This window comes from Camellia sinensis, chromosome 2 (assembly GCF_055761805.1).
Source record: "Camellia sinensis isolate YWXY chromosome 2, ASM5576180v1, whole genome shotgun sequence".
In the NCBI taxonomy this organism is placed as follows: domain Eukaryota; kingdom Viridiplantae; phylum Streptophyta; class Magnoliopsida; order Ericales; family Theaceae; genus Camellia; species Camellia sinensis.
In genome coordinates, this window is record NC_138962.1 from 203,603,649 (window position 1) to 203,675,737 (window position 72,089).

General features: G+C 32.9%; 1 protein-coding gene and 1 non-coding gene across 3 annotated transcripts; both read left to right on the forward strand.

The window, feature by feature from the left end:
- Positions 1 to 24,629: 24,629 nt before the first annotated feature.
- Positions 24,630 to 30,749, forward strand: LOC114277589 (uncharacterized). Of its 2 annotated transcripts, XR_014362362.1 has the most exons (3): positions 24,657 to 29,557; positions 29,813 to 29,957; positions 30,321 to 30,749. It is a non-coding gene; the product is annotated as an uncharacterized LOC114277589 (transcript). The 2 variants fall into 2 exon arrangements; XR_014362361.1 differs by lacking the exon at positions 30,321 to 30,749 and having other exon boundaries at positions 24,630 to 29,557; positions 29,813 to 29,933.
- Positions 30,750 to 43,133: 12,384 nt separating this feature from the next.
- Positions 43,134 to 47,481, forward strand: LOC114321039 (Leucine-rich repeat protein kinase family protein). Its single transcript, XM_028268165.2, has 4 exons — positions 43,134 to 43,765; positions 44,769 to 45,029; positions 45,136 to 46,008; positions 46,829 to 47,481. Exons 1-4 carry the CDS (start codon positions 43,324 to 43,326, stop codon positions 47,305 to 47,307), a joined length of 2,055 nt encoding a protein of 684 aa, XP_028123966.2. The 5' UTR covers positions 43,134 to 43,323; the 3' UTR covers positions 47,308 to 47,481.
- The last annotated feature ends 24,608 nt before the right edge of the window (positions 47,482 to 72,089 follow it).

Consider the following 72,089-nt stretch of genomic DNA (forward strand, 5'->3'; position numbering starts at 1 on the left):
CTTGAGCAATGGCCTGTTCTCTACAAAACTATTGGATGTGTGTATTTTACGCTCGAGCGGAACAACTTATTGTGTCTGACGCTCGAGTGTCACTTCTTGCGCTTGAGCAAACTATGCGTATATCAGTTCGTAGCAGCACACTTTTCATCACTTTTTCATTTCTTTTCTTCCTAAAACCCTAGATTTAGAGCTTCTCTCTCTAAAACTCATATTCTCTCTATATTTTCACCTAGATTTAGTGATTTCTCTACCTTAATCTCTTTGATAAAAAGGTAGAACATCTCAGGATCTCCATTTTGATCCGAATAGAGTTGGGTTTGAATATCTTTGGAGTTGCATCCTTGCTTGGCTCGTCTTCTTTTTTTGAGGTAGGAATTTTCTACACTTTCTTATGATTTTTAACTTAGGCCTCGTTTGGCAAGTGGCTATTTTAGTCAAAAAGTTACTAAAAAAACGAAAAAGCCAATAACTCATACAAAGAAGTCAAAGATTCTATTTTTTCTCTACTTTTTGCACATTTTTTCGTAAAAAGCTAAAAAGTCATCTCAAACGTACTAATTTTTTTTACATTACATTTTAGCCAAAAAGTTACTAAAAAAGTCTGTTCCCAAACGAGGCCTTAGTTATTGGTGGTTCTGTAACAATTGTGAGATTTCAGAGTATGTAGAGCAAACCTAAGGTTTGGTTTCAAAATCAAAGAGAGGTTTCTAAGTGAATATGATACAAAGGGTATGGGGTTTAAAAATGAGGTTGTATTGCGACAAAATAGTTGGCCTTGGCACTTGGGTTGATGTTTGTGCAAGAGGGGAGTTTGCCCTAAAATGTTCAAATATATATATTTTGTATAAATAAATGAAAATTGGTATTGTAAATGTGAAATTGGATTGATATTGATATAAATGGTGAAATTGGATATGTATTACCTCACACCTACGGAATTTGAATAAATTATCTATCTTGAGCTTGAACATTTGTTTAGAAATATCTGTATTGGGCTATCGATGGAGGATAACTATGATTGCTGTAGAAATTGCATGAGGATTAAGTGAATTGAAACCAACCTCTTGTTGATTGTCATTGAATATGATTATGTTTTAAATACATTGTATACGTATGATGTTTGAGAGGATAAATGGGATGTACTCCATGTTTGGAAGGAGATAGGAGATAGACTCCATTTAATTAAGTTGGCCTGTGTCTCCAGGGTGAAAGTCCCGAAACCGCGCATATACATGGGTGCCGATTCTTGAGGATAAAATTTTCGTAAAATGAAAAATTGAAGTGTTTATGTGATTGTTGTGTTGATTTGAGAACCACTGGGTTATAGTCTCAGTTGGGTAGTCTGGAAAGATAATGGGATTAGCTCATGAATTTGGACGAAATGAATTAATTTGAAAGGAATTGAAGGAAAATGGATTAAGATATGAAATGTGGTACTTTAGGATCATATTGAATATGAATGTTTTTGTCACAGGCATTGTATATCCATACTTTACTTATATCTCTGTTAAGATTCATATATTGTGTTAGATTGTTTCTATTGGGTTTTGCCTCACCCTATTTGGGAAAAACCATTTTCAGGTGTTGGTGATATGCCTCCGCCAAGGCAAAAGCTTAGAGGGACTTTTGGAACAAGAGCTTCTTCCTTTTGTTGTATTCTTTTATAGCCAAGGGCTTTAATTGTATTAAGTTAAGCTCACTTTTGTTGTAACCAAGCAATGACTTAGAAAGATGTAAGCCTTTAGGACATATAAATATCTGTTTAGTTTTCAGTTCTTTTATCATTGCAACACATGCTGTAGATTCAGGATGAACAGTTGTGAATGTATATCGCATGAGTTATCTTTTGTATATGAATTCTGATGAATGAAAATATATTGCTTATATTATTCTTCCATTTTTGAGTGGGATTTAATGTATTATTTTTGGGGCGTTACAACTTGGTATTAGAGCGTACTGGATTTGAATACTTGGGTATGTGGGAAGTGGTTATTGCCACAATGGGGTTTTTTTTGTCTGACTTGATAGAGACTTTAGTATGTATGATATGCTTACATGATAACATACTTATGTGATTATATAGGTATAGGATTGAGTTTCTAGGATGTTGGCTGAGTCTACGAGTTTCTAGAGGTCCTATTAAAAAAGCACTTGATCACTGCTGTTTCTAATTGGAACTTTGGCAACGCCGCGGGACGGTCATTATCCGGGAATGAAATTCATATGTGTTTACGTGACTACGTGCTTATGTGGAGTGAATTATTGTTGTCCACCATTTTAAGACCCGAGTGAGTTAGCTTTCGCACATTTGTAAATGTGCAAATCTCTTTTGTTACCTTCATTAGGATGTTAGGACGCGGTCGTGGTGGTATGCGTAGTAGGCCTAGGAGGCATGAGATACTTTTAACGGATAATATTTCGGCACAGGAGGAAGGGGTTGGTCAAGCCAATGTGGCTGAGCTAGTTAGTCAACAGGCTATGGGTGCCTTAGCCTGCAAAATAGTCGGAGCATTATGAGAATCCATGGACATTCTCAAGGCCGAGAATCAAGTCCAGGCCCAAGTAGCTGAAGCAGGACCGTTTTTCTTGAAGAGAGAGTTTTTTCGTTCAAATTCAGATAAGTTTTTGAGTGATCCCAAAGAGCCGCTGAAGGCAAATGAGTGGCTAGAGTAGATAGAAAAGGTGTTCGAAATGCTTGGCATCAAGGACGACTAGCTGAGAGTGACCTTGGCATGTTTCTAGTTGAAGAGAGATGCAAGTCAGTGGTGGAAGTATGCGCTTGAGCGCATTGGGATGACTTGGGAGGCATTCGCCAACGCCTTCCAGGACAAGTTTTTGCCTCCTACAGTTAGGGAGAAATTGAGAGACCAGTTCTCTAAGTTGGTGCAATTGAACATACCAGTGGCCGAGTTTGAGGCCACCTTTATTAGCTTGTTTAGGTTTGCACCTGAGCTTGTGGCGACTGAGGAGCGCTGTTGCTTGGAGTTTGAGAAGAGATGAGGGCGTTACAATTTTTTTCTGGTGTTATGTGCTCTATTTTTGTTTGATAGAATGACAGTAAAATTTTACTCTAGTATTTTGTCATTTTGTGATTTGTTTTTGGACTCGTCGTGATAGTAAAATTTTACTTTGATTAACAGTAAATTTTTATTGTCAATTGATTGCATATTTGAAAAATGGTTCCAACTCCTATGTTATTATGTAAGTAAATCCAACATTACTGACAATAAAATGGATTTACTTCCTATGTTTTGTCACCATGAAGAAAGAACTTTTGTTGTCTTCTAGATGGGTGAATGAAATTACTCATGTAGGTCAAAGATTTGTTAGAGGTGCAAAGAATTTTCGAACTGCATTATTGTAGATACCCTATTTTGACCAGCTCTAAGACTTGGGCGCTTTCTTTTGATTACTTGATGATGACAATCAAAATGTATTTCTCATAAAATCCTCCGTAAGAGAGATGGAATTTGAGCTTTATTCCCAACCCTAAGCTTACTTTAATCAAGTGTTTAGGTCTTGTTGGACACCTAGAGCAGAACGGGGCTGAATCGGAGCGAAGCAAAGTGAAACAAGCAAACTTTCCTCTGGCCGGTTGACCGGACAATCGACCATCTGACAACTGTGGGTGCGATTAGGTTCCTCGCGGCCACGACTTGTGTAGGAGTGGGCTCGGTTTTCTTGCGTGGGGTATTTCACTATCCCATTTTCTTACCCATTTTTGTACCAAATGCATATTTACTCATCCTCCATTGATTAATGCTTGATTCATTGAGTATAATGCTTCATTTTTTTTTATCTCCCATTAGCTCAATTAGTGCTCCATTTGCTCCATTATCTTCCCTAGTGCCCCATTACTTTTCCACTTTGTCTTCCACCATTTCCCACTTGCATTGCCTATAAACACATCAGATTGTAGAAAGAAAATGGACTAGAGAGAGAGGCGGTGAATTGGAGAGAAGTGTAGAGAGAATGCTAAGTTTGAGTTAGAAGTTGTCTTGCCAGACTAGTGAAGTTACTTAGCCTCTAAACATCTTATCTTCCTTCGCAAAAACTACTCAAGAGACTCATTGAAACCAAGTCTTAAAGTCTTGAATAATCCTTGCCAAGTCCAAGAAGATCAAATAGTGATCAACACACTTGTCCAAAACAATCATTCTAGCTCAAATTTCAAGCTCTTAAATTGAGGATTGAGAACACAATTCACAGCCTTGAGGGTGATTAAAAGGAAGTTCGAAAATCAAGAAGTTCATTATTTCTTTGGAAGGTGAATTTTCAATCTTTTTCATTTTCTTGCATTTCTATCTTATATTTGTTTTCTTACTTTAATTTCATACTAGTTTTGTTGTAAGCTAACTGGAAATGGTTAATTGAGCCACCTACATATTCCTTATTTGTTTATTTTGTTAATGTTGCAACAAGATAGGTTTTGTTAGGCCTAGTTGGCCGGCCGAATGGTTAGCTTCTTTTGGACGAAACGAAGTAGTCTTCCGGTATTAAGCATACTAATTTCCGGTGGTCTTCAAGATGCATGAAGCTTCTATTTTGTTTTCATTTGAGTGTTTTGGAGTTTTTTTTTTCTTTTTTTTTATATATATATTCTATTTTGTTATATTATTTTCCATCTCCCTCTTTCATTCAATTGTAATTATTTATTCAAAGTGTTATAATAATTTTCGGCTCCGCTTCTTTCTATCCTATTCTTTTACTTGTTTTTCTTATTTATAAATATGCATCATATTTTAATTTTTATCATATCCATGCTTTGCATCCATGTTTTATGTATCTTGATTCGGCTAAATTTGTATTTGTGGATTTAATCAATTCTTATGTGATTATGTGCGCTAACTCATGTTCTTGAGATGATTCACATGTCATATATTAGAAACCAAATGTTTAGTTGCATTTCATGAGTGAATTGCATTAGGATTTTGTATATAAGATCATGCATATTTCGCTAACTTTGTTTTGTAACTATTCGCGGGATGTCGGTAAACATGCAAGTTTTTATGCTTCAGTATCCCACTTGTGTATGTTTTTCTTATTATGTTTAGCATTCTACTATGAGGCTATGTGCTTACTTGATATAACAGTATGAATGTCCGTGGATGGAGGTTGTGTCGTTTAATTTGGAATGATGTTGATTTTTGATATTTGTAAACTCAGTTTCTTTGGGTTATATATTTTTAAAACTCTTTCAAAATATATGAAATCAAATTGTTTCAAAATAAATGACGTAATCTATACTTGTATACTTCACATAGTAAATTATGGGATTTATTTAATAACAAGAATATGAATATATAAAGTCAATAAAACTCATATCATGGTTTAGTAGAGGCCGATCTTTGATCAGGTGAGCGGGGGTGCTCAATTAATGACCTTCCCCTCTCATATCTAAGGTTCCAAGTCAAGTATCTTTGTTTACGATAAACAGTAACCTTAGAACGAGTCACGGGTTTCCTAGTTTTCTCAAAATATTAGGTAGCGACTTTAAGATTTGGTGATGCAGTCTATATTTGGCAAATATTTTGTAATAAAATGAATTTTGTATAAAAGTTGCTAAATCTAGACTCTCATTTATATTTAACATTACACTAGTGAGACTAGATCAAATAAAGCGAGGGTCCAAACTGTTTAATGCGCACGAGTACCCGCCAGGCATGTTACAGTTATGTAAATATGCCATTGAGATAGGATTTGAGTTTGTGTATGTAAAGAATGATAGTTGTCGGGTCACTACTGTGTGTTCAATAAAAGACATTTTTACTATGTTGTTGAATGGTTGTCTATCTAAGTTTATGATTTGCTTTGTGGTTGAATTTGACATTTTAATATATATATATATTTTCATGTGGTTGGATTAGTTTCACGTAAATGAACTTATAAGAGAGTTTGTTAACATGAAGGTTTTGAGTAAAATTCTAGTCTAAAAAATAGTAAACATTACATTTCTTAACATGAAAGTAAATTTTTACTCCCATTCAGAGTAAAATTTTAATGTATTTCCGAGTGAAATTTACTCTGAATTGAAAGTAAAATTTTACTTTGTTGGAGTGTGTTTAATAGGAGTGACATTCTAGTCTAAAAGATAGTAAAACATTAGTTTTCTTAACATGAAAGTAATATTTTACTGTGTTGTTGAATGTTTGTCTATGCAAGTTTTTGATTTGTTTTCTGAATTGAAAGTAAAATTTTACTTTAAAGTATGTGAGTCCTATAGAAAAACATTGCCAACCTGCACCACAATTTACAACAATATACATCTCTACTACTCATAACGCAATCTTTTTGCAAAAATAATATAACACCACAACTACATATATTATCAAGAGACAAAATATAAATTGTATCAATGTATTCTATCCATGACGATGTTCTATAATAATGTTCTATCCTAATCCATAACAAGTATAACCTATATCATTATTACTCTTTTAGCATTCTTTCACCTACAATTACTCTTTCAGCATTCTTTCATTTACAAAAAAAATAAAATTACATTCATCATTTACATCAGACACAAAAAAATAGTTCCCAAAAGTCGTCCACATTGTCATCCTTGAGGTCTTTTTACATGGCTATTTTTCTTTTGAGATTGACTTGTTCCTCACTCCATGCTTTTGGAGAGTCATTTGAAAATTAATGCAATATTGATGCTTGAAAATTGTTGATTTCATCATCTTCCATAGACTTTGCAATAAGTTCATCTCTCATGATTTGACGCACGATATAACATACAATAATTCCACAATCAACACTGTTAATAGAGATCAAAATCTTGCTAGATTTACTTAAATTTGAAAATTAACAAAATCATAAAGCTTACTATTTCTAACATATAAACAAAGAATATTCATGAGGCCAAAGAAAGGGGGAAAAAAAAAGGGAAAAGTGCACAAACATTATAATGAAACAATAAATTTTACTATGAAAGTAAAATTTTACTTTGTTTAGAAGTAAAATATTACTCTCATTAAAAGTAAAATTTTACCTTGATTGATTAGTAGTTTTGTTAGTAACATAGGTCAATAAAATAGCAAACAAGCAGGTAAACATCTACACAATTGTTTACTTTCGAAATTAATGCAATTAACCTATTTTGGGAACACGATTAAAAGCAAAAAATTGGCTTTTAATCTATTTTGAGTCACATCATCTCTCTACTTTTTTTACACGTTTTTTCAAAAAAAGCTAAAAAGTCAATTTTTAACCAACTTCTCAAAACAATCATAAAAGCAACAAAAAAAGTAAAATCGAAATCAACCAAATACACCAAACTGCATCAAATTATTGGGTTTCAATTCAAGTCAAAAGCAACAAGAAAGGAAATGAATATTGACCAACTCGCATTATAATCCATACATTGTAATAAAATTTTTTATCTTACGAACACAAAACGGAGATAAAATTCATTCATCTGACATTTAAGCAAATTAAAACATCACAATGCCAAAAAAAAAACATACAAAGAGCATAAGAGAACAAATAATTGAAAGATTGGAACTAGAAAAAAAAAATTCAAGCTCATGTTGGGAACGTGAAGAATGCATCCACGTGCATAAAATTATATGAAATTAGAGATGTCACTCATCATGTAGAGCTCTCCATGAACACCGCAAACAAGGTGGACCTTCACTTTTTTCTTTTGTTACGAACCCAGATGACCATTACCCCAAAAGACCATTTTTCATATCAATTTCTAAAGTTATAGATTGGGTAATTTTATATCAAATTTTGTACTTTCTTTACCAAACCCTCTAACCATCCCATCAATTTTATAGCTTTCCAGAGAAAATAAACAATTTTGTTTACCACCGGCTTTGGACCCACTTAAAACAGTGCACTTTCAATAGAAGAACCACTCAGGAGGTGGGGGCAATGTTTGGGTAAAACAAAATCCGAAACAACAGATTGATTCTATTTACAATATATGGAAAAAGCCTGATCAATGAAATTACTATATTAAACTAACCACATATAATTATAAAGCTATGATCCTAGAGAAATTAATTCAGTTCTCAATGAAGAAAGATTCACGCTCTTGAATATTTTCAATAAAATCATATGAAAATTTGAAACCATACTCTAAACACCAAATCAATTTCAACAAACATAATTGATTAAACAAATAAAAGAATATCATTGAATTCACCCAAAATAAAAATAAAAATAAAAATAGAGATTAGGGATAGATTAAGATGAGAACCACTTAGAAAACTTGGGGACTAAGGGATGAGCACGAGAAGGCGGGGGAGGAACAAGGACCAATGACACCATTGCTCATGGTGATAGAGAAGCGATGACCAATGACAATGGAAAAACGAGGACCAACGGCAGTGAGAGCAGAATGAGGACCAACGGCGGTGGGGGAATGATGTTTCAAGGGTTTTCAAATGAGAGTTTCGGAGGTGACATGATGAAACAAAAGTGAGGGAAGAACAGTTCAACCATTTCGCATTTCACCATTCATATGGAAGGGTTTAGTCTTTTCATCTTTTTTTTTTTTTTTAATTTGAGGGACTTTTGAGACCATTATTTTAGAGTGCTACTATTAGTACTCCACCAATTATTTTGGACTCCTAATTTTTGAAATTCTATTTCCACACACCTACTTACCTCAGTGCACATCATTTCTTAGTGCACACACTTAGTAATTTAATTATTAATTATTGTTCTCATTTCACATAGCAAATATTCCAATCATACCCTTAACTCATATCTTGTACACATCACCTTAACCCTATTTCCACACAATCTCACATCAATTTAGCCCCTCTCATGGAATTGATGAACAATGCTTCCAAGGCCAAATCGATGGGGTAGAACTATAATCAAGAGTAAATTCTGATCAAGAGGAAATTGAAGTTCTATCTAAGAGCAACTTTGAACCTAAAAGAATTCCATCTCCATTATCTTCATTAACCTTTATCATCAAACCCATCTTTCTATTTTCCAAACAAGCCCTAGTATTTCTATTTACAAGTTGATTAGTTGAATGAAATCTCATCTGGGTCTTTGCTATTCAAATGTTCGATTTGTATTTTTGCTTCATCATGGTAATAATTTGGTAGTTCATATATAATGAAAATGTTAGATTAAGCCAATTAAGGTCTGCAATATATTTTTCCCAATGGTAGTTTATATATGATAAAAATGTTAGATTTTGCTTCATCAGCTTCTTCCCAGTTAAGGTTTGGTTTTTAGGGTTTAGTTCATAAGAGTTTATTGTAGAATGTTAGATTTAGCCAATTAAAAAAGGGGGTTTTTTTTTTCTAAAAACAAAAAGAGTTTAATATGTAATGAAAATTCCTCCACACAAGCAAGAATTTTTAATTATTTTTATAATGCTTTTATTTTCGGTTGGATGTATAAATATGTGATCTGAATCTGTTTGGTTAACTAGAAAACTAATGCTAAGAAGAAAGAAAAAAAGATCATAAAAATCTCTTGATCTACTTTGTTTCTTGTTGTTTTTGTCTAAAATGAAGGAATTAGGGTTTAGTTTTTTATTTTTATTTTTATTAAAAGATGTGCACTGAGATTTTTTTGTTTTTAAAAGATGTGTATGGGAAATATTTTCATATAATATTATGGGTGTGTTTTGATGTCTATTATGGTTATTTTACTTTAGGATATAATTGTTATTAAAATAATGATTTATTAAGTGTGTGCATTGAGAAAAGTAGGTATGTGGAAATAGAATTTTCTCTAATTTTTTAGGTTTTTTTTATTTATTACAATAATAACCTCACATGAAATTACTAAAAATGACATTAATAATTTTGGGACATCTCATCTTACAATTAAGCCCACACACCCACTACATTATGAATTAGGGTGTTTGAGAGTACCTACCTCCATCACCACCCATCCATCTTCCCCAAATCCCACAAAACCTATCAACTCTCAAAATCTTGAAAACTCTTTAGCGGCAATATTCTAGCGACAACCTTTGGATTACTTACACTTCTCCATCAATGACAATGAATAGAAGTTTTTTTATCAACTACAACTTTATGAAACGAAAGGAGTACAACAATAAAAACTCAAAAGAGATTCATAACTTTGATGGTGTTCTTAACTCAGAGGAGATTGGCCTTATAAAGGTAAATTTCTTGAAAAAAATGGCAAAAATGATAAAAATTATTCGTCATTTTTTTGGGACAGAACTCTCGAACATATAACTAAAATTTGGGAACATAAGCCCGAAAATATGACCGAAATTTGGAAACATAGGCCTGAACAATGTTTATTTGTTCGAGAATAGGTAACTAAACATTTATTATTTGTTCGGGAACCGATAACCGAAGCAGCAACATAAGCAGGCAAACAAAGGAGGTCGGACCACCCTTAGGTGGTCGACCGGTGGGTGAAATTGTTGGAACAATCTTCTGTGTAAAATAAATAATTTGAAACCAAATCAAACAAAATAAAATAAATAACTTACAGAGTTTATTTTACCGAATCGAAAGAAAAATTAAAAGATCAAGTCAAGTGTGTGGCACTCTGTCCTTAAGACAGATTCGCCTCGCTACGGTGCTTACGGAAAAATGACGTCTATCTCCCAGGATATAATGATCTTCACAAATTGTAGTAGCACTTCAAACAATTTGTTTGGTGAACAAAAACCTGTGTTCTTACTCTCTAAATTTTTTCTTAAAATAATATGAAGATTATATCATACAAGGGAGCAATACTAAAAGGAAAATCAAGAATTTCGGATTGAATGACTGCTAGAAAATGGCCTGCTATACATAGACCCAAACAGGTCTAAAAACCAAACTGAAAAGGTAGATTTTTTGAATGAACAGGTGCAACAGATAACTATTGGGCAGTTTCTATCTGTTGGAAAACTGTTGGAAGATTTGAATTTGTCTGACAGTTTTGAATCTGTTCGGGTGAAAACTGTTCAGACTAATTGAACTGTTATTGAATTCGGATTTGAAAAAAGGCACACATTATGGACAAAAAATTTTGAATTTCAAATTCAAATTACATTGGCGCAAAATTTATATTAATTTTTTCCGCAAGAAATTTGGAAAAAATTCAAATAAATTTTGTCTAAAAAATTAATACTAGAACCGACCCGACCCACAACCTACACCCACACCCACACCCGGCCGGTCAGACGGACCGACGGCGGTGGCGGTGGCATGGGTGTAGTGGTTTGGGCTAAGGTTCACTTTGTCTACAACTCCTCCCTTTTACAAACTTGGGGTACCCCTTGGGGCCCAACCCAAGGGTTGCCACCTAGAACTTATATACAGACATAAGTTCTCTTAAGTTTCCAATGTGGGACAACCATTTCAAGAAAACCCACATTTTACTTCTTTAAATGTCCATTCCACGAACTCGAAAACAACGTCAAGTTTCCATTTACTCATAAATGGTTTTGACGAACTGTCTTCATCGTGTGACTTGCCACGCGGCAAGGAACACGTCACCTTTCGGACCCACCCCAAAAGACGTGTGGACCCCACTCAATTTGGGTTAAAAAATGGCCCAAAATAAGCCTTTATAAAACCATTTTTCCACCAATCCCCCACATGAATGGAATTTGACGGAGAGAAAATGCAACAACATGATCTAATTACAGATAGTATAGAAATTGAAAATATTCTGCAAAGGATAAGTGGCTTTTGGCTTTGAATCTTCCCTTGTGAGACACTATCGGATTTACTAGCTAATCAGTGAACATGATGTCTTAAACTGTTCAGCCATTTGTGTAAACCAAGACAATAGAACTCACACAGTATATTAGCAGACATAGTTTAGTTCTCACTATTGTGTTCATTTTGGTCCTGAACAACCTGGTCTTTCATGAGTGCTCTAGAGAATTGTAGCCCTTCAAAAATCTCATAGAACCGACTCAGTTCACACTTACATAGGTGATTCTTATGAAGAGTATCCTGCCATATTCCACTAGATTTACCTAGATATAAGAATCATTAAAAGTATTACTTAACCTAAAATGCTATAGACATCACTATTTCATCATAGAAATGGGTAGGAGTTTGACTCCTCAGTGATCCTTCTGAGTCATACACAACTCGGTTGCCCCTTTGAACCTAGATCTTGGGATCTCCAGTCAACTAGGTTGGGTTGCCGTTGTGGTAACTTTTATTTAATAGGCTTAAGTCTCATTCCCCTCGATGAATTGTCAACTAACTCTCTTGCTAACCCTTTGGTTAGTGGATCCGCTATGTTGTCTTTAGATTTCACATATTCAATGGAAATAATTCCATTAGAGAGTAGTTGTTTCACGGTGTTATGTCGATGACAAATGTATCGTGACTTACCGTTATATATATGACTCTGTGCTTTACTTATTGCTGATTGACTATCACAATGTATGCATATGGCAGGCACCGGTTTTAGCCACATTGGAATATCTTCAAGGAAGTGGCGAAGCTATTTTGCTTCTTCCCCAGCTTTATCTAAAGCTATGAATTCTGATTCCATAGTAGACCTAACTATGCAAGTTTGTTTGGAAGATTTCCAAGATACAGCCGCCCCACGAAGAATAAAGACATACCCGCTGATGGATTTTGAGTCTCTAGTATCTGATATCCAATTTGCATCACAGTATCCTTCAAGTACTATTGGATATCTAGTATAATTAAGCCCAATGTTACAAGTAAATCTGAGGTATCTTAGAACCCTTATAATTGCTTTCCAGTGTTTTACTCATAGATTACTCATATATCTACTTAATTTACTTACTGCATAAGTTATATCCAAGCGAGTGCAGTTCATCAAGTACATTAAGCTTCCAATAATTTGGGCATACTCTAATTGAGAAATACTTTCCTGTACGTTCTTAGAAAGAAACAAATTAACATCTACACGTGTTCTACCAAGATGATCATCATCTTTGCTGAATTTGTCAAGTATTTTCTCAATGTAATGAGATTGTGACAAAGTATAACCTTTTGATGTTTTGGTAATTTTCATACCAAGAATTACATCAGCAATCCCCATGTCCTTTATGTCAAAATGTTTATTCAACATTTTCTTGGTAGTTTTAATCATGTCATTATTACTACCTATGATGAACATATCATCCACATAAAGACGTACAATGACATAACCTTTGTCTGTATTTTTAATATAAACATATTTGTCACACTCATTAATTTTAAATCCATTTGACATCATTGCCATGTCAATTTTTTAATGTCATTGCTTTGGCGCTTGTTTTAAACCATATAACGATTTAACCAATTTACATACTTTCTTTTCTTTTCCTGGAACAGAAAATCCTTCTGGTTATTCCATGTAAATTTCTTCATCTAACTCACCATTTAAAAAGCGGTTTTCATATCCATTTGTTGAATTTCTAGATTGTACAAAGATGCAATAGCAATTAGCATTCTAATAGATGTTATTCTGGTGACCGGTGAGTATGTGTCAAAATAATCAAGACCTTCTTTTTGTCTAAAACCTTTGGTCACAAATCTTGCCTTGTATTTGTCAATTGATCCATCCGCTTTCATTTTTATTTTGAAAATCCACTTGTACCCAAGAGGTTTATAACCTGGTGGCAAATCCACCAATTCCTGAGTGTGATTTTGCAAGATGGATTCAACTTCACTATTGAGAGCTTCTTTCCATAAAGGAGCTTCAAGACTAGACATAGTCTCTTTAAAAGTTAAAAGGCTTATTTTCTAACAAAAATATTAGAAAATCTAGACCAAAAGATTTTGAAGTTCTAGCACGTTTACTATGCCTAGGTTTCTCTTCCTTATCTTGATCTATCCCTTGCTCTTAATCTTGTTCTTGATCATTACTAGTAATAGCATCAAAAGATCTTTTCTTTTTACTAGTCTCTTGTCTAATCTTATTCGAAAACACATGTTCAAAGAAAGATGAATTCCGAGATTCAATAATAGTATTTACATACATTTCGGAATGTTCTGATTTATGAATCAAAAACCGATATGCACTATTATTCTTGGCATAACCAATGAAAATGCAATCAATAGTTTTAGGACTTATCTTAGTCTTTTTAGGACTAGGAATAACTACTTTAGCTAAACACCTCCACACTTTTAAGTATTTGTAGGATGGTACTCTCCCATGCCACAATTCATAAGGTGTTCGATTCACTTTCTCTCGAGATACTTTATTAAGTATATAATTGGCAGAAAGTATTGCTTCCCCCCCACAACTTCTGAGGTAATCCAAAACTTATTAACATGTCATTCATCATTTCTTTTAAAATCCTATTTTTCCTCCAGCAATTTCATTTTGCTGAGGTGAGTAAAGAGCGGTGGTTTGATGAATTATTCCATGTCCATTACAAAACTTAACAAAAGGTGATTCATATTCACCACCTCTATCACTTCTAAGTTTCTTAATTTTCTTACCAAGTTGATTTTCAACTTCATTCTTATATTGAATGAAAATTTCCAAAACTTCATCCTTGGTTTGAATTAAATAAACATGACTATATCTAGTATAGTCATCTATAAAAGTGATCAAACACTTTTTCCCACCTCTAGTTTGAATTGATTTAAAATCACAAATGTCACTATGAATTAATTTAAGTAGTTTCGTACTTCTTTCAATTGAATGAAAATGAGTTTTGGATAATTTTGCTTCAACGCAAATTTCACATTTATGATTTGAATCTATGTCAAATTTAGGTAAACATTTCATATTAATTAATCTACGCAAAAATCCATAATTAACATGTCCAAGTCTACCATGCTATAAATTTGAAGACTTAAGCAAGTAAGAAGAATATGTATGTTTATTAATAACAGAAAGTACAACAATCATTACATTTATTTTAAAAAGGCCATCAGACATGTAACATTTTCCTACATACATCTCATTTTTAGTAAGTACAAACTTGTCACTTTAAAAAACTAGCCTAAATCTATTTTTACTCAACAAAGATGCGGAAACAAGATTCTTGCAAATGTCCGGTACATGCAGCACAGTGTTAAGAGTGAGTTCCTTTCCAGATGTCATCTTCAAAATAATTTTTCCTTGTCTTTCAACTTTAGAAGTAGAAGAATTGTCCATAAAAAGTTGCTCACCATTGTCCACCACTAAATATGATGTGAACATATTTTTGTCGATACAGATGTGGCAAGTAGCACCAGTGTCCACCCATCATTCTTTAGGATTTCCAACTAGGTTTGCCTCGGAAACAACTGCAGAAAGATTTGTCATCTACACCATTAGAAATATTGTCCACTTCGGTCATATGGGCTTGAGCAGACTTCTTGCCTGTTCTTCTTTTGCTTTTGCCTTTGCTGCAACAATCTTTGGCCCGATGTCCCTCTCTGTCACAGATGTAACACTTGCCATTAAACTTGTACTTTTTAGTTTTCCCCCCTTTAGAGCCTTGTGATGAACTTTCTCAAAAAAACTTCTGCTTCTTTGCTTTTGGAGCATGTTCCACCACACTTGCCTTAGACTCCATTAGATGCTTATCAGCCCGCTTTTCAGAATTGTGGTTGTCCTCTTCCATCCTCAAACGCACAATCAATTCTTGTAAAGACATTTCTTTGCGCTTGTGTTTGAGGTAGTTCTTGAATTCTTTCCAGCCTTGTGGTAATTTTTCAATTAAGATTGCAACTTGGAACGATTCACTGAGAAACATACCTTCTGCGTGAATGTCATGCAGAATGAGTTAGAGATCTTGAACTTGGCTGATCACAGTCTTAGAATCAACCATCACAAAGTCCAGGAATTTGCCAACCACAAATTTCTTTGAGCCAGCATCTTCTGTGTTGTACTTTTTCTCTAATGACTCCCAAAGTTCCTTTACTATCTTGATAGGACTGTAAACGTTGTATAATGTGTTGTCAAATCCATTCAAGATGTAGTTCCAGCAAAAGGAAATCAACATGTTTCCAGGCATCGACCGCAGCAACCACTTGCCGGTCCGTTTAATTCTCGTTCAGAGTAGGAGCATTCTCATGGAGAAAACGAGCCAGGTTCAGAGTTGTAAGAGAGAACAACATTTTCTGTTGCCATATTTTAAAATCAGTTCCTGAGAACTTCTCTGGTTTCTCACCGTGATTGACTGGCACAGTCATAACAAGAGGAGGGGTTGACGCAATTGCAACCACCATACTCGTATTTGTTTGGGGCATTAGTTTGACCAGTTTCAGTAGTCATGAATTCTAAATTATAAAACAAAATTATAACTAGAATTTTATACTACACAGAAAATTTAAACCAAAACCACATAATTAAATTCTGTAAAATAAAAGAAATAAGAATTGTAACTTTTATTTTCAATTAATTTGAAAATAAAATAAAATTTTATTTGACCAAATTAATTCCACACAGAAAATTAAATTTGTGTAACACTTCAATAATTAAAAATACTGAAACTGAATTTTAATTAATGAACACTCAGAAATAAATTCTGAAAACCAAAATTAATTTCTGACAAAATTTCACAAATAAATATTCTGAGTTGTTAATGACACCAGCATATTACTACTAATTGTCAAAGAAAATAGACAGTATATTACCACTATCTGTCAAATAGTATATTACTACTATTTGTTTTCCAACCAGAATATTATTTTGTAAAATCGCAGAAAATAATTTCTATAAGAAGAAGAAATAGAAAATGAGACAAACGAAAAATTCTGTATAAACAGAATAATTTGAGTCAGTCTTAAGATTGTCGGAACAATCTTATGTGTAAAATAAATAATTTGAAACCAAATCAAACAAAATAAAATAAATAACTTATAGAATTTATTTTATCGAACCGAAAAAAAAATTTAAAAGATCAAGTTGAGTGTATGACACTCTGTCCTTAAGATAGATTCGCTTCGCTACAGTGTTTACGGACAAATGACATCTATCTCCCAAGATACAATGATATTTACAAATTGTAGTAGCACTCCAAATAATTTGTTCAGCGAACGAAAATGTGGATTTTTTGAATGAACAGGTGCAACAGATAACTGCTGGACAGTTTCTATCTGTTGGAAAACTGCTGGCCAAGATACAATGATATTTACAAATTGTAGTAGCACTCCAAATAATTTGTTCAGTGAACGAAAAGGTGGATTTTTTGAATGAACAGGTGCAACAGATAACTGCTGGGCAGTTTCTATCTGTTGGAAAAGAGCTGGTAGATTTGAATCTGTTTGGTAGACCTGACCCACAACCCATACCCGGCACAGCTCGGCTCGGCTGGCTAGCTAATCGGACAGATGGCGACGGCGACGCGCTCATGTGGTGGTTTGGGCTAAGGTTCACTTTGTCCATAACTTCCACATTCTACAAACTTGGGATGCCCTTTGGGGCCTAATCTAAGTGTTGCCACCTAGAACTTATATACATACATAAGTTTTCTTAAGTTTCCAATGTGGGATAACCATTTCAAGGAAATCCACATTTTATTTCTTTAAATGTCCATTCCACGAACCCGAAAACGACATCAAATTCTCATTCACTCATAAATAGTTTTGACGAACCGTCTTCACAATGTGACTTGCCACACGGCAAGAAATACGTCACCTTTCGGACCCATTCCAAAAGACGTGTGGACACCATTTAATTTTGGGTTCAAAGATGACCCAAAATAAGCCTTTATAAAACCAATTTTCTAACAATCCTGCCTAATTTTGCTCACACAGAGAGCATATAAGTACAGTGAGGCCATGGTGAATTACAAAAAACTAACTAGAGAAGTATGAAAGTGGATTGTGTTGTATGCATGAAAATAAGTAATAGAAAAAAAAATTTAAACAAATTGACAAATCTCGTAATGAAGTAAAAAAAAAACTTCTTAATCACCACAAATTTTTCCCACTAAAAGTTCCACCGTCGTGAGTTTTGATAAAATTTTGGGAGATAGACTTTTTGAGATGTGAGGGGTGTGGTGGTGTGCATTTGAATTGGTAGGATATTTTTACAAGTATAATTTTGATATTATTTGGAGAGAGAAATTTTTTTTTAAGACTTTTACAATTTATAAATGGAGGTCCAATAAAATAAGGCGTTCAAAATAATTAATGGAATACTAATAACAACACTCCTATTTTATTACGTGTCCTTCACACAAAAAAGACCTCATACGGGGACTTTTCACCACAAATCTTTTTTTCTTCTTAGTTTGGTTTGAACTTTGAACATTGTGTACATCTGTTGTGGTTAACTAGTCAAGTTTGTATTCAACACTGACAACATTATGTTATTTAACGGGAATAAAAAATGTCAACTTGCATGCGCACAAACTAAGTCGGTAAGCGAGTTAACTTGGACAAATTAAATGATAAAAATTAGTGAATTAATTGATTTATAGGTTAAAATTTAGAAAAAATTCTTTGTCAGTGTATTAATTGAAATTTAATTATAAATTTATGAAAAACTTTATGATTTCACTTTTTAATATATATAAAATTTACCATTAATTTGATTTGATTTGAATTTTTTTTTTTTTGGGAGTAAATTTACGCTGAAATAAAATTACACCTAAAATTTATCAACTTATCTACCAATAAACCCAGCTCACTTATCTAGCTATACTATATATATATTAAGTAAAAGGGAGTTTTTAATCCCAAACCTTGTGAGAGTTCCAATCTCTCAATCTAAATTTCTTGATTTTTTGATTTAAAAAAAAAAAACCTTAGCATTTATTAACTTCTCCCAACCCCCAAGTCTTACCCTCATAATAACACTTTAATGCATTAAGAATAAACATAAAAAAAATTATTTGAAATCCAACACATGAATTCCTTGAACAAAAATGCTAGAGGCCTCAAAAATTTTACCAAAAGTTTTACCAAATGTCTTACATGGGTGTGGGACTCACATGGGACCCACATGGGACCCACATTGTGTGGGTCCCACACCCATATGAGACATTCGGTAAAACTTTTGGTAGAATATTTAGGATCTCTAGCATTACTCTTCCTTGAAAAGTCCCAACACATATGATTATTATCCTTTATAATAACACTTTAATACATTAAAAACAAGTATAAAAAAAATTTCTTGAAAAATCCAATACATATGATTATTATCAAAATATTAAACTTTAATATAATATAATAAAAAAAAGACATTTAATTCCTTGAAAAGTCTAACATATATGATTATTATCAAAACATTAAATTTTAATATAATATAAAAAAGGAAAAAAAAAGACATTTAAAAAAAAAGACATTTAAAAAAAAAGACATTTAAAAATCACAATTTACATATATAGATAATTATAAATACAATCCGTGTATAGCACGGGTAATATGCTAGTATATGTATATGCAAAAATTGCTTTTGCATTTGTCTAACTTATTAATGCCATTAATTACAAGGCAATCACTTCTCATTTTCATCGGATATATATATATCTATATAATAAGACACAAAGCTTTTTGAAAAATGTATCAAAATGTATGTGAGATATATTTTGATCCAATGGCTGAGATCAATCCCAAATATATATCAATGGTTGGGATGTGTTTGATTCCCGCCCAAACACCCTCTCCTCTCTCTCCCACGCCTACCAAACACGGCTGCCTGTACCCAAACGTTGTCCTCAACTCCCTCTCCCTCTCTCTCTCTCTCTCCCTCTCCCTCTCCCTACTGTGCTTCACAACCGATCTGAGATCAGATAGCATTGCTGAAGGACGTCATCAATGGCTGAGATGTGTTCGATCTAGGGCTTGATCTGATCGATCTTCGGAAGGAGGTCGAGATCTGGCGTTCAGATCTGGCGTTCCGATCACATTGCCCATCAGAAATTTCGACTTCTTTGGTTATTGATTTGTTGATTTTGCAGACATGTGGTTCTACCTCCTGAAGTGCCCAAACTTCTTCCCAAGAATCGCCTTCTCTCTGAAGTAAGTAATTAGGGTTTAAAGAATCGCCTTATTTCTAGGTTTTCGCCTTCTCTCTGTGTTGTCATTAGGTATATGAGATAAATAAATCAAATTACTTGATTTTGGTTTTATTTCACATTTGAAATTTTCTACCGTGTTCGATCTGTTCACATTCCAGTAGAAATAAATCAAATTTTCGCACTGTGTTTGATCTATTCACATTCCTTCAATTTAAATACTTCATCGGTTCAAGAGTTTTTGTTGATGTTGTATGGCGACTGTGGTTTTAGTAATTGAAGGAATTTATACTTCTTTGCAATGTTTATAGTTCTTTCCGAAAAATGAGAGTGCAGAAGTCTAAGTCTAACATTGTGCTTAATTTGTCTCCTGAAAACAGTCAGAATGGAAAGTTCAGCTATGGTTATGCAAGCTCCCTTGGAAAAAGGTCTACAATGGAAGATTTTTATGAGACAAGAATTGATGGTGTGGATGGAGAGATAGTTGGTCTCTTTGGAGTTTTTGATGGTGTGTATTTCTCTCTCTCTCTGTCATCCACGTAACCTTTGGTTTCCTTGAAGAAATAATGTTATTGATGCATAGTAGACTATGTTTGCTAAATGTGAATAATTATAAGTTATATTTGTTTTTCAACATGAATGATTATGGCTTCATCATAGAAAGGTCAATTTTTGCACTTTTAATAGCCATTCATTTTTTTTTTTTTTTGTAGATGTTTCCCCAGTTTCATTTTGTTGAAGTATTATAATAGCAGTTAGTTTGCTTTATCCATTTGAACATAGGTTTCATTGATTTTTTATTTTGTAGAGATAGATGACTTCCTTTAGGTAGTTGTGTACCTTTATTTAGTTTTTATTCTAACGTTTCACGAAAATCTGGAATGGATGTCTTTTATAAGCTAATAAGCACATTATGACTTCCTTCGAGCTCGAAAAGGTTTTCTTTCATTTGTCTATACACCACTCTTCTATTGCTTGCATTAGTTGAGTGGATACTAAATTGACAAGTTGGGTATTCACTATTTGGCAGTTATGGGATTGTATGAGAGCCAAGAGGAAGCAGTTTGTAGGGAGGAAGTTAATAAATTTATTTTAACAAGTTGAATTTGTTGAATTTGAATTTGTAGTTTAACTTTGTAATTTGAATTTGAATTTGTTAAAAGTTAAATTACAAGAAGTTAAATTACAGAAAGTTAGAAAGTTAATAAAGTTAGAAAGTTAGAAGGTTGTTAACTGCTAAATTAACGAAGAAAGAAAGTTTGAAGAAAGTTGGAAAGTTGTCGCAGGGAGAAACACCATATGTTGTTAACTGCTAAATTATAGAGAGAAAGTTGAGAAGCATTTGATTCCATGTGGGAAAAATATGAAACTTAGAGGAAATGGGTTATATTGGCATTCTGGAATTATTATGAGTAATTTTAAACTTTATGACTTTAGAGATTTGAGTAAAAATTCAGGTAGTCCTCCAAAATTATAACTCACATACCCTTAGTTAGTTTCCTTTTATTTAATTTGTTCTTTATTACTTTCTAATTTTTCCTTGATACATTAAATTCATTTATAGAGTTCCAAAATACATTACTTTTTGAATTAAAAGTAAGTATAATATACTTCTTTTCCAGCTTTAAAGCTAAGTGATTAGATAAGACTGACGCTTTACTTAAAATACCTATAGAATGTAATCTAAATGTAGACCTAGACTAAGATTAGGTTAATTTCCAAACATGCTATTCCAAGTTTGGTCTTACAATGCTCAATTTGGGTCTAAAGTGCTTCTCTAATAGTTATATCTGATACTTGAGATTTCATAAGGTAACATAGATTTGAAATAAAAAGCCCCAATTTAGATTCAATTTAAATGGGCTCATTTTTTAAATGGGTGTTTATTTCAGTTTGATTCCTGACATGGTTTTGATTTATGAAATGTTTAATTCTTTTATGGGAAATGGGTGCCAATTCATGAAATGGGTCCTAAATACTTTTGAGCTTCCTAAATACTGATTCTTTCTGTGTTTTTCTATTCTTTTTTTCTTTATTTGGGAGTGGGAATTGGTAAGCTGTGATAAAAAATAAATATAGTTTTAGCATTGCCTATTACTTTTTTAAGACCCTGTAAACAATTGTCCCCTTACTGTATGTTGTTCATTTGTTGTTTTATCCATTGAATTTTATCCCGTACTATGGTATAAAATATTATAAAATATCTATACTATATAATTTTAATCTATGGTATAATCTATATAATAAGGCACAAAGCTTTTTGAAAAATGTATCAAAATGTATGTGAGATACATTTTGATCCAATGGCTTAAATTACTTCATCTAAATTTCAATGGTTAGGATGTCTTTGAGCATCAACAGTCCAAAATGTAATGGTCCAAAACTCTCCTCTCTGTCTGTCACAGGTACTCATCTTCTCTCTCTCTCATTTCAATTTTTGAACTCTCTCTTTCTCTTTCTCTCTCTCTCTCTCTCTCTCTCTCTCTCTCTCTACCGTACGACGACCACCAACCACCTCTCCTCATTGCGACGACCACAGACCATCGCGATGCGGACACCACCGACTGCCTCCTTTCCTCTCACCCTCCTCTTTCGGTTTGGTGGGTTTGGTTGTTTCTGATTTCTGACATGTGGGTTGATCTTCCAACTTAAATGGATTGATTACCATAATGGGTGCTCCGGCTGAGTCATGGTGGAGAAGTCAAGGCCGACGGGAATTGCGATTGACGGCGGAGATCATGGACGCCGGAGATCTACGGCGGAGGACGGTGAAGAGATTTATGGAAGATCTTGGATCTGTTGATGATGCGATAAGGCATGTGGTTCAGGAGGTCAAGTTATAATCATTCAAGGAAGGTCGGGAGGGTTTGGATTCATCTATCAACGAGCTTCTTCTTCTTGGAATGCAAGGGTGAATTTCTCGCTTTTGATTGTTTGAATGTGTGTTTTATTTTTATTTATTTTACTTCTGTTTGATTTTTGTGGAAATATAGGAAAATTAGAAGAAAATGTTTATTACATATCGAGCTGTTTCATTCTTCGTTGTTTGGATCAAGAATGCCAAAAAAATTCCATTTGAATGAGTAGAGTGCAATACCACTATGCTGTATATCTCTGTTAACCTTGAAACCGAATTTCATTTTTTTCCCTTCGGGAGCTTGCATATAGTCAGTGACAGGGCAGAATGATTTATTTATTTATAATGTAATCAACCTACCTGACATGGGGGTTGATCTTCCAACTTAAATGGATTGATCAGGCATTTTTCTGATTTCTGATTTCTTAAATGGATTTAAATTTAAATTTTTTGAAAGTTTTGGGTCTGAAATGGGTTTCATTTGTATTAAGGCTAGGAGGATTTGGTGAATATTGAAATGGACAACGAATCGAGCAGTGACAACGAATCGAGCAGTGATATAGACCCGAAACCTGAAAAGGGTTTCACTTGATAGTCCAGTGTATAAATGGGTTTCACTTGATTTTGTGGGTTTGAAGAACATGTGGATTTTCCTTATAAAACAGTGAATGAAAGGAAACCTGATTTCACCTGATAAAACAGTGATTGATCAAGTGTATGAAACAGTGATTGAAAAACAGTGAAGAAATACCAAGTGAAACCCATTTATTCTATATACAAAAAGGAACCCATTTATTCCATTTGTAGCTCTGTTTTTGTATAAATTTAAGTTTCTTAATAGGAAAATCAAGTGAATGAAAGGAAAACAGTGAAGAACATTAAATTTAATGAAACTCATTTATTCCATTTGTAGCTCTGTTTTTGTATATATTCTAATGATCAATCACTGTTTTTTAATCATTGAATCATAGTTTGAAGCAACAAAAACAGAGCTACAAATTAATGTTGCAATGATGGAGATTGGCCCACTGATTCACCTAAAATGCTGTTCTAATTTTGATAAATTCCACAATTTTGTAGGTATGGTATTAATAATTATAGGTATTTTAAATGCCGTTCTAGCGTATGCCCGCAAAAGGGAACAATGGTGGATTTCATGTAGGAGCTTCATTTTGACTTATCTTCTAATTATTTGTCACTTCATATTAGATTGAGAAAGAAACTAATTTCTGTTGTAAAGTACTTTCATTTTTTGCTTCCTCCTTATCTCTTGCATGAATTAGACAAAGGAAGTGGATGATTTTGAACTTCCTTTTCTCATCTATCAATGAGAAGTGATGGGACTTTGCAGAGGATACAATGCTGATGAATAAATTGCTGAAAAGCATCTTTCTAAGACTTTATTTTGCAAAAAACATCTTTATCTACCTCCTTTTCTTACTGGATCAATCACAAAATTGTTATGGCATGCAGATTTCTCTAAAGGATGGCATTTGTGCCAACTTGAGGTCTTGGATTGCAAGAAGGTTGCATGGCCGAACTCTGTAACTGAAGAGAAGTATTGTGTTGAGGACTGTGGGTGGCCTTTAAAAGAGTTTGCATATGAGTGGAAAATAAACCTTTTGACAGGTCGAACGCATCAGGTACTTTATTTGTGTCTTTTTTGGTTTGTTTGATGTTGTTTCCCTCATCTATAGCAATCACAAGCTATGATATTTAGAATTGCAGCGTGTGTTTGTGACCATTATTTTTATCATACCTGGTTTGTGGCGGTGAAGAATTATAAGTGGTTTCAATTTGCTCGACTTTTTTTTATCAGTTTTATTAATGAATCAAATTAAGAAAATGAAGAACTTCACTTCAAAGTTGTTTCTTCTCGGTTGTCAAAATAGCACACACTCTTGGTTGTTGCACAGTACTAGAATAAATATCATAGTCAAAAAGAACAATTAGCATGATCAGCTATAAAAGCAAGAATGCATAAAAGATAAAGCTCACATTTCACACAGAGTAAGCACTCACAGTTTGTTTGGAACACGTAACTGCCCATTTGACTGACAAATAGAATCGTAGGACAAAAAATTAAGACCAGCTGAAGATGGGAAATATAATAATCAAAGAACAGAATAATAACCAAGATAGCTCACCTTCCAAAGATAACATTGAAGCCAGCTATTCTTACTTCCACAAGTGCATCAAAAGTCCCAGTTATATTGTATCATAGTTGTCAATTCAAGAAACAAAATCCTAATAGTGGAATTGTGAATCGAATTGAATCAAGAATCGTAAGATTACACATCAACTAAAAAAAATGATGATAGACAATTATATTTATTGAAAAACAAATTCCATATGTCACAGTGCTATGAAAGTAACAACACCAACTAATTTGAAAAATATTACCTTTATCAACAGGACATGTGGATCTAAATCCCACCAACAATAAAATTATTTAAAAACCAAAGCGATTGGCAAATTAGACTTTACCCTGTCAGCTTAAAATTGCTAAAATTGCATGATTATTAGAAAAGTTAAGCAATGAAAGCAGTTAAGAGTCCACCATTTAAAATATTATAGAAATGTAAGTAATAGAAACACCAAAATAGTGTTTCAATAAAGAAAACATTGTTAAATAAAATAATGCAGGACTTAAGGTATTTTTGGGATGTATTGCTTTGAAAAAAAAAAGGTATTTTTGGGATGCATTACCCTGAGGCGTGCCACTAAGTGAGCCTCATAAATTCCACCCAAGTTGGTTTGATCATGTACAAAGACCAATAATACACCAGCAAGCAGTCAAGGAACATGAACTGAGGTAGTGAATAAAGCATATGATGTAAGTGAAAATAAAGCATGACGTAACAACAATAAAAAAAACAGAATAAAGCATAAAAGAAATCCATGGGGTAATTTGAATAAAGCATAACTATACACCCATGTATACATATACATACATATGTCTGCTAGGGTTTGATTCCATGGTGATAGAGGGTGTTTGATGTATCTTGAATGTGTTTAGGTATTATGTTATTTGTTGTTGGTGATTTTTTTTTGTTGATGTTGTGATCGAATTTTGTTTAAAACGATTTATTGTTGGATTTTCTTTTATAAAGGTTTAATTTTTATAGGTGGTAGTGACAATTTTTTGAGGCTTTTGTTTGGAAATGAGAGAAACTGCCACATTTTTGTAGGAAAAGTATGTTATTGTATTGTTTTTCAATTATGTTTTGATTTGCACTTTTTTTTTAGCCAGATGTTTATTGTAATTTTGATGTGAAATAGTAGAAATGCTTCTGAAAACCCAATGCATGAATAACTGCCACATTGTAATGTGATCGCTGCCTCCTTTGGGTTTGATTGGTGTGATTTGGGTTTGATATTTTTTCCCCTTCTCTCTCTGTTCTTTTTCTTCATTTCATGAATACATACATTTTTAGGGTTGTTTATAACATTCTTGGGTTTGATTGGTGCATTTTGGTTTGATATTTTTTTTCCTTTCTCTCTCTGTTCTTATTCATTTCATTAATACATACATTCGTGAATACATTGATATATTTGATGAATCTTTTTTCTCTTTGTTTCACTTTTTCAGGTTGGTGATGATATACGGATGATGATCTAAGTTAGGTTTTTTTCCAATCAATCTGTTTCGTATGAATAAAAATTTCAGCATCGACAACCACCCTCCTTTCGAACTCGCACTCGCAAGGTTCAATTTCTGTCTCTCCCCTTCTCTCTTTGTGTTTGTTTTTACCCTAATGATAATGAGTCTTTCTGCAACAAAGCATGGTGCATTTCCCTTTGCAATGCATATCCTTTTTGGTTTTTTTCCTTTCTATCATGGACAATGGGATTTTTGAACCTTGATATCTGCTACAGTGGCCACAAGGCATCATTTGGCCATGAAATCCATTAGGACATCCATCTTCAGCTAACTTAATTTTGGTTTTGTGTTGTACAGACCTATATGTTTAAGTATGATAGTGTTTATGGTCAATGGAAAAAAATGAGCTTAAGGTTCAGGATTCTAAGACCCTTCTCTTTGGTGACAAACCTGTCACAGTCTTTGGTATGAGATATTATAAGCTGATTTTGCTATCTTTATTTCATTTTATTTTCAAAATGGCACCCTTTGATTATTAATAATTTATTTTTTGATTTTATTTAGGAACCCAGAGGAAATCCCATGGGGTGAAGCTGGAGCTGAATATGCTGTTGAGTCCACTGGAGTTTTTACTGATAAGGACAAAGTTGCTGCCCATTTAAAGGTTTGCCTTTATTTCTTTGCTTTATGGATTGGTATTTTGATTTGTGTGCATACTTTCTCTGATATAGTTGAAGAGATATATTTGTCTTGCTTTCATCAATATTGATTTCTGGTTCTTTTATTTTTTTAAATGGAAGTGTTGCATGTTGAATCTGTTTTCTTCTTTGGCTAAAATACCAGTGCTGGTACAATGCCCCCACTCATGAATTTTGACTTGACATGTTATGCTCAATTGGGCAATGTTCGTTATTTTGTTGGCTTGCAAATGTTCATGACGGCATGGTTTGTTGATAGTATTGCTCTTGATTTTTTTTTAATCACCAGGGTGGTGCAAAGACGGTTGTCATTTCTGCTCCAAGTAAGGATGCTCCCATGTTTGTTATGGGTGTCAATGAGAAGGACTACAAGCCAGATATTGATATTGTTTCCAATGCTATCAACAAACCATTAACATTATCAATATCTAGCATTGGAAACATTATTATACCCAGTGTGTTAGTGTTTCCCTTCAATTACTATGCATTTGTCTACACCATTAACATTTATTGTACACATTATTTATTTATTTATTATTATTATTTTATGGTTAATTGATGGAATGCTTTCAATATATTTCAGGGAGGAATTTAAGGATGAGAAGATGGTTAATGTGAAGTCATTACACATCCGAAACTTTCTCTGAAGTTGAGTTTGTTGGTTAGTGCTTTGCTTTGCATTTAACAATTGTTAGGATACTCATATCCAGCAATTGTTTCTCTATCTTCTTTGATTGATATTCATTGATTACCTAGGGACCTGCCTTAAAAAGAGATGTAATCCTAGATTTAATAGTAAACCACTTGATTATCTTTTCGTCTATTGTTATTGGTCAGTTTCCAGACAAAAGAAATTTAAAAACTATGTCAATATACTGTAAGAATGCGATGGATCGCAGCCCTCTAAATCTCCATTCTCAAATTTTCACAAAATCTTAAAAAAGAGTAAATTATAAATATGCCCCTGATGTTTGTAAAATATTCTCACTCTGCGGTGTTGCCTTTGAGTCAAACTTGGTTCTAGATCATGACACAATGCAATTATACAATTGGATTTGTTGATTGGGATTTTATTTTATTTATTTGTTTTTATTTTTTGTCAGTCAAACTTGGTTCTTATGTAGTTATAATTTGATTAGCAGCAGTAGCACTAACTGGTGTGCATTTAAGTTTTAATTTCTTTTAAATTGCAGAGCACTGGCTGGTGTGCATTATTTGATATTTTAATTTTTTTTATATTTGATTTATTTGAAATTGTAGAGTACAGTCTGTTAAATATATTTTTATAAATGCAATTTCTCTGTGTGCGTTGAAATGCTCTTCAAATGGAGGTGGTGCTACTTGGATCCTCTGATTATGCGTCTCTCTCTCCTCCTTTTCTCCTCTCCAACGCACACAGAAACCCCAATTTCTCTCCCAAGGTAATTCACAGATTTATTTGGAATTGATATAGAGTACAATCTATAATTCCAAACAAATCAAATATAATACATAGGTTAAATTTTGATCTGAACCTATGTATTATTAAAACAGAACAGGTTTTGAAAAATATGTGAGATACATTTTAGATCAATGGTCTATATCAATCCTGAGAATATATCAACGACTCAGATTTATGTGGCTCCCGCCCAAACATTAGACCTCCACCCACCCACGTCTCCTCTCCTTCTATCTTTATCTCTCTCTCCCTCTCACCCACGTCTCCTCCTCATTCCCTTTCTCTCTCTCTCTCTCTCTCTCTCTCCTTCTTTCATACCCTCCCTCTTTCCCGACGATCCTGCTCTTCAGTCTCGGCTCCGAAGGTAAGATTTCTGCCTCTTCCTGTCGTCTTTGTAATCTGAGGTTGGGTTTGATTGTTTATTTGGGTTTATCTGGGTTTATATTGATTGTTTATTCGGTTTATAACCTGTTTATCAAACAGCTTCTGCAATTGGGGTAAATGATTTCTTTCCTGAGGTTGGGTTTGATTGTTTATTTGGGTTTATATCCATTGTTTATTTGGGTTTATTTGGGTTTATCTGGGTTTATAACCTGTTTATTTGGGAGCTTGATTTACTGTATTTGGTGCAGATTTTAAAGCTGACTTGAAATTGAACATTATAGGATTTTCAAATCGTTCAATATCAAAGTTAGAACTTTAAATCTGAACATAGTAAAACGCATGTAACATATTGCACAATTGGGAAAAAAACATACTGCCCAATTTGGATGTTCAGAACTTCTGCAACTGTATTTCTTCTTTTAAGGAATCAGTAGAGACACTAAACTCTATTGTATTGTACAGCTGTCTTTGATTGATCAAGGAAATAGAAATAATTTCATATACCAAGAATGTGTATTAGTTGATGCCCATATTTAATAATTTCATAGTTTTTTTGCATATTATTTGTGTCTATACATAGTAATTCTGCTAACTGTGTCTCTCAATCTAATTTTCTGGCTTGCTAAACTAATGTTCGCTCTTGCTAAACTAATTTCATCTAATTTTGTGTCTATACAAAACTAATGTTCGCTGGAAAAACAACAGCTCTCCTTCGTCGAGTCGAATCTGAGGGCAACAATGGCAGGTACTTTGTTGACTTTGTTAATTTCGTGAATTTGAGGGTTTTGATTTGTAAAGTTGGAGGTTCTGAGGGTTTTGAATTTGAGGGTTTTGTTAATTTCGTGCAATTTATTCTCAACACTTTTATGGTGTTATGTAGTTAAGAAATTCTGAATGTTAATTAATTGTACATGATAACAATGTGTTAATTTTATGTTGGATGCATAAAGAATTTTATTTTATTTTAACTATTATTTTGGGGCCAACCATGTAAATGTAGAAATGTTGCAATAATAAAGTCAAGCAAGGATACGAGATATGCGGTTGACTCGGTGGTGACACATGATGGGACAAAGTTTCCCTGTTGGGCGTTGCCGGATCTGTTGTCATTTAGGCAAAAATTTGGAGATGAGGCTTATGCCAAGGTATTTCAAACTTGAACCATTTGATTTGTGTTTTTTTTTTTATAAAAAAAAAAAAAAAAATTGGTTCAGTTTATGGTGTCCCAGTCGTTCTATGGGCTTGGTAGCTTCATAAGTTGGATGTGTTTGATATATTGTAAGTGATATTGAAGTGATGTTATTATAATCTTCATGGTTTTATGTAAGAAAAATTTGATTGTTTCTTGCGGCTTGACATTGTACAAGTTACTTTTCTAATTATTGGTGTTGGAGCTAATTTAACTGGTAGACAAGCAATCTTAACTGTTTAGGCTGTCTTTTTTATTTTTATTTTTAAATGTGAAACCAAATGCTATTCATGATTTTTTTTTTTTTTTTTTTGAGTAGAACACAACAATATAAACATTAAACTAAGCAGAATGTCTTACATCAGTAGCAAGATGATGAGCATCTTGAACCACATCTCGGTCCACCTTTTCTAATACAACATGATGAAAAGGTTTACAATAAGACAAAAAGAAGTTAGAATGGATTGGAGACTCCAATCATATTCTTGATCATGGTGTTGGAGCAGCAGGATGAGGACTAAGCAGTCCGTTTGTAGAAGCAGATTGCTAATGCCATAATGCTATTCATGATTAACACCATTGCAGTCCTATATTTAAGTTTGGAGTTTTTTTTTTTTTTTTTTTTAATGCCTTTTCTATTATCTTCTAAATGTTGGTTACATGTTGGCAGCTGGATGTGGATTGGCATTGATGAAGCTCAATTTTTTGGTGACCTTTATGATTTTTGCTGCAAGGTTGCTGACCATGATGGAAAACTGTAATAGTTGCTGGGCTAGATCGGGACTACTTGAGGTTTTTCTTACAGATTAATTCATTTTTTTTTCTTTTCCTTGATGCAAATTCGTGACGGGCCTTTGTTGTGGTGTTTTTGCTTGATAATATAAATATTTTTCGTATGCCTGTGTCTAGGCATACACAAAATTCATGTTAAAGTCAATAAATTTGATAAATTACATTTTAAATCAATACTTTTAAATTTAATTATATTTTAATCTTATAATTAATTACATTATTCCTTTTAGACACGGGTATACGCTAGGGTGACACATTACTTTCATGGGTGATACATTTTTTAATTTTTATGGGTGATACATTTTTAAACCTCCAGACCAACCCTGAAGACTTACCTGATTAGAAACCCATACTTTACGATAAATCAAAATTTTATACTCATCAAACACACCATAAATTAGATTTGTTCTATTTATTAGCCCATAAATCAGTAGTTTGAAGGTGTTAAAATCTATTGCTAGATAAATTATAGTTGTTGCCAAGGATATGCGGGCGTAATGTGATTGGCTAGATGGAAAAAGCAAGCAAGAAAAGCGATAGAAAATGTAGTCTTAAAAAAAAAAGAAAAAGAGGAAGCTTTGGGTGACCCACCACCAACCCGGGAAAGGAGTCCGAAAATTTCACGTCTTCTGAGAAATCACAATACTGTATTTATTATTATTTTTATTTTTAGAATCTTAATTTATTTAGCTTTTATTGTTTGTTGGACAAACTATTAAATTGAAATTCTTAAACAACATAATAATTATTTATTTGATAGTATTATATATATCAATTGGAATAATTGTTAGTTTTTATTGAAATTTTTAAACAAGAAAATTATTATTTGTTTACTGGCAGTGGGAGTATTTAGGTGCTTCTTCGTGGGCTGCATCACCAGAGTTCTGGATAATTTCATTGTTATTTTATTTGAGTTCTGTAAAACGTGTGGTATAAATAAAATTGTTTTAAGTTTTTTAAAAAGAATAGTATTTCTTTATATTTTTTCAATATTTTTGTCAAAACATATTACGGACTTTATAAATTTTAATATGATACGTATGAATTACAATTTTATTTTGATCACAATATTATTTGCACCGTGCCTTCAGGCACGGGCATACGCTAGTATATATATAAAATTAAATTCTTTTATATGTTAATTTTAAAGGAAAATTATTTAAAAATCTCATTTTAGAAATTTACATAAAGTCCTCCTTTTATTTTTATAGATGGGTAGGTCATGTTCATTTGAAAATATTTTTTTATGAGATTCTATTTAATATATTATTGTGTCACATTAACACATTTTTACTCTTATTGATTGGTGGGTTCATTTTTTTTTTTTTAATTTTAGGGTAAATTACATTGACACCCCCTGAGTTTTATGTTTATTACAGTTCCCCGCTCACCTTTTGAAATTACATCTCCTTCCTTGAGATTTAAAGTTTCATTACAGATTCTCCCTTACCAATTTAATTTTTTTAAATATTAATGTTGCCCTCACTAGGTAAATTACATTGACACCCCTCACATTTTAAAAATTACAATCCCCTCCTTAAGGTTTAAAGTAGCATTACCTATTGTTCACTCGGTTAGTATTAGTTGGAAAAAAAATTCATTGAAAAAAAAAATTAATTGAAAAAAAAATTGTTAGTAAAATTTTTAAATTTCTGTTTAAAAACCAACAAAAACTCATTTTTGGAATTTACTTTTTTTCCTCAAATTTACAAACTGAGACAACCATTTATAAACTAAAAAAATTATCAAACAAGTTTTTATCACATTTTTTAAAATTTTTGTAAATATAAATTGAAAACTGAAAACGAAATGGTTACCAAACAGGCCTCAGATGGTAAAAATGTCATAAAATTAACAAATAATTAAATAAGTTATCAATGTAAGAAATGACTTATCAAAATATTCCTAGGATATGTATGGTTTGATTTTTAGATTTTTTTTAAAAAAATTAAAAATTAATTTGGTTAAGAAATAAAAAATAAAAAATAATTATCATTTTTATATAATTTTATCTTTCGAGTGGTTAGAAATAATTTTTTGCAAATTAAATTGAAACAACCATACGTATGTATATAATCTGCCCAAAAGTTAAAATGATAATTATTTTTTATCCTTAAATGATAATTATTTTTTATTTTTTTATTTTCTAACCAAATTAATTTTTAATTTTTTTTTAAAAAAATTTAAAAATCAAACCATACATAGCCTAAGAATCTTTTGATAAGTCATTTCTTACGTTGATAACTTATTTAATTATTTATTAATTTTATGATATTTTTACCATTTGAGGTTTGTTTGGTAACCATTTCGTTTTCAGTTTTCAATTTATATTTACAAAAATTTTAAAAACTGTCATAAAAAGTTGTTTGATAACTTTTTTGGTTTATAAATGGTTGTCTCGGTTTGTAAATTTGAGGAAAAAATATAAATTCAAAAAATGAGTTTACGTTGGTTTTTAAATAGAAATTTAAAAATTTTACTAACAAATTTTTTTTTCAATTAATTTTTTTTTCAATTAATTTTACTAACTAATACTAACCGAGGGGCAATTGATAATGCTACTTTAAACCTCAGGGAGGAGATTGTAATTTCTAAAATGTGAGGGGTGTCAATGTAATTTACCCAGTGAAGGAAAAATTGGTATTTAAAAAAATTAAATTGTTGAGGGGAGGAATCTGTAATGAAACTTTAAATCTCAGAGAGGGAGATGTAATTTTCAAAAGGTGAGAAAGGGAACTATAATAAATATAAATCTCAGGGGGTGTCAGTGTAATTTACCCTTAATTTTAATTTTTATTTTAGAATGTGCAATATTTTCCAAATGTGGTTGATAAAGCCCTTATTTTTCAAAGGTGGCTAATACAGAACAAATAAAAAAATCCTTAGTGCATTCTTTCTAAACATGTCTAGTACTTTTTGCAAATGTGAAATGTGAGTAGTGTATTTTTTAAATGTGGCCCTTATACTATATTTGGTTGGGGTATTTGAGAAGAAATTTGAAAAGGAAAAGAAAAATAATATGTGAAATATGAATAAAATATACCTACATTTCACCTAATTTCACACATTTTTTTTTATCTTTTCAAATCTCTTCCCAAATCTCCTAATCAAACACAGTTTTAGTGCATTTTTCAAATGTGACTAATACGAAACAAATAAAAAAGTCTTTAGTGCACTTTTTTTCAAACATGGTTAGTATATTGTCCAAACTTGACTAATACAATAAATCACATCAACAAATGTGTCAATTCCATTTGATGGGACTTCTGTATTCATTAAAATAAAATTAAGACTGATTGATTCACAAGTTCACCTTTTGAATTTATAGATCAATCACCCAATTTTAAAATAATGTCATGCATTGGATGAAATTTGCGAGAACAATTAATTGTTGCCCTTTAATTTAAATTTTGAATTGATGAAGGTGGGACAAATTTTGGACCATACCCTAAATCCACCAAAAATTAATCATTGCCATCTCTAAACATATAGTATGATCTTAAACAAGAAATCTACATATGCATAGGGTTTTTTTTGGAAAGATAGTTAAAAGTTATCTTCCAGCTTTTAACCTATTTTGAATCACATCATCTACATTGTTTACACGTTTTTTCAATTTTTTTTTTTAAAAAAATCAAAAATTAACTTTTAACCATCTTCTAAAACAATTCATAATTCAATTGTGAGTGTTATGGGTATTTTTTTATAATTAAATTATAAATACTGAACACTTTTTAATCTTAAAATTAGAGGACAAATCTAAGGAATCTTTCTATTTTTTTATTTATTGAACTCCAGATAAATAATAAGATCTTTTGCTAATAAATACGTGTAAAATACATTAGTCATTAGGTAAAATAGCAATAAAAAAAAGTTTTTTTTTTTTTTTTGGGTTTTTACTAGCACTTTTTATTTTATTTATTTATTTATTAATAACAGAGTATTCGAATCAATTTACTCGCATTTTGACTAATCCCGAATTCCACACAAAGTGTTTCTCTATCAGAATCTGGTAAATCTCAAACAAAATTCGCAGATATTATCCTAAGAATTTGATAATATGTAATGAGAGTTGAAGATAAGATATGGAGAAACACACTCCCAAATTTCAAACTGACTAGGCCAATCCTTGAAATTTGCTAGCACTCTTTATGATATTCATGAAATTTATACATGGAAATGTACAATCCCATCAAATTTACTAGCACTCTTAATGATATTCATGAAATTTTTACATGGAAATGTACAATCTCATCAAAGGCAAAAAGTACATACTTGTGACTCCTCGAAGTTTGAATTTGCATTTGGATAGTGACGTGAAAATGCAATAGGAACCAAAGATCTAGATCAAAAAAATTAGGCACCAATGCCACCATTTGACTGATTCAAATATGGTTTATTTCTTCACATGTTTTTAAATAGAATGGTAGGAGCACACAATCAACAACAATGCTATAAATTTAGAAAAAAAATTAGTATAAAAGTATTTAGAATTTTAAATTTATAATCAAAATTCACTTACGCTGTGTTTGATTGAGAGATTTGGTAAGAAATTTAAAAATAAAAAGGGAAAATGTGTATAAAATCAGATAAAATATATGCATATTTTATTCACATTTTACTTTTTACTTTTTCTTTTCCAAATTTCTCAACCATACGCAGATGAGTAATCTTACAACAACAATTTCAAATGTACACTATTAATCCACAATTCTTCCTAAATTTATGGAGAATTCTTTTGACCCCATAGACTTCCCGGAATACCAGTTATAGAATAAGGCCTCGTTTGGGAACCCTCCTTTATAGCTAAAAAGTCAAAAAGTTATTACATTAATCAAAAAGCCAACAACCCATACCAAAAAGTTAAAGATTCTCTATTCTCTCTACTTTTTGCATATCTTTTCGTAAAAAGTCAAAAAGTCATCCCAAACATACTAGTTTTTTTTAACTCATATTTTAGCCAAATAACCAAAAAGTTACTGAATGAGCCTGTTCTCAAACGAGGCCTAAGTCACATACACAAATTTATTTGTTTATGTGACTCACACCAATTTGATTATGTTGAAAAAATAAAGTACAAATGGACTAGTTGGGAAGACAATAGTAATCAGCTTGCTTGGTTGTGTTTTTTCAAAAACACTTTTCAGAAAATTTTACTTTTTTATTTTTCGTATTTTTTTTATTTTTACTGATTTTTTTAATATTTTAAGCAATTTTTTTTACTTTTTAGACATACCTAACATAAATATACCTAAAAAGTAAAAAATTTGTGAAAAAAACCTTTTAAAAATTCACTAAATACCAAAAATACAAAAAAAATGAGAATTCAGTACATTTTTTGTATTTTTATGTATTTATTAAAATTTTAAAATATTTTTTCACAATTTTTTTACTTTTTAGATACATCTAAGTAAGGTGCATCTAAAAAAGTAAAAAAAATGTTTAAAATTTAAAAATATTCACTAAAAACAAAAAAATACGAAAATCAAAAAATTAATTTTTCAAAAAACTTAGGCCTAGTTTGAAAAGACTAAATAAGTGTACTTTTTGACTTTTTTTGTATTATGTGTAGAAAAAGTAGAGATGAGATGTTGATTGATGTGACCCAAAAAAGATAAAAAGATGAAATAAGTGCACTTTTTTCTTTGTAGTCAAACTTGACCTTAATTCAAAAAACTCAAACCAAACACAATGATTGTAATATACAATTAATATTACTCAAGGTGAGGTCACTAAAGTATACAATATCCTAAAAATAAAATATATAATATAAATTCAAAATTAACCTGATCTGAACTATCTCATAATAAATAATTCATTGATGTAATTTTTAAAATGTATTATCAACCAGACTCTGAGTTTTGACTCCACTAACCATTTCATTGAGAGTCATGTGAATCAAATTTGTCATCATCCTTTGTGGGTCATTACTTTTTCTTTTTTTGGGTTATTTTTTTGGTTAATTTTTTTTAAAAATTTATTTATAATAAAATGTATTGAAAAAAACTTTCTAATAATATTCTCTTATGATTCAAATTTCTTCTACCTATAAATCTCATATTATATAAATTTAATTTTTACACATAACCACACTCAAAAAAATCTAAGTGATTAAGGCCATTTTCTCAGATTATAACCCACTTCTCCTCTCACAAAAAAGCTACTTATAAATAATTTTTAATCAAAAAATTAATTATAACCATATTTTCAAAATAACCCTAAGTCTATGATCCAGACTTTTTCTTCAAAGAATTGGCATCATGGGTCTGTGTGAAATGGACCATCTCCTAACATTTGATCTTTTTCCCATGCTTTTCTTAGCTAGCATTCCACTATACTACTGAACAAATAATAACAATATTTATTTCACCATGTGCTGTAAGAATTAATAAATTTAATAATTTTGCAATAATGTAAATTCCGAATTTAAAACATAACCCGTTTCAACAATTTGATAACTGTCAATGTCATATTAGTGAACAAGAAAAATTTATAAGATTTATTAATTTAAATAAGTTTACTTTTTCATAATAATAATAATATTCACCTTGCTTGTTTCCACTTTTCAAAATATACTTTTCAAAATATTCTACTTTTTTATTTTTCGTATTTTTTTGTTTTTACTGAATTTTTTTAATATTTTAAGCAATTTTTTTACTTTTTAGACACACCTAACATAAATACACCTAAAAAGTAAAAAAATTATAAAAAAAATCTTTTAAAAATTCACTAAATACCAAAAATATAAAAAAAAAAATACAAGAATTCAGTACCTTTTTTATATTTTTATGTATTTATTAAAATTTTAAAATATTTTTCACAAATTTTTTACTTTTTAGATACATCTAAATAAGGTGCATTTAAAAAAGTAAAAAAAATGTTTAAAATTTTAAAAATATTCACTAAAAACAAAAAAAATACGAAAACTAAAAAAGTCAATTTTCAAAAAACTTAATCCAAAAAATTCAAACCAAAGACACTGATTTATTTCACCATGTGCTGTGAGAATTAATAAATTTAATAATTTTGCAATAATGTAAATTCCGAATTTAAAACATAACCCGTTTCAACAATTTGATAAATGTCAATGTCATATTAGTGAACCAGAAAAATTTATAAGATTTATTAATTTAAATAAGTTTACTTTTTCATAATTATCTATTTGAAATGTTAACTTTAACTAAAAAAAATTATCTTAAAAAAAATTTAGATCACAATTTTTTAAAAGTTCATTTTTCAAGTTTGTTTTTGAGTTTTTTAAGTTGATGAACATCCTTTTTAAGTACAATTGTTTAAATATATTATTTAAAACAACAATGCTAGAGGGTCACAATTTTTGTGGCTACAATGGCTCAAAACTGCCAAAACGACGTCGTTTTGGCATGTTTTGCACCCAAAACGATGTCGTTTTGACAGTTTTGAGTCATTGTGGCCACAAAAATTGTGGCCCTCAAACATTTTCCTATTTAAAATTTGAAGTCAAAGCCTCTTGCAAGCATTGCTGAATTATTTGTTTACTTACTGATTTTTTTTAAGTAAAATACAAAAAAATTTGAGAACACATGAGAAATTTTATACATATAGGCTAAAATATATTTGATTAAATTTATAACTTTTTTAATCTTTAATCTATTTTCAAAATTCTTCTTACACTAATTCTGATAGTAACATTGTTAGCATTTATAGTAGCCTAAAACTTGAGTGCAATTCTAACCAAATTTGTGGGGGAATGAGTTCATGACCCATTTCTCTCTTTGATGCTATAATGACATTTTGCACACCCATACTTTAATGCCTGAAGTATGCCAGAAAGGAATTGTGCATTCAATGTGTTGAATAATTGAATTCCATAAATACTGTTGACAAAAGAACATTTAAAACAAAATAATAATAATAATAAGGGTTTGTAGTAATAAGAAAAGAATCTATAATTTTAAATAATTATAACGGAGTACGTATTGATTAAATAGTTCACACCATTGAAAATTTTAGGTATATAGTAGGGGAATTTAGATTTTAGGTATGCAAGAGCATCCCTATCAGTTCTCTTATAATATCTTTTTGCTATTATAAGGGGTTAATTCTTTAAAAATTCTTTCTCAGCAGATCTCTTATACAAACTCTTAAATTTAGGATTGTTACAGTGACTCCCTATTTGTAGAGAGTCATTGTAGCTCCCTTATATTTAATAAATTCTTATTTTATTTCGTTGAAGACGTGAAGGGGAAGTCCCCTTAGATGTCCGTGAGTACCTCTAGCTGAAGAAGAAAAATGATCAAAAATGACCTAATCAGTCATTTGGCCGATCAACCTCCCCTATTTGTTTTCCTCGACTGTGCTGCTGCCTGCTGGTGTTTGGTTGTGCTGCTGCCTAAAAATGTCCAAAAGTGCCCTGGTTGGCTTTTCATTATTTTATTATTAAAAAAATACTTAAATTTAAAAGTAATTAAAAATATTATTTTAATAGAATAGAGAGAGAATAGGGAGTTTAATGGAGAAAGTAAATAAAAAAATGATTTTTAAAATAAGAAATAAATTTTTTAATAATATTTTTAAATAAAATTTAAATAAATTGATAGGGATGCAGAGAACTAGAAATTCTATAGTACAAATGCTATAGTACAATTTATGCAATACCTTAAAATAAATTGTCAAAGTATATATTTTGATGTCTGAATGGAGTCAAAACGTTCTTATTTTAATTTCAACCATTAATTCCTTTTCATTTTTCTCTTTGTTGATGCGGTGTGTAATCATTCAAAACAATACAGATTACAATAAGTGGATTCAAATTTTTAATGGAGAAATCCGCAGAGAGTTATGTGTTGGAAAAAATATTTTATATAATAGGTATGTTATGTGTAACGCCTTCAAAATAATAACATTAAACTCATCAAATAAGACATTCATAAACATATGAAATAACCACATTCTTCTATTCATCAGAGTTTGATTACAAAAGTATTACATGTTAACAACAAAAGCAAAATGCCCTACGGGCTTACAGCTTTCCAACTTAACACTTGGTTACAACAAAAGAGTACTAACTCATTTACACCTTAAGCCCTTGGCTTGAATTTACACGTAATACATCAAAAGTAAAACGACAAAAGTATGTCCGCCTCTAGCCTCCCAAGCTATGTCCTTGGAGGTGGCATGCTACCTGTACCTAAAAATGATGTTCCCATATAGGGTGAGCCACAGCCCAGTAGAAATACACTAAACCAAATATGAACAATGACTAAAAGATTAGTAGTTGATAGTTGGTCCACACTGATTCTTTCCTTTATCACACTTTACATTTTCATGACATACAAGTCCATGGTACAACTCATTTTCCAATATCTTTAAATTCTCAAATTTCAACCATGGCTCAGAACCTGGCCAAACAACTCATATGAGACAACAACTCATAAAAAACACTTCCCATATCATATTAGATAAGCATACGAGCTATATCACACAACAACAGATAAGCATACAAGCTATATCATCACTTCCACAGATATGCATATGAGCACTATCACACTTCCAATGACAAGCATATGAGCTCTGTCAACACAATAATAGATAAGCATATGAGCTCTGTCTATGAAGTCCATCCCCTATCTCCTCCCAACACATCCGGTTTAGAGGTCCATCCCCTATCTTCCCCTAAACCGTGGAGTACATCCCCTATCTCCTTCAACACAACACAATGCATATAAACAACAATTATACACATCATCACACAATACATAAATTTAATGTATTCTTTCAATCGTCAATCTCAATGACACATTCGAGTGATTAGTTTCAGTTTGCCTAATCATCATGCATTGTCTACAACAATCACGACTATCCTCCACCGATAGCCCAAAGCAGTTATTTCTAAACAGAAAATAAATGCACAAATGGATATTTAATCAACATTTCATTTCGGTGAGTGATAAATAATTCAACTACACCCTTTAACCCCATATTTTCCCAATCTCTACATTTTCACTTCATTTCCTCATTTCTCACAATTAATTATCCCAATTAATCAAACGGTGTAATTAGGTCATTTTCCATAATTACCATTTCAACCCTTAGGTCCCATTTTCATCAATGATTCAACATTTATTTCACTTCTCTACGACAAACATGCATTTAGGTTTATTATAAATAAAACCCCAACTTTTGTAAAAATAACACAAGAGCCCCAAACTTTCACAAAATTACCAAACCAACCCCAACATCTCAAAATACCAAAATTTAAAGACAAAATCCATAGAGAGGAGTAGGATATCCCTACCTCAAATTCGGAGCCTCAAAGGAGAAGATGACAAAACCCAACGTGCTCCAAAACTCGAAATTTTCAGATTAAAATGTAGCCCTCGACGATCAACAACCTTTTTGTAAAGGCCAAAGATGAGCAAATCACTCATACTAGATCAAAACCTAGAGAGAAGGTAGTATCTAGAGAGAGAGGCTCACCAATGATGTTTTTGGAAAAGTAGGAGAGAGAAGAGAAAGTGAAAAAGTGATTTGAAAAGTCAAACCACGGAACTTAAACCCAGTCGCCCCGCTCGAGCGTAAAACACCCCGCTCGAGCGTCACTCACAGACTTCCGCTCGAGCGCCAACAATCCCGCTCGAGCGGGCGAATACACACTCCCAGAACTTTTACAGAACCAGGTCTCCGCTCGAGCTTCCAACTCCCCGCTCGAGCGGCCAATCCCACGCTCGAGCGTCCAACACTGCACAGGAAAAACTGGATGGGTGCAATTTCCGCTCGAGCACCAAAACCCCCGTTCGAGCGGACAGGTTAAAATTTGGGCAACTAGTTTTAGTTTCTAAACTCAACCAACCTGTAACAAACCTGCCCAACACATCCCATAACTCAAATACCAAATAAGAAAGGATGTAAACAAGATAATAAACAACTACCAACATTCACGGACACATGTCCGGATCACTGTATAACAAGGGTAAACTTGGGATCGCTATACTATGTGATTATGTATCATTTCACTTATTATTTGATACGTGATAAATATGAGATTTAATAAGTCATTTTATACTTAGGCCAAGTTTGGCATGTCTAGGAAAAGCGGAAAAGTCAAAAAGTTACTCAAAAAGTTAAAAAGTTAATATTATTCACCAAAAGTCAACAATTACGGCTGTACAACTCCCAATCCTAATTTTCTCCTACAAACCAATTTTTACAATTTTTTATTACATATTTTTCTATAAAAAGTCAAAAAGTTAACCCAAACATCTATATTTTCTTTCTCAATTTTTTAGTCCAAAAAAATAAAAAGTGTACTTATTTAGGACATACCAAACAACCCCTTAGTTTATCACGGTGGCTAAATCACATAAAATTATGTTATCAATTTTAATCACATGACAAATAATAAGTAAAAGAATACACCAAGTAAACTCAACCACCCGACACACCTATTACGTAGGGAGTGTTTGGAAAAATTTATGAAATTGTTTATAGTTTAATTTCATTTTAAAAATGTTAAACTGTTTTTTATTGCAAGACATAAATAACTTAAATACATGAAAAATACTGATTATTGAAAAAAGAAAAGAAGAGAAATAAATATGCTTTTAGGCATGTTAATTGCATATTATTATAAGTTAAAAATTGATAATCAGAAAATAGAATTAAAAACTTTCACTCCTAACTTTTAAATAATCAAAATTTTTAAAGTTATTTTATCAGTATTAAATTATGATCCGGCTTTCCTCTAGTTCCAGGTCAGACTGGAGGGTATTGTTGGACTCGTGAGGGCTCAACAATGTCTTATTTCAATAATCTGAACCGATCAATGTGTAAAACTTATCGAGTGTTATATGTTTGTAAAAAATCATATTGATCGGATATCAATAACTGTTTTATTGAATCAGATTTCTGTCAATTGTTTTTTTTTCACCGTTCATTTTTTTTTATACAAAACTGATTTGATCATATAGCTATCGATATCCGATCAACATAATTTTTTACAGGAATATAGTACTCGATGAGTTCTATATATCGAACGATTCAGATTATCAAAACGAGACTCGTGGTGAGTCTTCATGGCCAAGAGTACTTTTTAGTCTGATCTTAGATTAGAAAGAAGCCATACCCATTAAATTATAAGTAAAAATTATGTAAAATAATCTCATATAGATACAATTCAAATAAACTATACCAAATAATTCATTCATTTTGTGGTTTCTAATTATCAATGTTGAGCCCATAAAATACTTTCCCATGTGTAATGTGTTGGATAGATCCAAATATCTATGAGTGACCGGTTACCGTTACTTCCGGTAACTAAGATTTTGAATCCACAAAGCCCCTGCCCCTTCCACACTCTATCATCTCTCTCTCTCTCTCTCTCTATTTTTTTGAACTATTGACTATCATCTCTCTCCTCGCTCTTTTTTGAACACAAAAAACAGAAACACTTTCCACATGCTACAAAAAAACACACACACTTTCCACAGCCCAGAAAAATAATCCCATAACTTTCCCAGTATTTTCCCCCAACATTTTCCTTCAAACCAAACATGCTTCTCCTCTCTTTCCCCCACCTCCTCTCTCTCCTCCTCCTCTTCCTCACAAACCCACCGCCAACTCTCTCTCAACCCACCTCCCAACTCACCATTCTCATCTCCATCAAAGCCTCTCTCGACCCACAAAGCCTCTATCTCTCTTCTTGGTCCCCCACAGCCTCAGACCCATGTGACGGCTCGTTCGAAGGCATTGCCTGCGACGAGAAATCTCAGGTTGTGAACGTTTCTCTGCAAGGAAAAGGACTTTCCGGGAAAATACCGCCGGAGATTGGTCTGCTCAAGAGCTTGTCTGGGTTGTACTTGCATTTCAATCAGCTCTCTGGTGGTGTACCCAAGGAGATTGGGAGTCTCAGTGAGCTCTCTGATTTGTATCTCGATGTCAATAATCTTTCTGGGGAAATTCCTCTTGAGATTGGAAACATGTCTAATCTCCAAGGTTAGTCTTTTTTATTTTCTTTCTAATTTTCGTGGGAAAGTTAGAGTCTTGGTTACTGGATCTGTGTATATACGTATCTATATATGCATATAAATAGATGGGTACTCAATCTTTCAAGTGATTGCAAAGTTTGGATTTTTGGTGTTTTGAACTGTTTTAACTGATTATTTTACAATTTGTTTCTTATGGGTGTTATGTTTTTTTTGGGAAAATGTTTGTTTCAGGATTAATTAATATTCTTAAAGAGCTAATTTCAAACTGTGTGGAAGAAGTTTTGGTTTTGCTTAGATTCTTTTTTGTTTGTGTTTGATATTGGGTTTTGCTGGTATAATTGTGAAATGCTAAATTTACGGGTCATTTGAACTTTTTAAAGTTTCAATGGCATTGCCAGTTTCAATTCATCTCCAATCCTTACTTAGACTTTTAGTCAAACAGGGATAAACTAAAATTTGATGTGAAGCACTCCAATGGATAAACTAAAATTTGAATAAAATTTGTGTGGAAGCTATGGGTTGGAGTAAAGGAGATTAATGGATGGAAAGTTTGATAAAAGTGCAGTAGTGTCAAGTTTGGATTGGATAGAAATTTGAGTGAAGGAAATGGGTCTCCTTTTAAAACTCAATTTGGTATAAGTTTGAGTAAAGAAGTGCAGGAGATTTAATGGCTTTTGCTCAAATTTAAGTTTGATTTAAGATTTGGGTAAGGGTTGGAGACGAATTAACTGATAAAGACTGTCTGACAGAACTCGAGCTTCTTCTTCCCCCATTCTCTCTCTCTCTCTCTCTCTCTTTGGGTTTCTTTGATTTTGCTAACAAATACTGATAATTTCACGGGTTAAATGTGCATATGGAGCTACACAAAGCTTAAAGCTTGTTCTCAAACTAATAGAGTTCTCTCATATTAGCTAATTCAGATTGAACAGCATTGTCATGCTTCTGAGTTGCTAACAAGACTCAATGATACCTAACTAGAAGAACCTTATCTGGGTTATCTTTGTTTGCAGTTTTGCAATTCTCTTACAACAAGTTAACTGGAAGCATTCCTACTCAGCTAGGGTCTTTGAAGAAGCTGAGTGTTCTAGCTCTGCAATATAATGGATTAACCGGTGCAATTCCAGCAAGTTTGGGAGCTTTGATAATGTTAAAAAGGTTGGATTTGAGTTTTAATCGGCTCTTTGGTTCAATCCCAACAAAATTAGCCAACCCACCAATGCTACAAGTTCTAGACATCCGAAATAATACTCTTTCTGGCAGTGTTCCTACAGGTATTATGTTGTTTTCTCGCTTTCATGTCCATGCTTTCGATTATGATAACCTAAACCCTAGAATATGGGAAAGCTCACTTAAATTTTATTTTTTGATGAAATGAAGCTTTGAAGAGATTAAATGAAGGATTCTTGTACGCAAACAACACAGGCTTATGTGGGGCTGGTTTTTCCACTTTGGAAGATTGCACTGCTTCTGATAATCTAAACCCTAACAAACCGGAACCATTTGGGCCTGGTTCAAACAGTCTTCCTAAAAAGGATATCCCGGAGTCAGCAAACTTCAACACAAATTGCACCCAAAACCATTGTTCAAATCAGTCGAGAATGCCACAAATTGGTGTCATATTTGGAGCAATTGGAGTAATAGTTGCACTGACAATTACTGGGCTTGTCACATTCTTGTGTTACCGTCGCCGGAAACAGAAAATTGGAAGTGCCTTTGATACTTCCGATAGTCGACTTAGTACTGACCAGGTCAACGAGGTTTACAGGAAGAGTGCCTCTCCCCTCATCTCTCTGGAATATTCCAATAATTGGGACCCGACAGCTGAAGGTTGGAGCAGAATTGGGTTCTCTCAAGAAGTTTTTGAGAGTTTTATGTTTAATCTAGAAGACGTGGAGTCGGCCACTCAGTACTTCTCAGAGGTGAACTTATTGGGCAAGAGTAGCTTCTCAGCTATCTACAAGGGGTTATTGAGGGATGGTTCTGTTGTTACTGTTAAATGCATTGCAAAGAGTAGCTGTAAGTCCGATGAAGCTCAGTTCTTGAAGGGATTGAAGATCCTGACCTCTTTGAAACATGAAAATCTTCTTCGGTTGAGAGGCTTTTGCTGTTCAAAAGGCAGGGGAGAGTGTTTTCTCGTCTATGATTTTGTCTCAAATGGGAACTTGTTGCAGTATCTCGATGTGAAGGCTAGCAGTGGGAAGGTTCTTGAATGGTCTACAAGAATTTCTATTATCCAAGGCATTGCCAAAGGTCTGTGTTTGTTCTTGCCTTGCTCTAAGAAGCACGGACATGAATACGTGGACACACAAATTTTTAAAAAATACAAGACATGCCACATGGGGTACACATACAAAGTATATAAATTTATATATCGATTATATATCATATGTAAATATTATATATTTTTTCTATGTCATTTATTTTTATCAAATTCATCGACCTCGGATATGTTACTCTGGCAGGGGGAAAAAAAAAAAGGTGTCCCCAGCGCGTCCATCGCGTACAACTGAAAAAAATGGGACACTTTCTGCAACGTGTTCTGTATCCGATACATGTTGGACACCACCACGTGACCTCTGGAGAGGTGTTCGTGCTTCATATGCCTTCCTGCTTTTTATCATTGTTGCTATATGTTTTCTTCTGTTGGGGACACCTGGTGGCTTATGTTGCATTCCCCCAATAAAGAGACTCAACTTCGAGTCTCTTAACTTGCATATCAATTTTTTTTTCCCTTTCTTCTTGTCTTGTAACAATAGGTCAAGTCTTCAAAATTGCAAACCCATCGTGTGTTCATGAGCATTTTATTTGATGGCCTATTAGGAAAACACACACATTTTCTCGAGGACAACTTTGCTTTCTACTGAGGAATGTCTGCAATGGGAATTTAAACACTGAATAGAACAGTGTTTTTCTAAGAGTTTGAGGGGAAACCTCTTGTGCAGAAGTTGCTCCTAAACACAAACCTACCCCTGAATTAGTAGGGTAGAACACACTGGTTTTTAATAGGGATAATAATCTGCGTGCCTTCTTTTGGCTTTAATGTACTGAAATTTATGTTATTTCTAACCAGGCGTAGGATATTTACATGCAAAGAAAGGAAATAAACTCTCTTTAGTTCACCAAAACATATCTGCCGAGAAAGTGCTCATCGACCAGCGGTACAATCCATTGATTTCCGATGCTGGCCTGCACAAACTCCTTGCCGATGACGTTATCTTCTCCACACTCAAAGCAAGTGCGGCAATGGGATACCTAGCCCCCGAGTACACCAACACTGGCCGGTTCACTGAAAAGAGCGATGTATATGCTTTTGGTATGATTATTTTCCAAGTCCTCTCTGGAAAACGCAAGATTACCCATTTGAATCGTCAAGGGGCTGAAAGGTGCAAATTCGAAGACTTCATTGACGCAAATCTTGATGGGAATTTCTCTGAATCGGAAGCAGCTAAGCTTGGGAAGATTGCTCTTCTTTGCACCCATGAATCTCCTGAACAAAGGGCGGCCGTGGAAACTGCTATTCAAGAACTGAGTGAACTCTCCATTTGCTGAATTCTCTAAGGTGTTCTTCCCTTGTTATTCAAATGAGGAGAGGTAAGACAGTTCGTCACTAACTTGTTGATGTTGAAGCTCCAAGTTACTGTTTCTTAAAATGCTTTGTCCTTTGTTGAGGACTTAAGTTATGCATTTTGGAAGAGTTTCTAATTAGAAGAGTGTTTCTAATTATTGTAGGTCTTACATGTATCACTGATCTTTGGCCATTTGACTCCTTAGACTAATCTCATTAGAATTATTTGTAACTTTCATGCTGTTAATAGGCTGAAAATTAGAACTTTATTCCACTCTTGTAATGTTTATTGTTTAGTAATTAGTGCTTTGGTAATGTTTTTGCTGTTAAAAAATTTGAAAATTGGAAACAAAAACATGTTTGCTTGACAATAGTTTCCAAAATTTGAGGAAACCACACACAAAAAAAAAAAAAAACCAACTAACAACTTTTTTTTTTTTTTTTTTTTTCTTGTCCATTTGTGATTAAAAAGAAAGGTATGTTTTCTTGTTTCCAAAACTGACAACATTACCAAATGATACTTATTTGCTGAGAATAAAGATTTGGAAAAGAAAATGAGATGATCTTGGAGGTTGTATGATTGAATAGCTTTCAGATTCAAATTCTTGTAATGAAAATCATTTTTAAGTTTAGCCCCTCCAGAGATAAAAGGGTATGACAGAATTTCAAAATGTGTGGTTGAGCAATGCTCAATGTAAGCTAACACATTGAATACACAACTTCATTCAAAGTGTATTATTATGTATATGTCAGAACATACTATTAATGTTCATGGTTCTTATTTCTTCTTCACGCATACCATTATCACTGTGACTGTACTCTGCCAACATTAACTGGCGATGTTGAACTCCCATATATTTCAAAGTTGGGGTCTAAGATGCCTTCATTTAATTATTACCCTACATTAACTAGGATTTTTAATGTTTTTGAAATTATTCACTTAGGTCATGTTTGATTTGCATATACGATTATAAAGAATAAGTTATCTTGAGGATATTTTAATATATATTTTAATGATACGCAATCTTTCTTTTGGGCTTTGCCCAATGGACTGATGAAATTTTGGATTCAACCAGTACGACTTCAAAATGTCAGGGAGTGACTGTATGTTTTTGTCAAATTTAAGAGAGTGTGATTTGTAAACTGAAGAAGAGAAATATTGAGATATCAGGTATTATTTTGATTGACATTAGCAAGAATCATTACTGCTAATTACGTTTGTGAGGTTTTGGGTTAAACTGATCTAACCTCCAAATGTCGATGGCTGCATCGAAGTATCAGGAGTATCCATGTATTTTTACCAAATGTTAGGGGGTATCTTGATTTTTAACCAAAATTTTACCCCTTGATGATTTCCGATGCAGCCAACCTATACTCAAGCCCTAGGGTTGCAAACATATCAAATTGTTCATGAATAATTCAAACTCAGCTCGTTTGAAATTTAACTTTCGATGAAACCAACCACTTAAGCCTAAGAACAATTGAAACTTGGCTTATTTAAGATTTGTTTGAACTCAGATTGTTTATTTAATCGAATTGATTGGAGTCAAGCTCGAGATTCTCAAATACTAGACAAGTTGAGTTCGAATATGATTTTTTGGAGCTCGACTAATTTATGGTAAGTTGAAGTCTTACCAAATTCTATAGATCTTTGGAGAAATTAAAAGAAAAAAAAAGGGTAGGAAATGATATAAAATAATTGTTAACTTTAGCTCCTTTTCTGAGGTTATGTAATTTCATTTATTTATTTATTTATTTTTGGGTGTGAGGAAGTGATGTCTATAGTTTAGTTAAATATATAACAAGAAAATAATATCTACGAGGAAATGTCTTCTGCACTACTAAAAATTATGTGCAAGTAGTTTATTTTTTATATTTTATTTTTAAAAAAGCATGATGTAGGTGAATGCAACAGCTTCTAAATTCTAATTAATAAATCTTTGCTTATTTATTTGTTATTGGTTGGGTTGATAAGCTAAGCTGCAGGTTGCCAGACCTTAATTAAGAGATATGCCAACTAATTAATAAGCTCTATAGTTTGAACAAAACATAAATAAAGAAAACAAAACATAAACATGTTCCTTTTTAATTTTTTTCTTTAAACATAAAACAAGAAATTCACAATGTTAGTTGACACAACCCAAATGTATTGTTTTTAATTAATTACTTTATTTATGTGTTTGAAATCAAATGTGTAGCAAATATTTTTTTTTTTCTTGCTTTTGCACAAACAAAGGAAACAAAAATAAAAAATAGAAATATGTTCCCTTTTTTCTTCTAACAAAAAACAAGAAACTACTAACAAAGTTAACCAACGCCGCCTAAATATTCCAATGAAACATTTTAAAAAACAATAATAAACATAAAAAATAAAAAAATTGACAATATTATCCATCAACAATCCAAATGTTTTAATATACAATGGCAACTTTTTTTTACCATATAAACTTCTTCCTCTTTTTATTTATAATTTATTATTCATTTTTCATTATCAACCTTGTAAATCAAGAAAAATGATTAATGTTTGGCAAGTGGGTTGGGGCTAAAATAGCCACAAAAGACAAAACAGGCTATTTTAGCCACAACAAACAAAACATCACATCCAACCCATAATCATTACACTCTTCTCTCACAAAAAAAAGCCAAAAAGCCAAAAAGCCAAAAAGCCCTTCCCAAACCAAGCTTTTTAGCCCAGGCTAAAATAGCCAAAAAAGCCAAAAAGCCAAAAAGCCAACCCACTTCCCAAACGGAGGCAAGAGCACCAAAAGTGGTGCTCTAATAGTACCACTAATGATGTGGCAGTAGACTATGTCTTTTTTTCTTTTTTTTTGACATTCTCAATGCATTAGTACTATTAGTGGTCTTTTTTTTAGTGGCATGAATCATTGTTGGTAAATCAATCTTGGTTATGACTATACATTTTGACATCTATACTATTATAGGGGTGTTTGGTGGGCCTTTTTTGAGCCCACTTATGGCTTCTGGCTTTTAAAAAGTTATTTTAGACTGTTTGGTTAAACTTATTTCAAACAGCTTCTGATTCTAGCAACTTATTTTAAGTCAAAAAAGCTGATTCTGAGAAGTTACTGACCCCTTGCTTCTGATTATCAGTTTCTACTATGGACATGTTAATTCATGGTTATATTCTTATATTTTTTTTTATTTTTTATTTTTTTAAAAATAGAAAAAGACCTAAATGGACTATAGAATATTATTATTATTTTTTTATGAGAAATGTAGACAAATAGTGAATAATAAAAAATAAAAGTTAATTGAAAAAGCTACTTCACAGCTTATTTAACAAACACCACTCAGCAACTTAAATCTACAATCCAACAGTTACACCAAACAGATTAACTGATTAAAGTCATAATCTATAATTTATTAAGCTACAATCTATAATATGTTTTAACAGCTGCACCAAACAGGACCAAAGAGTATAGCTTTAGTATTCAACAGACTCTTTCAAAATACCTATTAATTAGGGGAAATTACGTTTATTTCCCCTGAGGTTTCTAACAAATATAGAGATATCTTCTGTAGTTTGAATAATTACAGTAACCTCCCCTACTTTACCTGACAATGTCAAGATTTTCCCTTCTATCAAATTGTTCCAAACGGTGTTAGTTTTTCTATAATAAATTACCTTATTGCTCTTTCTTTTAAAATATTTAAAAATATTTTTAGATTGGAGGACAGGTTTGGAAGAAACAAACAGTGTTTGGAATAGTATTTTCGGATTTATTTTTTTAAAATATTAAAAAATGTTTAAAAAACATTTCTTTTTTTTTTTTATTTTAAATATATAATTTTTATTTAAATATTTTAAATATTTTATTTTATTTTTTAAATATTTTAACTTTTTTAATTTTAATATTTTAAACTCAAAGCACAACTTCACACTCAAATTGTAACTAAACACATAACTCAAAACTCAATTCAAAAATTATTTTCGAAACTCATAACCAAACACATAACTCGACACTTCACACTACTTTCAAAACTTTACACTCAAATCGTAACCAAACGCATAACAAAAAAACTAAAATATTTAAAAATCTATTTATAAAATAAAATAAAATATTAAAAATAAAAAAATATATATTTAAAATAAAAAATAAATTTTAAATTTTTTTAATATTTAAAAAATTAAAAAAAAAATACAACACATAGATGTATGAAATATAATACACATTAAAACAAATAAATAAATATTTAAAATATAAAATATTTACCCTAAAAAAATAAATTCAAAAAATCTGAAAATTTATAACCAAACAAATTTTTTCTTTTCAAAACTCATAATTCAAAATACGACTCTACACTTAAATCATGATTCTAAAAATCATTTTAAAAAATAAAATTAATTTTTTTGAATTTTTTTTTCTTTTAAAATAGAGTTTTTGAAAAAATTTGGTTTTGAATTTTGAAAAGAGTTTTGAATTGAGTTTTAAGTTTGTGTTTGGTTATGAATTTTGAAAATAAATTTTGAATTGAGTTTTGAGTAAAAACATGTACCGAATTTTTTTTAACAAAAAAACATGTTTGGTTCTTTTTTAAAATCACAATTCCAATTTGAAATTTTTAAAAATCTTTTCAAAAAGTCTTAACCAAATACACAACTCAAAACTCAATTCAAAAATTATTTTCAAAATTTATAACCAAACAAAAACTTAAAAAAATTCAAACTTATGTTAAATATATTTTTTAAATATTAAAAAATTTAAAAAATTTATTTATTTTTATCTTAAATATATAATTTTTATTTTAAATATTTTATTTTATTTTATAAATATATTTTTAAATATTTTATTTTTTTTGTTATGCGTTTGGTTACGATTTGAGTGTAGAGTTTTGAAAGTAGTGTAGAGTTTCGAGTTTTGTGTTTGGTTGTGAGGTTTGAAAATAATTTTTGAATTGAGTTTTGAGTTATGTGTTTGGTTACGATTTGAGTGTGAAGTTGTGTTTTGAGTTTAAAATATTAAAATTAAAAAAATTAAAATATTTACAAAATAAAATAAAATATTTAAATAAAAATTATATATTTAAAATAAAAAAATAATTTTTTTAAAATATTTTTTAATATTTGAAAAAAATAAATCCAAAAATATTGTTCAAAACACTGTTTGTTTTTTCCAAACCTGTCTTCCAATCTAAAAACATTTTTTAATATTTTAAAAAGAAGGGCAATAAGGTAATTTACTATAGAAAAAGTAACACCGTTTGGAACAATTTCACAGAAAGGAAAATCTTGACATTGTCATGTAAAACAGGGGAGATTGTTGTAATTATTTAAAGCACAAAAAAAATTCTTATATTTGTCAAAAACCTTAGGAGAGGTTAGCCTACGGGTTAATTGCGGTGTCGTTTGGGAAGTGGGTTGTTTTTTTAACTTTTTGGCTTTTTTGGCTATTTTAGCCTGAGCTAAAAAACTTAGTTTGGGAAGGGCTTGTTGGCTTTTTTGACTTTTTTTGTGAGAGAATAGTGTAATAATTATGGATTAGATGTGATGTTTTGTTTGTTATAGCTAAAATAGCCTAGTTTGTCTTTTGTGACTAAAATAGATGACACGCCCCACTTTTTATTACTCGAAGTATTACCAATTTCATTTCACTTAATTCCATTTCAGAGATGACATGTAGAAATAAACTCGTATATTCAATTCGTAGAAGTGAATAATATTGCTCTCATTCGTATGCAAGTAAATACAACATGAGTGTAATAAATTATTTGCCCTTGGGCTTACATCATTAACGAATCAAGAAGAAGGGTACAACTCTTTTACACATATGGCATTTTGCCAATACAAGAGAGGCCTCGTGGCCAATAAATAAAAAGGTCCAAATCTTGCAGTACATTCAGCTCAACACCTGAAAAGATTCAACAACGTGGGATGAACATATAGTCTAGTAGGGATCTCAACATGGCCCTCAACAATAACAACATACAGATAGCTATGATCATGGTTACCCAATCTCATACTAGAATAGTAATGTGACAGTTTATACAAAATATACATAAGTATGAACTTTTCTTGAAAACAAGCATTTCAATCAACGCCATAGGCGATTCAATTTTCTTTTCTTTTCTTTTCATTAACCCCCATTCCTAATCTTTCATAACATTAACAATACTTTAGGAAATAAATTCACTAAGCCCACTACTCTCTTCCATTTTTCAAACATGCACAGATATGCCTTTTCAAAATATATATCTCTTTAAACTATCCGTTCTCCTTCATACTTTCCAAAAGAACAAAAAATAACATTTTGACTTCTTCCCGATACAATCAAATCTATAGATGCACCGTTATAAAAAGGGAGATAACAACTCACCAACATGCATAAGATAAACCAATGAGGCAATTCGGCCCTCCAAAACCGTAACCAACACAATCCATGATATTCCCAGACACACTGAAACATCAACAACAAAACTTTGCTCTACTAGCTATATGCGTAGTAAGCCAAAGACACACCTCTTACAACACATGCCAGTTTACCAGGCGCTAGCTGGAAGGGTATGGTGCCTTAGATTCTTAGCGCAGTCAGTTCTCCAGGCGCTAGCTGGAAGGTCACGGTACTTCTGATTTTTAGCGCAAGGTATAACATCACCAACCAAAACACAACAGGGCATAACCAACATGTATAACACATATACATAAACCATCAAGATAAAAGCAATGTGTTAAAGTATATGAACACATAACTAATTTCCCCCGAGCAGGTAAACATATATAATGTATTTCAGCATTTCATCACATACAATGCTCAATCAATAGTGGTGTGATGCACACACGACAATCCAACACAACCATGTCATCCTCCACCGATGACCAAGGACAAAACCTCTAGATGCAAGTATTTAGTACATCTATTAAAGACTCAATTATTATGAGGCCACAAACTCAACAACAACACTAATACGGTAGTTAAAGATACAACCCCCATATGTGTGTATTTAACACTCAAGAAACAACAATCCAATTTTCATACTTATGTTAAAGATGCTTTTCTCATTTCATAAAACAAATTCCATTTCCTTTTGTTTTCACCAAACCCAACTCCATCCCTTTTATTTCCACAAAACCAATTCCATTCCTTTTGTTATATAAAACCAATTCCATTCTTTTTGTTTTACAAAACCAATTCCATTGATAATAAAGCCATAACTCACATTAGTCCACTACATTCATTTCAAAACCATTCCAAAGTCAAAGTTAACCCCTTAGGCGTTAACACCTTCACCCAACTCACATTAATTATAGAGATTTACAACATAGGTTAAATACCCTCCATTTTAATTTACCAAATCAAAATATAATTTAGGGTTTTTTCTTCTATCAACTATAACATCCTAATTTACACTCCAATTAGTCCAAAACAACCATCAATGATAAAATAACTATTCTCACACAACCAACCTTAGGTTCCTTCTCATGATTTCAAACAAATCCAACATGAATACGATTTTCATGCAATACAAAACTACCACATGTCTATCTATAGACGAAGTATTGAAAAAGAACAAGGAAATCCCTTCTCAAATGTAGAACCCAAGGAGAAGAAGAGTTAAACTCGGAAGTGCTCCAAATACCAAATTTCTCAGATCAAAATGTAGCCCTCAATGATCAACACACTCTTTGTAAAGGCCAAAGGGTAGGAGAATTCTCTAACTAGATCAATCCCTAAAGAAAAGGTGGTTTCTAGAGAGAGGAGCTCTCAAAATGTCTTTTTAGAAAGTAAGAGAGAGAGAGAGGATGTAAAAAGTGATTTTAAAATGCCCAGCTGCCAACTGATATACGACATTCCCGCTCGAGCGGAGAACACAACGCTCGAGCGTCAAGAACAAAAAAACTAGGTACACTCGAGCGCCAAGACACAAGAATAAAGTACATTCGCTCGAGCGCGAAAACCAGTCTGCTCGAGCGTAGATTTCCCCCTCCTAGAACTTACACTAAAAAGTATTACCCGCTCGAGCGCCAGAGTACCTGCTCGAGCGTAAAAATCACACCTGCAGAAGTTTTGCAGAGGCACGAAATACTGGAACTGTGCAATATCCGTTCGAGCGCAACAAGACCCGCTTGAGCGGAACGACCAAAAACCTAGCAACAAGATTTTAGACCAAAGTTCAACCCACCTGTTCGAAACATGCCCAACACATCCTAAAACTCAAACAAATGAAATTAAAGGACGACAACAAGATAGATACAACAACCAGATCTACGGAACCAAGTCCGAATTACAGTTCAACAACAGCAAAAAAAATCGGGATCGCTATAATAGATAAAAAAGCCCATGAACCTTCTTCCCAAACGGAGCCGCAGCAATAACTATTTTAACAAAATTTTTAAATAAAAACAAATACATGACAACAAATTGTATAAAATAAAATACAAATAAATAATTGCAACTATTTTGTAAGTGCGGTTTTTTTTTTCTTTTTTTTTTTTTGAAAGTGATAAAAAAAATTCTTTTATCCCGTACATCGTACGGATAAACCGCTAGCATATATGGATCAGTACACAGTTTAGGATAGGTTGACTTCTTTGACCCTAAAAAACAAGAATTTTATAACATATCACTTGAATAATATATATATGATTAAAAATAACATATATATTTTTTTAATATTTAAGTGATATATTAAAAGGGTTTATTTTTAAAAAAAAATCTATATCAATATTTTCTTAATTACATGTATAATTTGATACAAACTTAAACCTAAACCTAAACATTACATATTTTGTATGGACTCTATTTGACAAATATTTCTTTCCTATATATTTTTCATGGTAAATTGAGATAATCTATAAATCTAATACCAATTTTGCGTTTCATATTTTTCTTCTTAATTATTTTAAGGGTATTAAGATTTTTTTTTAATGTTAAATTGTCTTTTTTTTCTTCTTATTTTTTCGTGCATTATTCTATAGTCAATACCAATTATATATTATGGATTTGTCATTTAAATTTTATAGTTATTATATATATAAAATTATATTTTTTTTCCTATATTATTTTATATAATCGCAACTCACAGGAAGAAAAATCTACACGATAATGATATTCTTGAAAAACCTCTTAAGTTGGATTTACTGCTTTAGTTACTTTTTCAATTATTGAACAGTAAGTTTTTTTTATGTTTTGACATCATATTACAGATGATTAACCATTTCACATACTAAGATGTACTCCCTCCGTCCCAAAATAATGGTCCCTTTTGGGGAATCTAATTTTTTTTGGTAGTACAATTATTGCATTTGAAAAAAGTTAATTTTCCAAAATTATCCTTTTGATAGTACATTTTTTGGGAATATCAATGCTATAATTGTACTTTTTATATTGTTTATTAATTTAAAAGAAGGACAAAATACGAAATTTATATTATTTTTGTACTTGATTTTTGAAGAGGGACTAATATTTTGAGACAATAAAAAATGGAATAAGGGACTAATATTTTGAGACGGAGGGAGTATATATCATTTGGTTGTTTTTATTACTTTTTCTTTTTGAATTTAGATGTTATGTGATTCTTTCTTAGTTAATCGTTGTTGCATTTCTTTTATATAGTTGATATTTTAATTTAATTAAGAATGTTAATTTTACAATCTTATAATTATATATATATATATCATATAAAATCATTATATAATAATCTAACTGCAACATATTTATATTTAATTTTTTTAATAAATATTATATAATTTCTATTCCTACATATTTTTATTTTTGAAATGAATATAAAAGAAAATTAAATAGTTAATTTAACTATTATTTTTAATATTAAAATGAGTATTTATTTTACTATATTATAATTAATATATATCATACAAAATTATTATAAGATAATTACACTTTTATAATAGGATAGAACTAAAATTATCAAAATACATAAATAATTTAACTAAAATTAATGTAAATCAAAGTATAAAAAATGCAGCGGATAAAATATTTAGATCATACCTTTAGATGATAGAATCTCGTGGGTAAATCACGTGCTTCCAGAATCTGATAAACCAACCCAGAAATGAGGTGATATTACAATAGTGAATATTACCCACACAAACCACAGTGCAAATGACTTGATCGTTGTTTTTGGGAGAGAGTCAGTATATGGGTAAAACTCAAATCATACGTTGTTTCTCTCTTAATTATCCATAACTCATATACCAGATATATAATGTGTTATTATTATCTATCCATATCAGTAATGGAGATAATATCTGTATCCTGAGTGGTTATCCTAAATAGGTTTGAATTCAATTTCAAAACCTATTTGGATAAGATTCAAATTCAAATTCAAATAGGCATGCCACATGGGCGCCCATTACTAACATCTCTCACTCGCACATGAGTTGACATGACACTGCCACATCTCTATCTCAATCTCCCAAAAAACAAACAATCTCATACTAGCCACTGCACCGTGCGACTGCTGAGAACACCTGCATGTGAGAGCTCTATACTAGAAACTCAAAATGAGCCAACATAGAGACATCAACCCAAAAAGAACAGAAATAGTGTCTCATATACCCCAGACCCATCTAATTACACCGGTCCAAAAAACATCTCTAATCCCTCAAAAAAGAGCATGTTTGACTCTCTCAATTCTTGCACTATATTCACACTCAATTCGCCTCTCATACAGAGCGATGTGAGTTGCCGGCAGTGAATATACAACGGTGGTGTAATACTAGATGATCTTCCATTTGCCCTCATGCCATTTAGTTTAGGATTGATCGCTTTCCCAGTGATGTCCCTTAAGGCCGAATCATACATGACCGCAGACAACATACCAAAGTAGCAGAACATCAACCCCTTACCTTATGACATAGTCAAAAGTCACAAAAGGGTACATAGTGAAGTCATATCAATAATGACACGTAAGACTCACACGGTGAGGAAGCAGAGATCCATTCTCTCACCTTATTACTCGGTCGCTAAGCACATATAGTATGAATACATGCTACGGTGGAGTAACTCTTCCATAAAGAGTGACGTCATACTCGATACACCGTACAGATATTAGTCTAGTCGCTTTCTAGCGCCTAACCCGAATTCTCTATTTGCTCGCCTTCTAGGCGCCAAATGAGATCTCGCATCTGGCTAATCATAATAGGCACAACATGGAAAGTGGGTACTAACATCCATGTTTGGTCCTTAACACGACCTCATCTTGGTTATAACCAAGGCGACATACATAGTGGATGATTTAAGCTTCTCTTGGCTCCAAATAAAAATAAACCACCAGTCTCATCCTTGCTCGCTCCCAAGTGCTAAGGGCGGTTGCTCGTGTGAGTGAGCCAATCTTGCCTGCTGACATCATCATCTGCTAATCATTATGACACAAACCATAATAGTGTCAACATCCCATCATCTCAAAATAAGTGATCGATTTAAAAAAAAAATTCACCACAGCTTGCGCAATTATAGATTCCAAACATAAGCCTTATCAGCACCTCTTGCGATAAGTATATACAACGGAATCCACCATGTGCGCCTCACATGAAGTAATTTAAGATCACTACCTCTTGCGTAATAACCTCTCTAAAGATATTTTGGTGACCAATTTGCGTTCATTCTTAATGCGCCCAACTAGCACAGATGCGCTCAACTAGCGCATTGAATCTTACAAGGAGCAAATTAATATACTACTAGTAAAGCATTTTATCCAGTCTAATGAGCAAGGTCAATGTCTAAACAACTCAGTTGACCATTTACCAAAGATAACACTTATCATGCCGAATACGCCCACATAGCGTACTTTAGGCTCCCACAACAAAGAAAAAGATCAAGGAATATCGGTCATCTGTTTCTCCCAAAGACAATCCGAGGATTCACTTAATAGCTAAGGCTCTGGCTTTTACCGATAGGTAAGTCAATGGGTTTGTAATTTTGCATCTAGAATCGTTCTAGGATATTCCTTATGTAAGTCATCGAAGACAAAACATGAATTCTCCCAAAGCAATCCCTAAGGATCGTACATCCGAGCATATAAATTACATCACCCATGTCCATCATATCTAAAATAGAGGATTGCCCACCCTAGGTGGTGACAACCTTATAAATTCCTGGCTCATAATGACTAAGTAAGGAAAAACTTCTTTTGGACCATTGATCATGCCTCAATGGTCTTCATCGATCATCGTTGGCCTATCATGGCTTGACGAAATCTAAGAACAACTATCTGGATAACTGTTTTAGGCTGTAAAAGATTTATTGGAACTAGCAACCTTTTTGCGCTCCTAACTTTTCACCATAAAAACAGAAGGTAAATCCCTACGGATCTATTTATCCAATTCTCTAACGAGGAGTTGGGTCACAATGTCCACAAATCAATGTTCCGAACTTATGTCAATCATAGCCTAAGTCAAAATAACCTCACTTCCCAGGAGGAAGTCTTCTCATGGTCTACACTTTCCTCAATGGTGCGACTTTTCGGTATCTAGCGAGCCCTATGCCTCAACAATGACTATCCAAATTACGCATAACTTTATAACAGTTTTGCGTCATAATGGAAAGTCAACCAAATTATAAAAAAGGTTAATCCTCAAAGACTTTGTCTTAAACTGCGCAACATTGATCCATTTTCTAAAAATAGAGGACTAGAGCCTTGGGCATTATCCTAGGCTCTTTATCATCTTGCGGAGCAATCATGAATGTTTCCCTCTCAATCACCCAGTGATGACGTGGAAAATTTTCACATTTGCTACCACGCAACTAAGAATGTAGAGTATTCTTCTCTAATGGAGTAATCCATTAGTAGGCACATCGCTCCCACTGTCCCTAGGATATTGGAAATTTCTTTCAATTCTCAACTAGGTTACATAGAGCGCTATGCTTAGAATTCTCTATCTTATAGAGTTTCAAAAACTCTATTCACGTCACCTTTACTAATAAAACTTTATGTGACTTAGTTACACTACCACAAAGCTACTTACCTATATGCACATGACCCGGAGGGTTTGCATGACCGCATACAATAATGCGCCACACGACCCTTTGTGTTTACAAGACAGCATACAATAATGCGCTATAGAACCCTAGGTCTGAACTTCGCAATCTTATGAGAAGTAAAATAAAGATAAGCTGCTTAACGGTTACAGATCACCCATAGATGGCTCTCCGCTAACCCATTACTCAAATGGAGTGTAAAATCTGATATGGAGGGCACTTAGTTAGGGATATAGGCAACAAACTAGTGCAATTCTCAATTGGGAAACATTTTGCGCCATTATCCACCTAACATTAACAATATTTAATTCCTTATCTCTACTACACCATTGTGTTGTTGAGTACTAGGAATAATCAATTTTCTAAGCATCCATCTCTCTTCACAGAGTTTTTCTGAAAAATAACTCAAATAGATACTCGCCACCTTGGTCAAAACTAAAAGCACAAAAGCTCTTATCTAATTGATCTCGACCTCATATGTGCAATGTCAAAAATCATCTCAAAACTTTTGACTTATGGGAGATCAAATAGTCTTGACTCAGATGTGTATCATAATCTATAAATGTGTCAAGATTGAGGCTTAGCTATCATACCCTCACACATATCTAGTCACAAAATATCATAGTGGACTAAATGCGCCAAAACAAATGACCTTCTACGGCTTTCCTACTTACTTGTGCGCACTCATTGCGAACAAAGTTACATATTCACATGAGAGCAGGATGTCATAAGCGAGTGGGCCCGAGAAGGCTTACTCAAACCATCGTGTCATCATCTCATTAATGTGATTAAGTATAATAAGCCACTGGTTCATGACCAATGTCATAAACTAATTCCAATCATCTTAATGTGTGAGTTCTCGAAGACAAGTTTTAAAGGTTTAGGCCCAACTAGGTAATGACTCACGACTAAGTCATATTCACTAGATCATAAAAAAGGATGTCATGGAGATATCAAGTGCGCCTAAGTCGCAAATTTAACTAGTAAGTGCTAATCCCCTGCACCTTCAAGTCAATTTTATTCTCCATACACTTTACTGCATCTAGTTGAAAGATGACGACACTCCTCTTGCCATCTCTGTTTCTCGCTTCGTAGTTACTTGCAATTAATTCTACTATCCACAAGAAGGAGAGAATAAGCTATCAACTATGACAGCCCCTGAAGTAACTTAAGCGCGAATTAGGCCAAAGAGTCTAATTCAACACAATGCTCTTACAAGCGATGCGTCAAATTCTTAGAGTTATAACAACCTTGTCAGCTTTGACCTTTTCATTACTATGCTGCAACGTTTGCGCTTAGTGGTAAACGTTATTCAAAACGTTAGCCTAGCTAAGGAATCATACAAAGAAGCCCCTCCTCATGTCTCACACTCAAGTGTGGAAATAGTAAGTGTCCAGACTAGGATAAGTCGGCAATGCTAATAGATTTTGCAGCCACTAAGCGCTAATCTTTTCACTTAGTGTTAATAGATTTTGCAGCTTCTAAGCGCTAATCTTTTAACTTCACGTGATATTTCAATGCACACTATTATAGTGCATGAATTTTTTTTTTTTTGCTCTATCCACTCCCAATAATTGGGTAGAGAGCAAAACACTGCTCAAACTGGCTACTCGTCTTACACTTAATGACTAATTTATTTAAGCTCGCATTTCTTGGATGACGTGACTCATGAATGTTACTTCATCCAATGATGTAACATTATTTACAAGTCAAATTACAAAGTCAATCCGCGCAGCTCAATAGTCAAGATCATCTACAGATCTATTGAGGGCTTACTAGTTTCATAACTCCAAAACTCGCCAACCAAAACTACGTAGCGTGCCGCTAACCATAGCGCACACATTAATTTTTATTATGTCAAACAAGGCAACAAAAACCACGGCGACTTTGAGTCATGTTTCCTTACTTTGGCTCAATTAAGACTTGACCTAAAGTCTTCAAGACTTTTGCTCATCTAAAGAATGAGATTAGATTGTTCACATTTGAACATCTTTACTAAGTCTAGGTCAACCAATTGACTTCAATAAGCTAAGTCAATTTAGAGAGAAATTCGCATTGGGATTAATTTGATTAGCATAATATAATTTTGCCGCAAAAATCTAAATTAAATAGTGACAATATTACACAAGTCGCAAGATCGAAAATCCGCTATGCTCGTAATCATCTCTTGCGCCACAGGTGACAATTATTCAAAATTTAATTTAATTTATGCGCAAAATATTGGTTTTCGGGAGTTAATCTACAAAGATTTCTCTCAACCGAATAACCTCCCACTGACTATGGCATATACAAAGCATGATAAATTCCATACAATAGCATCTTAATGTAAATTTATGAATAACTCATGCTATATTCATTTAATAATGGAATTCAATTAAATAAATAAATAAATAACTAATCATGCTTTTCTAATTACAACATATTAGAAACTCTAAAAAAAATAATATGCTGTATTAAATATTCAAATTATGCCATAACAGAAAGTACATCATCCTGAAATTTTCTGGAATTTTTCTGGAATTTTAAATAACTAATAAACACACATAAAATTAGAAATAAATATTACAGAATCTAGTAAAATGCTACAATTATACCAGTAAACATTAAACCATAACAGTAGTCTATAATAAAAATTCAGCCCCAGAAACTTAATCATGCAACACCAGATGCATTTTAAACTAGAAATAATGAATTATTATTTCAGAAAAAATATTTTTTATTTTTATAAAATTTTAAAAATTTTACAGAAGATAAAAAATTTAATTCTGAGTCTAACGGTACCAACCATACTTAAAACAAAGCTATAACGAATAAATTATGGCCAATTAACGCAATTCAGAATTAAAAACAAACAAACAGAGCCTTAGAGCCAAGCCAGCGCGGAAAAAACGGCTCGGCTTGGCTTGCCGCCGCTCAGCGCAACTCGGCGCGAGTCGGCTCAACGCGGCGTGGCGCATGGCGCGGGCGTGGCTGCGCACGTGGCGCGGCTCGAAACGGCACGGCTAATGTGAGCGCGTGGGAGGGAGGGGACAGCTCGCGCGTGGGGCGCGTGGGAAGCGCGCCTAGCGCGTGGTGGCGCGTGGCGCTGCTGGGCGGTGTCCTACAGCGCGTGAATCACACCCGCCGCCTTCCCGGGTGTTTTCTGGTCCGATTTTTGTACTGTCGGACTCCATTTTTCACAATAACAACATTTATGGTATTAAAAATGACATTTAAACAACATAAAAATGAGGTATATCACTCTCTCAATCTAATGGAGTTAAAATGCAAAAAATCGTGCACTTCATCTTCCTCATCCATGAATATTCGTGCATATATCATGTATATATATTTATATAAAAAATATACACATATTTTAATGCATAAAAATAAGCACGAAAATACCCATATTTATGGCTCTGATACCAATATAAATCAAAGTATAAAAAATGCAGCGGATAAAATATTTAGATCATACCTTTAGATGATAGAACCTCGTGGGTAAATCACGTGCTTCTAGAATCTGATAAACCAACCCAGCAATGGGGTGATATTACAATAGTGAATATCACCCACACAAACCACAGTGTGACTTGATCGTTGTTTTTGGGAGAGAGTCAGTATATGGGTAAAACTCAGATCATACGTTGTTTCTCTCTTAATTATCCATAACCCATATACTAGATATATAATGTGTTATTATTATCTATCCATATCAGTAATAGAGATAATATCTGTATCTTGAGTGGTTATTCTAAATAGGTTTGAATTCAATTTCAAAACCTATTTGGATAAGATTCAAATTCAAATTCAAATAGTCATGCCACATGGGCGCCCATTACTAACAATTAATATATATAAGTATTCAAGTAACAATTTTATAGAATGATAGCACCAATATTATCAAAATAAAAAAATTAAAATCATGCTTTAATTTTAAATTATTAAAATTAAAATTAAAATTATTCTTTTATAACACATATTGTCCATCATATTTTATTTTATTTTATTAAATTACACATGAATTGCATGGGTTAATAATGAAAAATGTCTCGTAGCTCAAATTTTGCGGCTCAAAAGTGGCTCAAATGGCCAAAACGACGTTGTTTTGGCCATTTTTATGTTGTTCTGTACTCAAAACGACGTCGTTTTGGCCATTTGAGCCACAAAATTTGAGTTACATAGCATTGTCGATAATAATAATAATAATAATAATAATAATAATAATATATGTCACTCCTACTCATTTATGAAGTTGAATCATTATTTTTTGGGGAAAAGTTTTAGGTCAGTGTAAATTTTAAAAAATAATTACAAATAAATGATAAATATAATAAATTTTAATAATAAAAATTATATTAAAAAAATTATGAATCTATAATAAATTTCTGAAACTATCCCTAAACGTTAATTTGTCTTTTATTTTTTCATTGCCAACGGATGGCATTGACTTTTTTGATTAAAACATGTTTTTTTTTCTTTTTTTGTCGTGTCCTTGTTAAGTGCTAACCTAATCATACAACTTATCTCTCTTTTTTCTTTTTCTTTTTTTAAATTATTAATGGGAATACAACTTGTCTCTTTATAACCTTAAATTATGTTATGCTTTGGTTGTACTTCTTGTACTGATAAAAGTTGACCACATAGGGCATACTTATCAACAAATTAAATTTTAAATTTAACACAAATTAATTTAAAATATTGAAAATACTTTTTTGTTGATATGGTACAACTTGATTTGTTACAATAAAATTATTTTTATTTTTTGAGAAGTTAATGTAAGTTTATGTTTGATAACAATTTTGTTTTCTATTTTTATGTTTAGATAAAATTTGGAAAATGAAAACATTTTTGATAGTTGTTTTGGTTAATTTTCAGAACATCCAAAATTTTAGAGGATACAAAAAAGGGCGTTTTCTGTGCTATGAAAATAAGAATGTTCAAGACCTCCCTTCGAAAAGCACTTCTGACAACTCACCAAATATGTTAGTGAAATTATTCACTGCATAAACTATGACAACTCACCAAATATGTTAGTGAAATTATTCACTGCATAAACTATGTCAGGATGAATACAGTTTATTAGGTACATTAAGCTTCTAATAATTTGAGAGTATTATAACTGAGACACCGCATCTCCTTTATTTTTTGATAAATAAAAATTGACGCCTACAGGTGTTCTACCTACATTCATATCATCCTTGATAAATTTATCAAGAATTTTCTCAATATAATGTGATTGAGATAATGCATATCCGCCAGATGTTTTAGTAATTTTCATTTCTAATATTACATCTGCGACTTCCATATCTTTCATATCAAATCTTTTGTTCATCATTTGCGTAGTTGATTTGATCATGTTTTGACTACTTCCAATGATAAGCATGTCGTCTACATAAAGACAAACTATGACATATCCTTGGTCAGTGTTTTTAACGTAGACGCATTTGTCACATTCATTTATTTTAAACCCATTAGGAAGCATTGCATGATCAAATTTTTCATGCCATTGCTTAGGTGCTTGTTTTAATCTGTAAAGAGATTTTATAAGCCGACAAACTTTTTTTTCTTGCTCCGATACTACAAACCCTTCGGATTGCTCCATATAGATCTTTTCATTTAGATCACCGTTTAAGAAAGCTGTCTTAACATCCATTTGATGTATTTCTAAATTATACAACGCTACTATGGCAATAAGCATGCTGATGAATGTTATTCTTGTCACATGAGAATATGTGTCAACATAGTCCAGACTTTCATTTTGTCTGTAACCTTTTACTACAAGTCTTGTTTTATACTTGTCTATTGAACCATATGTGTAGCACGCGCCCGCGAGGGGCCCTCGCTACAGTTCGGACTCGATTTACGTCACGGTTCTTAATCTGAACCAAAGAGTCCAAATCCGGCGAATCGTTTTGAGAAACAGATTTTTGAAAAGAAGTGCCAAACATGGACTGCTTTGCCAGATACAGAGTTGTCACCTAAATATTTTATTTTGGAGAATTTAGGAAACCCTGACTCGGTGCCAAAGGCCACGTGTCCGTCATCACCAAAGTTGCCTCGGCTCGGGAACTTGGGTACAATTGGGGAAGGTCAGCTATGAGCACCCCCTCTCGCCCGATCCGAAGATCGGCCTCTACTAACCATGATATCCGTTTTTGAAAACGTTATGTGTTCTTATTCCGGTTATTAGCTTAGAATTACTATGTTATGCGCACGGCAAACAAGTATAGACTAGATTGCCTAACTTGGGAATAAGCATTGCATATCCGATTTGTTTTGAAAAAATATTTTGAAATTTGCTACTCGCAAGTAGACTGAAACACGGATTTCAATGAGCTATTCCAACTCAGGCAATCCAACCTTCACCCACAGGCATTCACGCAGTTTATCACATAAGCATCTAGCCATATGGTAAGCATGCTATCATGATAGCATTCACACGCATGCGATATGCTAAAGCATGAAAATACTTACATCGTACTCCGTGCCAAAACAATAAACTAGTTAGCCAACGTGCATGGTTCTAGTTCATGTCAAATTGACTAATGCAACACATACAGGATGCAATTAGAGTAGGCTCGGCTAACCTAAACATGGCATGTGAAATGCAATCAATTGATGCACGTATTCAATTTGGAATTGAAGTACAAATGCAATTAGCATGATGTGCCGAGCCCGGTGCATACAAGACAAATGTATGGATGCACGCATGCATAGCACAAGGTATGCTAATTTAAACATGTCCCAATCTACCTACATAAGCAGATAAATAAAAGGGAAGAAAGAAGTGGGGATTGGAAGACATGCACACACACGCACCCACACTTATTACAGATTCGCCCTCGCCTGGAGGGACCAAATAAATATTACAGATAATTAACCTACAAGCTAATTAAATATTACAGACCATCTAATTAGCTAAGCAAATTAACTAATCTAGGGAAAACAGATAAATTGCCTCGGGAAGAGAGCCCAATGCAATGCATGCTCGGTCCTGCTCGGAAGTACACTGTCATGCGCAAGCTGCCTCTGTTTTCCCTGCTATACTCCTCTGAAGACTGCCAAAGTCTCAGGATGTGCTTACTGGATGTTAAGGATGCCACCGGCTGGAGGGAATCATCACCGGCTGTGATTTGGTGTCCATCGGCACACAATGAATCCATCGGCCACCGATTTATTGCCGGTCGGCACTCTATGCAGTCGATCGGCAAGAAGTTCCTGCAGAACCTGTTTGACAGTAGCAGAGGACAGAACTTTGCATGGCAATGCAATTCAAGCCATATATGCACCAATCATGTCCCTTATCATGTGAGTGAGTCAAAGGGACATGCTCCTTGGTTCTCGGACCATCAATCGCGCATTTCCATGCGTGATGGCCCAAGGGACCAAGTGTGCACATTTTGATGTCAAATGCAATGCAAACTAACAAACCAAAGCCCAATTCCTATCACTAGATCAAGGAACAAGACATGCATACTAGATGCAATGCAACCTAGGCATGCAAGCTAAGGATGCAACATGGGAATGCAAGATGTACATGCAAGCATGCAAACAAACATGCAAGGTAAGTATGCAAACAAGCATAGGATGGACTTAAGCATGATTTAGGCAGCTCTAATTAGGCCCAAAACAGTGGCCATAAGTGCTATGAAATGAGGACTAAACACACATGCACACATGCACGTGTTAAAGGGCTAACACTCAAGCACAAAAGGGCAACTCTCAAGCACACTTGAAAGAGGCATAACATGGACTAATGGCATGCAACGTAAGCATTGAAAATCATGTTACAAAAGGTGCTAAGCCAATTAAACAAGATAAACAAGGCATGCAAAAAAAGTCAAAAAAACCCAAGACAAGCCAAGAGGCTTAAACCAAGACTAAGTCAACCAAGCCTTACAAGACTAAGAGGACTTAAAATAGATCTAATGCGAACCTAAACAACACCCAAGGGACACCTAGATGGCATCTAAGTGGCTCAAATTCAAAAGCATGCACAATGACCAAAACATGGAGCATGCAAGACAAGTTTTCAAAGCTTCAAAGAGGCATCCAAGGCAAGCATACAAGCATGTTAAAGGGACTGAAATAACATGGCAAATGGTCCCAATCCACTAAATTAAGGCAAGGATGCATGCTATACATTCACACATTTAAGGCTAACAAACCAAAAATGCAAAGGGGCTATACTAAGCATGCCAAAGTCGACCCAAACAACTAAGGACAGACCTCAAACATAGCAAAATAAGCACAAAAGCTTCACAAAGCCAAGCCTAAAACATGCTAGAACAATGGTTTACAACCTAAGGCATGTTAAGGCAATAAAGTGGCATTACAAGGCATGTATGCTAAGCAAGCATGTGTACAAAAACCAACATACAACAATGCTATTTCATGGCAAAATAAGCATAAATAACAACCAAGGCATGGTCAACATGAGGCTTAGCTAGGTGCTCATTAAAGAGGCAAAAATGGCCATTTTCAAGGACAATAAGGAGGGGGAGTGGCCCTCTCCTTCTTGGGACCCCAAGGCACCATCCTCACCTCTGAAATCCCTCAAGATTTCAGTGGTGAGGAGGCCCAAACACCAAGGTCTCGGAGCTCACACAAAATGGCACAAAATGGAGCCTTACAAGGCTTAAGAGGGGTCAAACAACCTCAAACCACAAAACACTCTAAACAAACTATTTAGAGGGCCTAAAAACAGAAATTTTTTATATTATACACTAAGCTCAAAAACAGTTCTAAGATAGGCAAAAATAGTATGCAAGAATGGGGTAAAAAGGGGTAAGATTGTTACCCTTGTTGACCTTCTTCACAAATGGTGGACCGGCCTCTTCCTTGAGCTCAAAACAGCTCCAAAGCTTCAAGAACAAACCTCTGGCCCTTCAAGAACCGAGAAAAGGTGTAACACTGTGTTTGTGTGCAGTAGTAAGCCTAAACACACACACAATACAAGAGAATGAGAGATATAGATATAGGATAGATACGAAATCCTAAACCTAGAACCAGAGCTTCTCTCACAAATTTTCTAACCTTTTTTGTCTAACCCTAAAGCCAAGAGAGGGGGGCTCCTCTTATAGAGAAGCGAATCTTGTAAAGCTTACTCAAGAAGCTAACAAGGAAGCTATCCCTCCATACACGTGTATGGAGGGGAACAAAATGCAAGCCAGCTGTATTAAAATATCTGCAAAAGCAGATGAACAGTAGTCGGCTGTTCAAAATTGTCATTTTGACAAAATAGACTGCCGACCGGCAACAAAGAATGCCTACCGGCAATATACATTGCCGATGGCAACAAAACACCAGCCGGTGGCCTCTGGCCATGGCCGGTGATGTGTGGGGATGTCTCACAAGGTATTCCCTGCCCCTCCAAGGCAAAACACAAATTTTTGGTGCAAAACCAGACACTAAATAGTCGAGTTCGGAGATCCTGAGGCAAGGCGCGTAGCCGAGATCTCTGGGAACTCCAAACGAACACAAACATGGATGATCACCGGGTGTTCAAACGGTGACGTCCAAGTCTTGAGGACGGTCAAAAATGGGGTGTCTACAATGCTTTCATTTTTCTCTTGAATATCCATTTATATTTAGGAGGTTTAGAACCTGGTGGAAGATCCACCAATTTTCAAGTATGCTTTTGCATAATGGATTCAATTTCATTATTAACAGCCTTTTTCTACAAAGGTGCTTCAGGATATGTCATTGCTTCCTTAAAGCTTTGAGATTCATTTTCTAACAGGTATGTCAGAAAATCTGGACTAAAGGATTTTGATGTTCTTGCTCTCTTACTTCGTCTTGGTTGATCATTAGTTAAATCCTGTTGGTCAAGACCATTATTAGTCTCTTGTGTTTGATTATCATCAGTCTCTTGATTTTGTGTACAATCATAAATTATTTTTTGTGAACTTAATTCCTGTCCTTTCTTGTAAGAAAAGACATGTTTAAAAAACACAGCATTTATTGACTCTATAATAGTGTTCACATTTATATCAGGTATTTCTTATTTATAAGTCAGAAACCGATATGCACTACTATTTTGAGCATAACCAATAAACACACAATCTACTGTTTTTGGTCAAATCTTAGTCTTTTTAGGAACAGGAACTTCAACTTTTGTCAAACACCCCTACACTTTTAAGTATTTGTAGGAAGGTGGTCGACCTTTCCATAATTCATAAGGAGTGCTGTTGGATTTCTTGTGGGGTATTATGTTAAGAACATAATTAGCAGACAATATTGCTTCCCCCCACAAGTTTTGCGGTAAGCCCGAACTTAATAACATGGCATTTATCATTTCTTTAAGGGTTCTATTCTTCCTTTTAGCAATTTCATTTTACTGTGGAGAATAGAGTGCTGTAGTTTAGTGAATAATGCCATATTGTGCACAAAATTCATTTAATGGTGCATCATATTTACCACCCCTATCACTTCTTACCATTTGAATGGTTTTACCAAGTTGATTTTCAACTTCAGTTTTGTAGAGTTTAAATATTTCTAAGGCTTCATCTTTACTTCTAAGTAAGTATACATAACAATATCTTGTGCAATCATCGATAAATGTTATGAAATACTTTTTACCTCCTCTAGTTTGAACAAATTTAAGATCACATACATCAGTATGAATAAATTCTAGAGGTTTAATTTTTCTTTCAACCGATTTAAATGGAGCCTTAGTTAGTTTCGCTTCTATGCAAATCTCCCATTTGTGATTAGGATCAATTACAAACTTTGATATATAATCCAAACCAATTAATCTACACAAAGCATCAAAATTCACATGTCCTAATCTACCATGCCATAAATTCGACTCAAGAATATAAGCAAAAGATGTGTTATTCTTATTAATAGCAACTTTTGGTACAACCGTCATTACATTCAATTTGAAGAGACCATCACTCATGTATCCCTTACCAACATACATACCACTCTTTGTTAATACAAATTTATCAGACTAAAAAACAAGCCTAAAACTATTTTTACTTAACAAAGAACCGAAAACTAAATTTCTCCGGATGTCTGGTACATGCAGTACGTTGTTGAGGGCCAGTTTCTTCCCTGATGTCATCTTCAAGATCACCTTTTCTTGTCCAACCACAGTAGAAGTAGAAGAATTTCTCATGAAAAATTGTTCACCATTTGCAGCCTCATTGTAGGTAGTGAACATCTTCTTGTCTGCATAAATGTGACGAGTTGCCCCAGTGTCAACCCACTATTCTTTGAGATTTCCAACCAAATTAGCCTCAGACACCACAGCAGAGAGGTTGATGTCATTTACCCCGTCAGAGATGTAATCTAATTCTGTTACATTGGCTTGATTAGTGGTCTTCTTGCTTGTACTTCCGCGATCCTTCTTAGGGCAGCGACAATCAAAAGCTCGATGGCCAGTCTTGTCACAGTTATAGCATTTTTCTTTGAACTTCTTATTACCATTGTTGTCACCTTGTTTAGGACCATCCCCAGTAAACTTCCTTTATTTGTTATGTGGTTTGTGCACTTGTTCAACCACATTAGCCTTAGACTCAATGAGATTTTTACCATTCCTCTTTTCAGCCTTTCGGTTATCTTCCTCAATTCTCAATCTTACAATCAATTCATCCATGGTTATCTCCTTACGTTTATGTTTTAAATAATTTTTGAAATCTTTCCAAATCGGTGGTAACTTTTCCACTAAAGCAGCGACTTAGAAAGACTCGTTAAGAGACATACCCTCAGAATGAATATAATGCAAAATTATTTGAAAATTTTGAACTTGAAAAATTACCGTTTAGGAGTCTACCATAACGAAGTCCAGAAATTTACTGACAATAAATTTCTTCGTGCCGGCA

Coding starts and splice junctions, on each gene's coding strand:
- LOC114321039 (XM_028268165.2), top strand. CDS start 43,324: ATGCTTCTCCTCTCTTTCCCCCACCTCCTCTCTCTCCTCCTCCTCTTC. Junction 43,766..44,768: donor AAACATGTCTAATCTCCAAG/GTTAGTCTTTTT, acceptor CTTTGTTTGCAG/TTTTGCAATTCTCTTACAAC. Junction 45,030..45,135: donor TTCTGGCAGTGTTCCTACAG/GTATTATGTTGT, acceptor GATGAAATGAAG/CTTTGAAGAGATTAAATGAA.